Here is a 72089-nt window from a genome sequence, read left to right on the forward strand (position 1 = left end):
CCCTACGTATTACCTATTTTAGCATTAACCTTAACCCTAATTATTTTAGAAACTGTTTTAGTAATAATATTATGTTAGTAAATACCATTATAGTACTAAATAGCACTGATTATTTTGTTAATCAAAACCTGTCTCAGCATTTTGCTGTTTTTGTTTTGTTATTTTATTATATTTATTATTGCAAGGCTGAACACTTGATCAACAAGCCACGTGTTTTATTTTTCAAATGTGGTTTGAACTGGGTGACCTGAAACCTCTATGTGAAAGTCTAGCAACTGGAATGGGATAGGTAGGGCAGGTTAGAGACTGATCTAAGGAATTCGAAAAATACACTTTATTTCTCAGCTGCCTCACCAATATCTGTATGTGAATTAATAACTTTTAATTGCTAAATATTTATTGAAAATATAGAGCCAAATGGTGGTGTATCCAGGGAGAAAACTATCGTGTGATTTGTGTTCTATGCTGCCATCTACTGGAATTAGACAACTAATGTCATTTGTGGAATTATGCTGAACTTTTTAGAAACTGCAATACTACTGAAAATGTGTAATTCCTTACTAAAGTAGTAGAATTAGTAGAAGAATTAGAATAATTAGTAGAATTGTAAAATACAAAATGTTCTGGTTCATTTGACCACTTACAACCATTAAATAACCATTTATAGTGTAACAAACATTGAAACTGACATAAACCATAAACACCATACAGTTAAATAGAGTTAAAGAGTTAAATGTATTAAAAATTATTTATTTAGATGGGTGACATTATCTGCCAAAGTAGCAGCCCTGTAGACAGAGAAGAGCTCTCCAGTAGGTACCAAAACATTCAAAGGACATTTTCTCAAAGTTTATCATCTTTCAAAACATAATTACTTTCCCATTGTTCCTCAACTGTAGTGTATGATATTTAGTTTTCTAACACTGAGTCTGTACTTTTATCCAATTAAAAAACACAATTTCAAGTTTTGCCACATAAGACAACATTCAGCCGGTTGGTCACATTTGAGAGTGAGGCAGATGAATAGCATTTTGTGGGAAAACATTATTATTTGTCCCTCTGAAATGAAACCATCAAGTGATTTTAAAGAAATGCATGTTTGTCATTGAACAATCCCATGCCTTGATTAGAGAATGAAAAAACCCACCAAGCTCTTTAACTTCTTATGGGAGGTGGGAGGCTAGTGCCAAATTGCAGAGCGCCAAATTGAAAATACAGAAATACTCTGGTTACAAGTTAATCAACGTTCAAAGCAGAATTTTTCATTTAGTTTAGACTTATAAACTTTAGAGAGGGAGACTTTTCTACTGAACAAAGGTAAGAAGAACTCATGGGTCCTGGTCAGTGAGTTAAACAACACTGTCTCTAGTCATTTCTCCTCCCATTTTCCCATTTATTGTTGTTGTTTTCATAATCCATAGGCTCATCCTTTGTCCATTTTCATAGTCCTAAAACAATATTAAACAAACACAACATTCAACCCTGTGTGTGTGTGTGTGTGTTTGTGTGTGTGTACTCCCCTGGATGAGGAGATGTAATCTCTATCCTGATTGCCTACTCACTTTTACCCCGACCTACATGTACATATTACCTCAACTACCTCAACTACCTGGTACCCTGCTCATTGACTCAGTACTGGTACTCCTTATAGCCTCTTTATTACCTCAACTACCTGGTACCCTGCACATTGACTCAGTACTGGTTCTCCTTATAGTCTCATTATTACCTCAACTACCTGGTACCCTGCACATTGACTCAGTACTGGTACTCCTTATAGTCTCATTATTACCTCAACTACCTGGTACCCTGCACATTGACTCAGTACTGGTACTCCTTATAGCCTCATTATTACCTCAACTACCTGGTACCCTGCACATTGACTCAGTACTGGTACTCCCTTATAGTCTCATTATTACCTCAACTACCTGGTACCCTGCACATTGACTCAGTACTGGTACTCCTTATAGTCTCATTATTACCTCAACTACCTGGTACCCTGCACATTGACTCAGTACTGGTACTCCTTATATTCTCATTATGTTCCTGGTACCCCTACCCCAGGCCCTGGATAAAAACATATGCTGATTTCAAAACTAAATGTTTAAATACAGATCTTATATTACTGTATTTAATAATGGTTTAAAAAAAATGTTGTATATTGATGTCAAATGTATCATTTGTACAGTTCTTTATGAAACTCTGTAAAACCTGGCAGAACTACTGATTTCTCTGAGAGTGGGGCAGATATATATTATTACTGTGTAAAACCTAGCAGTACTACTGATTTCTCTGAGATTGAGGCAGATATATATTATTACTGTGTAAAACCTAGCAGTACTACTGATTTCTCTGAGAGTGAGGCAGATATATATTATTACTGTGTAAAACCTAGCAGTACTACTGATTTCTCTGAGAGTGAGGCAGATATATATTATTACTGTATAAAACCTAGCAGTACTACTGATTTCTCTGAGAGTGAGGCAGATATATATTATTACTGTGTAAAACCTAGCAGTACTACTGATTTCACTGAGAGTGAGGCAGATATATATTATTACTGTATAAAACCTAGCAGTACTACTGATTTCTCTGAGAGTGAGGCAGATATATATTATTACTGTGTAAAACCTAGCAGAACTACTGATTACTCTGAGAGTGAGGCAGATATATATTATTACTGTATTAAACCTAGCAGTACTACTGATTTCTCTGAGAATGAGACAGATATATATTATTACTGTGTAAAACCTAGCAGTACTACTGATTTCTCTGAGAATGAGGCAGATATAGCATTCAGGAAATAAAACATGATTATTTGTCTCTTTGAAAGGAAACCATCAAGTGATAGATTTTAAACAAATGCATGTCTGTCATTGAACAACCCCATGATTACATAGTGAACAACCCCATGATTACATAGTGAACAACCCCATGCCGTGATTAGATAGTGGAAAAAAAACACCAATTTTATTCATCATTTCTTTAAACAATAAAAGCTCATTTACCAACTTTTCTGAAAATGGATATATAGTGTTGGCTGGAAACCACTGATCTGAAACCTTTAGGATGTTCAACAATGCACTGTGGGGTCATTGTGGGGACACTTGGGGGCGCTGTGGGGTCATTGTGGGGACAATGTGGGGTCACTGTGGGGGCACTGTGGGGACAATGTGGGGACGCTGTGGGGTCACTGTGGGGGTGCTGTGGGGTCACTGTGGGGACACTTGAGGGCGCTGTGGGGTCATTGTGGGGGCAATGTGAGGGCACTGTGGGGGGCAATGTGGGGACACTGTGTGGACACTTGGGGACACTGTGGGGACACTGTGTGGACACTTGGGGACACTGTGGGGACACTGGGGACAATGTGGGGACACTGTGGGGACACTGTGGGTCACTGTGGGGACACTGTGGGGAAACTTGGGGACACTTGGGGACACTGTGGGGAGAATGTGGGGTCACTGTGGGGACACTGTGGGGAGAATGTGGGGACACTGTGGGGACACTGTGGGGACACTGTGGGGACACTGTGAGGTCACTGTGGGGACATTGTGGGGACACTGTGGGGACACTGTGGGGACACTGTGGGGAGAATGTGGGGACACTGTGGGGACACTGTGGGGACACTGTGGGGACAATGTGGGGACACTGTGGGGACAGACATAAATCTCTTGGCATGTTTTATTAACTATATATGTTGTCTCTGACCTGGTATCAGTGACATGACATCATCATCTTTAGTCTACATTAGACTAGAGACTGAAGGTCTGTTTCTGTTGTGTTGAAGCCCAATCCATCAGGAGAGACCAGACTCACCCAGCTCTCTGTCCATGAAGAGTGACGGGTCTATGGACCATTTCTATGATTGCGAAGATGGAGACTTTTCTGCATTTACAGGGTAAGTAGTACTCATGGTACATACCAGGTATCTATAGTATATACCAGGTATGTATTCACAGAGAGACAGCAGTCTGTCCATGAAGACTCCACTCTATGATACTGCCAACATCACAGAGTAAATACTCTTGGTATATACCAGGTATCTAATCACAGAGTAAATACTCCTGGTATATACCAGGTATCTAAACACAGAGTAAATACTCCTGGTATATACCAGGTATCTAACCACAGAGTAAATACTCCTGGTATATACCAGGTATCTAAACACAGAGTAAATACTCCTGGTATATACCAGGTATCTAAACACAGAGTAAATACTCCTGGTATATACCAGGTATCTATAGTATATACCAGGTATCTAACCACAGAGTAAATACTCCTGGTATATACCAGGTATCTAATCACAGAGTAAATACTCATGGTATGGATAGCGTGTTTGTGTTCAAAATGTTAAACACAGGTTCTACAAATCCCAGAGCACAAAACAGACAAGGTTTTAAAAATCTAACTTTTAAAAGGTTGTATTCTGTAACTTCCGGCGCCGACAGAGATGGCCGCCCGCTTTCGCGTTCCTAGGAAACTATGCAGTTTTTGTTTTTTTTACGTGTTATTTCTTACATTAGTACCCCAGGTCATCTTAGGTTTCATTACATACAGTCGAGAAGAACTACTGAATATAAGATCAGCGTCAACTCACCATCAGTACGACCAAGAATATGTTTTTCCGCGATGCGGATCCTGTGTTCTGCCTTACAAACAGGACAACGGAATGGATCGCATGCAGCGACCCAAGAAAACGACTCCGAAAAAGAGGGAAACGTAGCGGTCTTCTGGTCAGACTCCGGACAAGGGCACATCGCGCACCACTCCCCAGCATTCTTCTTGCCAATGTCCAGTCTCTTGACAACAAGGTTGATGAAATCCGAGCAAGGGTAGCATTCCAGAGGACATCAGAGACTGCAATGTTCTCTGCTTCACGGAAACATGGCTTACTGGGAAGACGCTATCCGATGCGGTGCAGCCAACGGGTTTCTCCACGCATCGCGCCGACAGAAACAAACATCTTTCTGGTAAGAAGAGCGGCGGGGCGTATGCCTCATGACTAACGAGACATGGTGTGATGAAGGAAACATACAGGAACTCAAATCCTTCTGTTCACCTGATTTAGAATTCCTCACAATCAAATGTAGACCGCATTATCTTCCAAGAGAATTCTCTTCGATTATAATCACAGCCGTATATATCCCCCAAGCAGACACATCGATGGCTCTGAACGAACTTTATTTAACTCTCTTTGCAAACTGGAAACCATTTATCCGGAGGCTGCATTCATTGTAGCTGGGGATTTTAACAAAGCTAATCTGAAAACAAGACTCCCTAAATTTTATCAGCATATCGATTGCGCAACCAGGGGTGGTAAAACCTTGGATCATTGTTACTCTAACTTCCGCGACGCATATAAGGCCCTGCCCCGCCCCCTTCGGAAAAGCTGACCACGACTCCATTTTGTTGATCCCTGCCTACAGGCAGAAACTTAAACAAGAGGCTCCCACGCTGAGGTCTGTCCAACGCTGGTCAGACCAAGCTGACTCCACACCCAAGACTGCTTCCATCACGTGGACTGGGACATGTTTCGTATTGCGTCAGATGAAAATATTGACGAATACGCTGATTCGGTGTGCGAGTTCATTAGAACGTGCGTCGAAGATGTCGTTCCCATAGCAACGATAAAAACATTCCCAAACCAGAAACCGTGGATTGATGGCAGCATTCGCGTGAAACTGAAAGCGCGAACCACTGCTTTTAATCAGGGCAAGGTGTCTGGTAACATGTCCGAATATAAACAATGCAGCTATTCCCTCCGCAAGGCTATTAAACAAGCTAAGCGTCAGTACAGAGACAAAGTGGAATCTCAATTCAATGGCTCCAGACACAGAGGCATGTGGCAGGGTCTACAGTCAATCACGGACTACAAGAAGAAACCCAGCCCAGTCACGGACCAGGATGTCTTGCTCCCAGGCAGACTAAATAACTTTTTGCCCGCTTTGAGGACAATACAGTGCCACTGACACGGCCTGCAACGAAAACATGCGGTCTCTCCTTCACTGCAGCCGAGGTGAGTAAGACATTTAAACGTGTTAACCCTCGCAAGGCTGCAGGCCCAGACGGCATCCCCAGCCGCGCCCTCAGAGCATGCGCAGACCAGCTGGCCGGTGTGTTTACGGACATATTCAATCAATCCCTATACCAGTCTGCTGTTCCCACATGCTTCAAGAGGGCCACCATTGTTCCTGTTCCCAAGAAAGCTAAGGTAACTGAGCTAAACGACTACCGCCCGTAGCACTCACTTCCGTCATCATGAAGTGCTTTGAGAGACTAGTCAAGGACCATATCACCTCCACCCTACCTGACACCCTAGACCCACTCCAATTTGCTTACCGCCCAAATAGGTCCACAGACGATGCAATCTCAACCACACTGCACACTGCCCTAACCCACCTGGACAAGAGGAATACCTATGTGAGAATGCTGTTCATCGACTACAGCTCGGCATTCAACACCATAGTACCCTCCAAGCTCGTCATCAAGCTCGAGACCCTGGGTCTCGACCCCGCCCTGTGCAACTGGGTACTGGACTTCCTGACGGGCCGCCCCCAGGTGGTGAGGGTAGGCAACAACATCTCCTCCCCGCTGATCCTCAACACGGGGCCCCACAAGGGTGCGTTCTGAGCCCTCTCCTGTACTCCCTGTTCACCCACGACTGCGTGGCCACGCACGCCTCCAACTCAATCATCAAGTTTGCGGACGACACAACAGTGGTAGGCTTGATTACCAACAACGACGAGACGGCCTACAGGGAGGAGGTGAGGGCCCTCGGAGTGTGGTGTCAGGAAAATAACCTCACACTCAACGTCAACAAAACTAAGGAGATGATTGTGGACTTCAGGAAACAGCAGAGGGAACACCCCCTATCCACATCGATGGAACAGTAGTGGAGAGGGTAGCATGTTTAAGTTCCTCGGCATACACATCACAGACAAACTGAATTGGTCCACTCACACTGACAGCGTCGTGAAGAAGACGCAGCAGCGCCTCTTCAACCTCAGGAGGCTGAAGAAATTCGGCTTGTCACCAAAAGCACTCACAAACTTCTACAGATGCACAATCGAGAGCATCCTGGCGGGCTGTATCACCGCCTGGTACGGCAACTGCTCCGCCCTCAACCGTAAGGCTCTCCAGAGGGTAGTGAGGTCTGCACAACGCATCACCGGGGCAAACTACCTGCCCTCCAGGACACCTACACCACCCGATGTTACAGGAAGGCCATAAAGATCATCAAGGACATCAACCACCCGAACCACTGCCTGTTCACCCCGCTATCATCCAGAAGGCGAGGTCAGTACAGGTGCATCAAAGCTGGGACTGAGAGACTGAAAAACAGCTTCTATCTCAAGGCTATCAGACTGTTAAACAGCCACCATTGAGTGGCTGCTGCCAACACACTGTCATTGACACTGACCCAACTCCAGCCACTTTAATAATGGGAATTGATGGGAAATGATGTAAATATATCACTAGCCACTTTAAACAATGCTACCTTATATAATGTTACTTACCCTACATTATTCATCTCATATGCATACGTATAGACTGTACTCTACATCATCGACTGCATCCTTATGTAATACATGTATCACTAGCCACTTTAACTATGCCACTTTGTTTACTTTGTCTACATACTCATCTCATATGTATATACTGTACTCGATACCATCTACTGTATGCTGCTCTGTACCATCACTCACTCATATATCCTTATGTACATATTCTTTATCCCCTTACACTGTGTATAAGACAGTAGTTTTAGAATTGTTAGTTAGATTACTTGTTGGTTATCACTGCATTGTCGGAACTAGAAGCACAAGCATTTCGCTACACTCGCATTAACATCTGCTAACCATGTGTATGTGACAAATAAAATTTGATTTGATTTGATTCTGTTAACTCAAACCCAAGTAAAACTGAAAGCTCTTCAACTGATTGCTTCCTGCACCCGCCCACCCGACTAGCATCACTACTCTGGACGGTTCTGACTTACAATACGTGGACTACTACAAATACCTGGGTGTCTGGTTAGACTGTAAACTCTCCTTCCAGACTCACATTAAGCATCTCCAATCCAAAATTAAATCTAGAATCAGCTTCCTATTTCGCAACAAAGCCTCCTTCACTCATGCTGCCAAACATACCCTCGTAAATCTGACTAGCCTACCGACTGTCATTTACAAAATAGCCTCCAACACTCTACTCAGCAAATCGGATGCAGTCTATCACAGTGCCATCCGTTTTGTCACCAAAGCCCCATACACTACCCACCACTGTGACCTGTATGCTGTTGTTGGCTGGCCCTCGCTACATATTCACTGCCAAACCCACTGGCTCCAGGTCATGTGTAAGTCTATGCTAGGTAAAGCCATGCCTTATCTTAGCTCACTGGTCACCCACACAGAACATAAAGCCAACACATAAACAAACTTAGTCCCAGATATAAATCAAATTGGTCACATACACAGGGTTAGCAGATGTTATTGGTCACATACACATGGTTAGCAGATGTTATTGGTTACATACACAGGGTTAGCAGATGTTATTGGTTACATACACATGGTTAGCAGATGTTATTGGTTACATACACATGGTTAGCAGATGTTATTGGTCACATACACATGGTTAGCAGATGTTATTGGTTACATACACATGGTTAGCAGATGTTATTTACAATGGCTGCCTAGGAACAGTGGTTAACTGCCTTGTTCAGGGGCAGATTTTTACCTTGTCAGCTCAGGGATTTGATCTAGCAACCTTTCGGTTACTGGCCCAACACTCTAACCACGAGGCTACCTGCCACCTCTACACTCTAACCACGAGGCTACCTGCCACCTCTACACTCTAACCACGAGGCTACCTGCCACCTCTACACGCTAACCAAGAGGCTACCTGCCACCTCTACACTCTAACCACGAGGCTACCTGCCACCTCTACACTCTAACCACGAGGCTACCTGCCACCTCTACACTCTAACCACGAGGCTACCTGCCACCTCTACACTCTAACCACGAGGCTACCTGCCACCTCTACACTCTAACCACGAGGCGACCTGCCACCTCTACACTCTAACCACGAGGCTACCTGCCACCTCTACACTCTAACCACGAGGCTACCTGCCACCTCTACACTCTAACCACAAGGCGACCTGCCACCTCTACACTCTAACCACAAGGCTACCTGCCGCCACAGACATACATGGTATCACTTGTTATACATAATTATTATACATAAATCATTGCCAAAAGCACAAGACATACTGTTGCATGTTGGTCTATATTATTAATGGATTGATCATATAGAAATATAAAACATGATTTTTAACTACTACAAAGCAATTACATGTGGCTCAGGAACCACTGACTCACTGCATTATTCTATAGTATTATCAAGACACCTGCTGTTAACTCTTAACTACTTAGGACAGCTGCTGTTAACTATTAACTACTTAGGACAGCTGCTGTTAACTCTTAACTACTTAGGACACCTGCTGTTAACTCTTAACTACTTAGGACACCTGCTGTTAACTCTTAACTACTTGGGACACCTGCTGTTAACTCTTAACTACTCAGGACACCTGCTGTTAACTCTTAACTACTCAGGACAGCTCACGAGGTGTCCTAAATATCTGCGGACTAGGTGGGACTAGAGACTTCATGCATAGCTTTAATTTATACCCATAAGTGTAAAATGTCTTTATTCTCAGCACTTATACGACCAATGTTGTACTCTGAGACGCTTTGTGTATATGGAAAAAACCTGAGTTAGTCTGCCAAAAGGACGCTTTGTGGATATGGTCCCTGAGCTCAAGATATTGTTATAAAAAAACTTAGAATGTTTGTTTAACATAATAATAAAAAATGAATATTACTAATGTAACCCACTGTAAAGACTGGGTTTAGTTGATTGTGTTGCACTGCTCATGTCCGCGTCCTGGAACTGTCCGTGTCCCCGTACAGAACTGTCCGCGTCCCCATACAGAACTGTCCTCGTCCCCGTACAGAACTGTCCGCGTCCCCGCCCCGTACAGAACTGTCCGCGTCCCCATACAGAACTGTCCTCGTCCCCGTACAGAACTGTCCGCGTCCCCGTACAGAACTGTCCGCGTCCCCGTACAGAACTGTCCGCGTCCACGTTCGGTGTGAGGCCAAGGATATTGTCCGGTTACGCGCAGAGTGGACTGAGGTGATCTTGGGGAATAACGACGGAGTTTGTTACAGTGTTGAAACACCGAAGTTTATTGTTCAATTTGCATTTTTCTTTACGGTCAGGGACAGTGTGAGTGTAGCCAGATCCTTTTCACTCTCTATCCTTGTTTCATTTTGTGGTTCACCGGATTCATCATCGAGACGAGAGACAGATGAACGACCTGCTAGCTAGTCGGTACAGCTCGGTAAGCTAGCTAGCTACTCTACCAGCAGCATCCTAGTTATCCTAGCTAGTCGGTACAGCTTGGTAAGCTAGCTAGCTACTCTTACCAGCAGCATCCTAGTTATCCTAGCTAGTCGGTACAGCTCGGTAAGCTAGCTAGCTACTCTACCAGCAGCATCCTAGTTACCATAGCTACCACTACATCATCACCGGCTGTCTGCATTTCTTGTGGACCGATGGAGCTCCCCGGTTGTTTCTTCCACCTGTTAAATCCCGGTGAGGCTTCTCCCTCTCTCGTTGACGGATGCTGGCTACCTCTGTCTGGTTCTCCTCTCTTCACTAGATGGATGGTAACTTTAGTGTTTAACCCGTCTGTGTCCAAGGACCGAACTTTTGAATATTATTTTCAGGGCGCCTCAATAGCAGGTATTGAACCCCGGGTAAATAATCACTAGTCAGAACCTGAACCTCAGTATACATTCATTATAAAAATCATCTTAATATCTGATATTGTGAGTAAACAACCTCGAGAGTGCGTCTTCCAGACCTCCAATAAATTACATCATTCAACCCTCCCGGTTAGTAAATTTACCTCAACATCCCCCCGGAGAAGGCAGAGTAACTACACCAGCTTTTTAGCGGGGCTGACAGACTGACTACAACGCTCGCGTCGATAAATTAATCTCGTCATTAAAAATGACACACTGCTCGCGCGCTGCAACGAGCGTCTAGAAGTCAGTTCTATTTGTGAAACTCTTCTTATGTTTCCCCATCTGAGCTCAGAGTAGATGAGAGATATAATGTTTGTCTCTGTTGTGTTGAAGCCCAATCAAGCAGGAGAGACCAGCCTCCCCTGTTCCCAGCTGTGTGTCCATGAAGAGTAACCGGTCTATGGAACTACCTGAGGTGTTTAGAGAGGGAGACTTTTCTACTGAACAAAGGTAAGAAGAACTCATGGGTCCTGGTCAGTGAGTTAAACAACACTGTCTCTAGTCATTTCTCCTCCCATTTTCCCATTTATTGTTGTTGTTTTCATAATCCATGGGCTAATCAAACAATATTAAACAAACACAACATTGACTCAGTACTGGTTCTCCTTATAGCCTCATTATTACCTCAACTACCTGGTACCCTGCACATTGACTCAGTACTGGTAGTCCTTATAGTCTCATTATTACCTCAACTACCTGGTACCCTGCACATTGACTCAGTACTGGTACTCCTTATAGCCTCATTATTACCTCAACTACCTGGTGCCCTGCACATTGACTCAGTACTGATACTCCTTATAGTCTCATTATTACCTCAACTACCTGGTACCCTGCACATTGACTCAGTACTGGTACTCCTTATAGTCTCATTATTACCTCAACTACCTGGTACCCTGCACATTGACTCAGTACTGGTTCTTATAGTCTCATTATTACCTCAACTACCTGGTACCCTGCACATTGACTCAGTACTGGTAATCCTTATAGCCTCATTATTCCGGTCGGTAACATTTGAGAGTGAGGCAAATATATAGCATTTTGCGGAAAAAAAACATGATTATTTGTCTCTCTGAAATGAAGACATCAAGTGATTTTAAACAAATACATATCTGTCATTGAACAACCCCATGATTAGATAGTGAACAACCCCATGATTAGATAGTGAACAACCCCATGATTAGATAGGGGACAACCCCATGATTAGATAGTGAACAATCCCATGATTAGATAGTGAACAACCCCATGATTAGATAGTGAACAACCCCATGATTAGATAGTGAACAACCCCATGATTAGATAGTGAACAACCCCATGATTAGATAGTGAACAACCCCATGATTAGATAGTGGACAACCCCATGATTAGATAGTGGACAACCCCATGATTAGATAGTGAACAACCCCATGATTAGATAGTGGACAACCCCATGATTAGATAGTGAACAACCCCATGATTAGCTAGTGAACAACCCCATGATTAGATAGTGAACAACCCCATGATTAGATAGTGAACAACCCCATGATTAGATAGTGAACAATCCCATGATTAGATAGTGGACAACCCCATGATTAGATAGTGAACAACCCCATGATTAGATAGTGAACAACCCCATGATTAGATAGTGAACAACCCCAATGATTAGATAGTGAACAACCCCATGATTAGATAGTGAACAACCCCATGATTAGATAGTGAACAACCCCATGATTAGATAGTGAACAACCCCATGATTAGATAGTGAACAACCCCATGATTAGATAGTGAACAACCCCATGATTAGATAGTGAACAACCCCATGATTAGATAGAGAACAACCCCATGATTAGATAGTGAACAACCCCATGATTAGATAGTGAACAACCCCATGATTAGATAGTGAACAACCCCATGATTAGATAGTGAACAACCCCATGATTAGATAGTGAACAACCCCATGATTAGATATTGAACAATCCCATGATTAGATATTGAACAATCCCATGATTAGATAGTGAACAACCCCATGATTAGATAGTGAACAACCCCATGATTAGATAGTGAACAACCCCATGATTAGATAGTGAACAACCCCATGATTAGATAGTGAACAACCCCATGATTAGATAGTGAACAACCCCATGATTAGATAGTGAACAACCCCATGATTAGATAGTGAACAACCCCATGATTAGATAGTGAAAAAACACACCAATCTCTTTCAGAAATGCTTTGAACAATAAAAGCTAATTTACTAACATTTCTGAAAAGTGATATATAGTGTTTTGGAATGAAACTCTTCTTATGTTTCCCCATCTGAGCTCAGAGTAGATGAGAGATGTAATGTTTGTCTCTGTTGTGTTGAAGTCCAATCAAGCAGGAGAGACCAGCCTCCCCTGTTCCCAGCTGTGTGTCCATGAAGAGTGGCTGGTCTATGGATAAACCTCTATACTTTAGAGAGGGAGACTTTTCTACTGAACAAAGGTAAGAAGAACTCATGGGTCCTGGTCAGTGAGTTAAACCACTCTGTCTCTAGTCATTTCTCCTCTCCCATTTTCCCATTTATTGTTGTTGTTTTCATAATCCATATGCTAATCATTTTGCCCATTTTCATAGTCCTAAAACAATATTAAACAAACACAACATTCCCTCCGTGTGTGTGTGTGTGTGTGTGTTTTACTCACTGGATGAGGAGATGTAATCTCATGTTTTGTCCACAGAAACCAACAGGAGAGATCAGAGTCAGAGATTCTCAGTGGTCAGTCTTCCCAGAGTCATCAAACAGACCTGGCCTCCATATTCAGTGTATGTGGTCCTGTTATGTACATTTGTTTTTGTTTACCTCAAGTAAAGTTGATCTGTCAATCATTCATTAATGTGTTGATGAGAAAGCATTTCTTCTCTTGCTTAACTTATTTACTTTATTTATTTCAGTTGCTTGAACAGAAAATTATGACATTTGTGAAGAACGAGCTGAAGATGTTCAAGAGGATTCTTAGTCCAGAACTCCCAGAAGGCTTTGAGAGTCAGAAGCAGGATAAGGAAGTGGTGGATTCTGAAGATGAGAAGCAGGAGAGCATTGCCAGAGAGGGGGCTCTGAAGATCACACTGCACATCCTGAGGAAAATGAACCAGAAGGAGCTTGCTGACACACTGGAGAAATGTAAGATCTGTCTGCCTCATGTTGAATGCTGTTTTATAACATTTAAAAGCTGTAGCTAAAGTACAGCTAAAGTAGCTGTGTAACTCCATGATATTGTAGCAGCCTTAACACAACACCTAGTGGCCTCATCAAGTAGCAGCAGGGATGTGTTGTGGTGATTCATTTAGAGAGAGAACATTAATAATACCATCAATAATACCAATAATAATATAATCAGTCACACCAGTCTGTAATGCATTATGAAAACATTTACACATTTATAGTCAGTTTAGAGAATACATTATTATAATGTAAAACTTTATAACAGTCCTACAATACTGTAGACATTAAAACAGACGTAATATTAATATCCTCTGTGTTATTTCTAGATTCAGATGAGCTTGCTGTGATTTGCCAACGTGAACTCAAATCTAATCTAAAGAAGAAGTTTCAAATCAGGATGTCCAATTTGTATTTTCATTTTCATTCCCTTTCCGGGAGCTGAATTTGATGAAAGAGGACAAACACACTTTCATTGAACTTCTCAATCACTTCTCAATGGAAACCAAACAATCAGGAATCTCCATCTACAACAAGTACAAAGTTCTGTTCATCTTTGATGGTCTGGATGAGTGCCGACTGCCCCTAGACTTCCAGAAGAACAAGATCTGTTGGGACGTCACAGAGTCAACCTCAGTGGATGTTCTGCTGACAAATCTCATCAAGGGAAATCTGCTTCCCTCTGCTCTCCTCTGGATAACTACCCGACCTGCAGCAGCCAATAAGATCCCTTCAGGGTGTGTTGACCAGGTGACAGAGGTACGAGGGTTCAATGACCCACAGAAGGAGGAGTACTTCAGGAAGAGATTCAGGGATGAGGACCTGGCCAGCAGAATCATCTCACACATAAAGACATCAAGGAGCCTCCACATCATGTGCCACATTCCAGTCTTCTGTTGGATTTCTGCAACAGTCCTTGAACACATGCTGAAACATAAGAGAGAAGAGATGCCCAAGACTCTGACTGAGATGTACACACACCTTGTGGTGTTTCATACCAAACAGAAGAATGAAAAGTATCTTAGGAAAGAAGAGACAGGTCCACACTGGAATAAAGAGAGCATTCTGTCACTGGGAAAACTGGCTTTTCAACAGCTTGTGAATGGCAATCTGATTTTCTATGAAGAAGACCTGAAAGAGGCTGGCATTGATGTCAATGAAGCCTCAGTGTACTCAGGATTGTGCACACAGCTCTTTAAAGAGGAATGTGGGCTGTACCAGGACAAGGTGTACTGCTTTGTTCATCTGAGCATTCAGGAGTTTCTGGCTGCTGTATATGTGTTTCTCTCATTCATCAACAACAATGAGAATCTAATGGACAAACTGAGAACAAACGACGAGCCTGAAGTTACTTTCTACAAGAGTGCTGTGGATAAAGCCTTACAAAGTGAGACGGGAAACCTGGACCTTTTCCTCCGCTTCCTTCTGGGCCTCTCACTGGAGTCCAATCAGAAGCACTTACGAGGTCTACTGACAAAGACAAGAAGCAGCTCACAGAGCCATGAAGAAACAGTCAAGTACATCAAGGAGAAGATCAGGGAGAATCCCTCTCCAGAGAGGAGCATCAATCTGTTCCACTGTCTGAATGAACTGAATGACCATTCTCTAGTGGAGGAGATCCAAAGCTTCCTGAGATCAGGAAGTCTCTCAGAAGAAGAACTGTCACCTGCACAGTGGTCAGCTCTGGTCTTTGTGTTGCTGACTTCAGAAAAGGAGCTGGATGTGTTTGACCTGAAGAAATACTCCAGATCAGAGGAAGGTCTTCTGAGGCTGCTGCCAGTGGTCAAAGCCTCCAGAGCTGTTCTGTGAGTAAATAAAATGACATTTAAGAACTAATCATCAGGAAGAAATATTCAGTTAGAGAAAAATATGTATTATAATATGTATATAATATTATATTGGAAAAACATATTGAATAAATTCATTGATTTTCACATTAGTATAACAATATGACCACACAATTCTAGGAGACGGAAGATGAATCTATATGTTGTTTGAGAGAATAAACCAAATGCATCTGCCATTGTCCTTCTACACTACTGGTGTTAAATTAACAGTGTGTTTGTGAAGTCATGATGATCTCTTTGTCAGGCTGACATTCTTACCACCACTTGGACAGAATTATACTGTGTCCAGTGTGTGTCCTGTATCTGTCCATTGTGTTTGGCCATTGTGTCCTTTCACACATAGGACACCAACAGGACACACACACTGGACACACATAGGACACCAACAGGACACACACACACACACACACAGGACATACACAGGACACCAACAGGACACGCACACACACACACACACACTGGACATACATAGGACACCAACAGGACACACACACACACACACACACACTGGACACACGTAGGACACCAACAGGACACACACACACACACACTGGACACAATATGTTGCTCATTACCTTCCACAGCAATAATTGTTTCACCACAGGGGTGTTGTGGTTAACTAACTGGATATTCTGTTAATTTTCACATATCAATCACAATTAAAGGTTAATTGTCCTTCTACATGTACATTCTACTTGTACTTGGGGGGGGGAAGGATTACTTTATCCTATCCTAGGTATTCCTTAAAGAGGTGGGGTTTCAGGTGTCTCCGGAAGGTGGTGATTGACTCCGCTGTCCTGGCGTCGTGAGGGAGTTTGTTCCACCATTGGGGGGCCAGAGCAGCGAACAGTTTTGACTGGGCTGAGCGGGAACTGTACTTCCTCAGTGGTAGGGAGGCGAGCAGGCCAGAGGTGGATGAACGCAGTGCCCTTGTTTGGGTGTAGGGCCTGATCAGAGCCTCGTGGTACTGAGGTGCCGTTCCCCTCACAGCTCCGTAGGCAAGCACCATGGTCTTGTAGCGGATGCGAGCTTCAACTGGAAGTCAGTGGAGAGAGCGGAGGAGCGGGGTGACGTGAGAGAACTTGGGAAGGTTGAACACCAGACACACACACTGAACACACACACACACGCTGGACACAGACACACACACACTGAACACACACACACACACACACACTGCACACTGAACACACACACACACACACTGGACTCACAAACACACACACACACATACTGGACAAAACACACACACACACACTGGACAAACACACACACACACTGGACAAACAAAACACACACACACACGCTGGACACAAACACACACACACTGAACACACACACACACACTGGACACACACACACACTGGACCCACACACACACACACACACTGGATACACACACACTGGACAAACACACACACACACACACAGGACACACACACACTGACTGGACAAACACACACACACACACACTGGACAAACACACACACACACACACAGGACACACACACACACACACACACAGGACACACACACACACTGGGCACACACACTGGACACACACACATGCGCGTCTTCCTATAATTGTGACCTTGACCCAGGACCTCTTACAATAACATGTATTTTATGTTGAATAACAAATTGTACAATTATATACAATTATATATGGACATACGCTTCATAGTTGTACAAGTATACAAGGATATATTGTACTTTTCATAATAAAACATACTTGAAACAAGAAAAGGCCTGTTAATTGTGAAAACAGTTTGTTTATTGATTTTACGTTTCCTCTGTCAGGTTGATGTTAACCTGCGACTGGTTGAAACATGAAACAAATATGAAATGAAATGAAATACAAAACAATTAAATATGTGGAATAGAATTAAACAAATTGTACAATTAGTACAACAGAGTGTTGTGATGCAGGGTCACTATAGCAACTTAGTGTTGTGATTCAGGGTCTCTATAGCAACAGAGTTTTCTCTGCTCTCCTTTCTCTGCTCCCTCTGTTCTCTGCTCTCTCTCTCCCTCTGCTCTCTCTGCTCTGCTGCTCTCTCTTTTCTCTGCTCTCTCTTTGCTCTCTCTCTCTGCTCTCTTACTCTTTGCTCTCTCACTCTCTCTTTTCTTTCTCAGCCTGCTCTCTGCTCCCTCTCTCTGCACTCTGCTCTCTCTTCTATCTATTCTCTGCTCTCTCACTCTCTCTGCTCTCTCTCTCCCTCTGTTCTCTGCTCTCTCTCCCTCTGCTCCCTCTGCTCTCTCTCTCTTTGCTCGCTCTCTGTTCTCTCTCTCTGCTCTCTCTGCTCTGTTGCTTTCTCTCTCTTTTCTCTGATCTCTTTCTGCTCTCGTTATCTGCTCTTACTCTTTCTGCCCTCTCTGCTCTCTCATCTCTCTGTTCTCTGCTGTTCTCTGCTCTCTTCTCTCTGTTCTCTGCTCTCTCACTCTCTCTGCTTTCTCTCTGCTCTCTGCTCTCTCTCTCTGCTCTCTCTCTTTGCTCTCTGCTCTATCACCATCTGCTCTCTCTCACTTTGCTTTCTCAGCCTGCTCTCTGCTCTCTCTCCCTCTGCTCTCTCTGCTCTGCCCTCTCTCTCTCTGCACTCTCAGCCTGCTCTCTCTGTTCTCTCCTCTCTCACTCACTACTCTCTCTGCTCTCTCTCTCTGCACTCTCACCCTACTCTCTGCTCTCTCTCTGTCTGCTATATCTCTGCTCTCTCTCTGCATCTGCTCTCTCTGCTCTGTTCTCTGCTCTCTCACTCCCTCTGCTCTCTGCTCTCTCTCTCTCTCTCTCTCTGCTCTCTCTGCTCTGCTGCTCTCTCTTTTCTCAGCTCTCTCTGCTCTCTCTCTTTCTCTGCCCTCTCTGCTCTCTAAATCTCTGCTATCTGCCATCTGCTCTCTCCCTCTGCTCTCTCTCTCTGCTCTCTAAATCTCTGCTCTCTGCTCTCTCTCTGCTCTCTCTCTTTGCTCTCTGCTCTCTCACCATCTGCTCTCTCTCTCACTTTGCTTTCTCAGCCTGCTCTCTGCTCTCTCTCTCTCTGCTCTCTCTCTCTGAACTCTCACCCTACTCTCTGCTCTCTCTCTCTGCTATCTCTCTCCCTCTGCTCTCTGTATCTCTGTACTCTGCTCTCTCTCTCTCTCTGTTCTCTGCTCTCTCGGCTCTCTCTATGCTCTCTCTCTGTTCTCTGCTGTCTCTGCTCTGCTCTCTCTGCTCTATGCTCTCTCTGTTCTCTACTCCCTCTGCTCTATGCTCTCTCTCTGAATTCTGCTCTCTCTCTGCCCTTTGTTCTCTCTCTCTCTGCTCCCTCACTCTCTGTTCTCTCTGCTCTCTTTGATCTCTCTCTAATGCTCTCTGCTCTCTCTCAGCCTGCTCTCTTCTCTCTGCTCTCGCTCTCTGCTCTCTCAGCCTGGTTTCTGCTCTCTCAGCTCTCTCTGCTCTCTCTTTTATCTGCTCTCTCTCTGTTCTCTCTCTCTTTTCCCTGCTCTCTGCTCTCTTCTTTCTTCTCTCTCTCTCACTCTCTGCTCTCTCTCCCTCACTCTCTGCTCTCTCTCTCTCCCACACTCTCTGCTCTCTCTCTCTCTGCTCCCACACTCTCTGCTCTCTCTCTCTCCTCCCACACTCTCTCCCACACTCTCTGCTCTCTCTCTCCCACACTCTCTGCTCTCTCTCTCTCCTCTGCTCTCTCTCCCACACTCCGCTCCTTCTCTCCAACACTCTGCTCCCTCACTCTGCTCTCTCTCTCTCACACTCTGCTCTCTCTCTCTGCTCTCTTAACTTGTTAGGGCCGTGGTCCCGTGGTGGGAACATCAACAGTGGTGCAGTTTGGACAAGCACCACTTGATGGCAGTGTTAATCCAGAAGTGATGAAAACAACATCACTGCAGAGAGAGAGAGGGAGGGTAGAGTGTCAGAACAGAGGGAATATTACTGCATCAAGAGAGAGAGAGAGAGAGAGAGTCTAATATACAGATATACAGCACATTCAGAAAGTATTCAGACCCCTTGACTTGTTCCACATTTTGTCACGTTACTGCCTTATTCTAAAATGGATTACATTGTTTTTCACACAATAACCCAGAATTACAAAGCAAAAACTGTTTATTTTATGTGTGCAAATTTTTATTTAAAAAAAACGTAGATATCACATTTACATAAGTATTCAGACCATTTACTCAGTACTTTGTTGAAGCACCTTTGGCAGCGATTATAACCTTGAGTCTTCTTGGGTATGACGCTACAAGCTTGGAACACCTGGGAGTTTCTCCCATTCTTCTCTGCAGATCCTCTCAAGCTCTGTCAGGTTGGATTGGGAGCGTCGCTGCACAGCTATTTTCAGGTCTCTCCAGAGATGTTTGATCGGGTTCAAGTCCGGGCTTAGGATCATTGTCCTGTTGTCCAGTCTGTGTCTACTATACTGGGAGGGTAGAGAGTCAGATCTGGAGCCCTGAGGGGGACAGAGAGAGAGGGAGGTGAGAGAGTCAGAACAGAGGGAAGAGAGAGAGGGAGGGGAGAGAGTCAGAACAGAGGGAAGAGAGAGAGGGAGGGGAGAGAGTCAGAACAGAGGGGAAGAGAGAGAGGGAGGGAGGGTAGAGAGTCAGAACAGAGGGAAAGAGAGGGAGAGGGAGGGTAGGGAGTCAGAACAGAGGGGAAGAGAGAGAGAGGGAGGGTAGAGAGTCCGAACAGAGGGAGGGGTGAGAGTCAGAACAGAGGGAAAGAGAGAGAGAAAATGTAGAGAGTCAGAACAGAGGGAAGGTAGAGAGTCAGAACAGAGGGGAAGAGAGAGAAGGGATGTGTGGAAGTTGCTTTATATTTGGTAATTGGGGGCCTTTGAGCCCTGATGGGCTGGGTGACATCAGTGACTCTCTGAGAGATAAGAGTTGCTGTGGAGGGAGAGCAAGATAGAGAGAGAAGGAGGGAGAGAGAAATAGAAAGGGAGAGAGAGAGAGACTCTGAGAGAATGAGTTGCTGTGGAGGGAGAGCAGAGAGAGCAGGAGGGAGGAAGAGATTAGTCAGCAGTAATTATTCAGGACGGCGTTTGTCTTTAAATGTACTTCTTTATTTCTCTCTTTCCCCACTGAGGAAGATGAAGGACACACAGACACACACACACACACACACACAGACACACACACATACACACACACACACACAGACACACACACACACACACACACACACACACACATAGACACACACACAGACACACACACACATACATACACACACAGACACGAGGGCTAGGTAATCAGGTATTCCTCCCAAGGTGTATATTGATTTTAGTCCCCTTCTCATTAACTAGCTACTGACAGTGACCAGAGATGGCTAGATTGAGCTAGGTGTGTGTGTGTGTGTGTGTGTGTGTGTGTGTGTGTGTGTGTGTGTGTGTGTGTGTGTGTGTGCTTGCAAGCGTTTTTACGTGTGTGTTTCTGTGAGAGAGTCAACCTTCAATAAGAATGAAACACACAGCCCTGATTCCTGCTTTGTGTTTCAATTAGGTCTTAGTGGAATAGAGGCATGTGATTCATGAACCATTACTGCTGTTGGAAAACGTAGAAAGAGAGAAAGAAGGAAAGGAAGCATTCCGTTCTGAACTGCTTCAAGGTCAGAAGTGTGTCTTGATGTTTCTCTGAAACACAGAACACTAAAGTTGGTCATGATGTTTCTCTAAAGCAGTAAAGACTAAAGTTGGTCATGATGTTTCTCTAAAACACAGAACACTAAAGTTGGTCATGATGTTTCTCTGAAACAATGAAGTCTAAAGTTGGTCATGATGTTTCTCTGAAACAGTAAAGACTAAAGTTGGTCATGATGTTTCTCTAAAACAGTAAAGACTAAAGTTGGTCATGATGTTTCTCTAAAACAGTAAAGACTAAAGTTGGTCATGATGTTTCTCTAAAACACAGAACACTAAAGTTGGTCATGATGTTTCTCTGAAACACAGAACACTAAAGTTGGTCATGATGTTTCTCTAAAACAGTAAAGACTAAAGTTGGTCATGATGTTTCTCTGAAACACAGAACACTAAAGTTGGTCATGATGTTTCTCTGAAACAGTAAAAGACTAAAGTTGGTCATGATGTTTCTCTAAAAGAGTAAAGACTTGGAAGTTGGTCATGATGTTACCTTAGTGGAGCAGAAATCTCAGTGATCAATTGGTAAACTCTGATTTACCCAGAATACCCTGCACAACATCTATTTGCACCTCTACTGGATGGAAACTATAAGGGCTGCAGTGGCACTTACAGATGTACATTAACAGGAAACAGGAAACGTATGATCTCTGTAATTGCAAACAAAGGTTTCTGTACCAAATATTAAGTTCTGCTTTTCTGATGTATCAAATACTTATGTCATGCAATAAAATGCTAATTATTTACTTAAAAATCCTACAATGTGATTTTCTGGATTTTTGTTTTAGATTCCGTCTCTCACAGTTGAAGTGTACCTATGATAAAAATTACAGACCTCTACATGCTTTGTAAGTAGGAAAACCTGCAAAATCGGCAGTGTATCAAATACTTGTTCTCCCCACTGTATATCTAGATCTAATACTTGTTCTCCCCACTGTATATCTAGATCTAATACGTGTTCTCCCCACTGTATATCTAGATCTCCCACTGTATATCTAGATCTGGCTACGTGTTCTCCCCACTGTATATCTAGATCTAATACTTGTTCTCCCCACTGTATATCTAGATCTAATACTTGTTCTCCCCACTGTATATCTAGATCTAATACTTGTTCTCCCCACTGTATATCTAGATCTAATACTTGTTCTCCCCACTGTATATCTAGATCTAATACTTGTTCTCCCCACAGTATATCTACATTTACATTTACATTTAAGTCATTTAGCAGACGCTCTTATCCAGAGCGACTTACAAATACTGGTTCTCCTCACTGTATATCTAGATCTATACGTTTCATTACATCAGACTGCTCTAACAGGGAGGAGGAGGAAGGGGAGGAAGATGGGGAGGAAGATGAAGAAGATGAAGACGAAGAAGATACACATACATAGTTCTACACATACTGATACACATACATAGTTCTACACATACATAGTTCTACACATACTGATACACATACATAGTTATACACATACTGATACACATACATAGTTCTACACATACTGATACACATACTGATACACATACATAGTTCTACACATACATAGTTCTACACATACTGATACACATGCATAGTTCTACACATACTGATACACATACATAGTTCTACACATACTGATACACATACTGATACACATACATAGTTCTACACAAACTGATACACATACTGATACACATACTGATACACATACATAGTTCTACACATACTGATACACATACTGATACACATACTGATACACATACATAGTTCTACACATACTGATACACATACTGATACACATACTGATACACATACATAGTTCTACACATACTGATACACATACTGATACACATACATAGTTCTACACATACATAGTTCTACACATACTGATACACATGCATAGTTCTACACATACTGATACACATACATAGTTCTACACATACTGATACACATACTGATACACATACATAGTTCTACACATACTGATACACATACTGATACACATACTGATACACATACATAGTTCTACACATACTGATACACATACATAGTTCTACACATACTGATACACATACTGATACACATGCATAGTTATACACATACTGATACACATACATAGTTCTACACATACTGATACACATACATAGTTCTACACATACTGATACACATACTGATACACATACATAGTTCTACATATACTGATACACATACATAGTTCTACACATACTGATACACATACATAGTTCTACACATACTGATACACATACTGATACACATACATAGTTATACACATACTGATACACATACATAGTTCTACACATACTGATACACATACATAGTTATACACATAGTTATACACATACTGATACACATACTGATACACATACATAGTTCTACACATACTGATACACATAGCTCTTGTTCTTCTACTCTGTTCTTTCTTTTAGTTTGACTTTGAGTCAAGTTCTGGATATGTTGGATCTAGGTGACGGCCCAGACAAGGCAACATTGCAGTTATCCCTCAAAATGAGAAAGCTGCTGTCCTCCGTGATTGTGATGGCGATGGGTCAGTATGGACTATGAGGGGGAGACAGGCCATTTGCCAGCCAGGCTGTTGAATGTCTATGCTGAACCTATCACAAACAGATCATGACAGGAACAACGTTATCAGTGATGATGACCTAATGTGTTAATAACTGGGCTGGGGACTGCTAGTGACAGAGTTTTAAATGTGTTAATAACTGGGCTGGGGACTGCTAGTGACAGAGTTTTAAATGTGTTAATAACTTGGCTGGGGACTGCTAGTGACAGAGATTTAAATGTGTTAATAACTTGGTTGGGATACATAAGAACTTTGATAACTGCACAGGAGAAAAATGTTAATTCAGTAACATTATCCCACCGGTCACAATTGTGACCGACCATAAAACACACTTTTCAGCTACTTTTCCTTTAAAATGTCAAAAAATGATGATTGATTACTTCAAAGGGTTACTAATGACACTTGATTTGGATATTTTCATGTCTGGGAAAAGTGTGGGATTAAATGGGTTAACGGCACAGACAGATTTTTACCTTAACGGCTCGGGTATTCGAACCAGTGACCTTTCGGTTACTGATCGCAAGCAGTCTGACGATACCAACATATTGGACCATACAACCTGTATGGATGGTATATTATCAGATGCTAAATGAGTTTAACATAGTGGACCAAACAACCTGTATGGATGGTCCATATTATCAGATGTTAAATGAGTTTAACATAGTGGACCATACAACCTGTATAGATGGTCCATATTATCAGATGTTAAATGAGTTTAACATAGTGGACCATACGACCTGTATGGATGGTCCATATTAACATATTGGACCATATAACCAATAAGCTATCTACATTATCACCTGTATCAACTGATGCAGCATAGTGGCTATAAACACATGGTCTGATAAACACTCCTAACTACCCACCACTAGGAGGTGTCCACATGGTCTGATAAACACTTCTAACAACCCCACCACTAGGAGGTATCCACATGGTCTGATAAACACTCCTAACAACCAGACCACTAGGAGGTGTCTACATGGTCTGATAAACACTCCTAACAACCAGACCACTAGGAGGTGTCCACATGCTCTGATAAACACTCCTAACAACCCCACCACTAGGAGGTATCCACATGGTCTGATAAACACTCCTAACAACCAGACCACTAGGAGATGTCCACATGGTCTGATAAACTCTCCTAACAACCCCACCACTAGGAGATGTCCACATGGTCTGATAAACACTCCTAACAACCTGACCACTAGGAGGTGTCCACATGGTCTGATAAACACTCCTAACAACCCCACCACTAGGAGGTGTCCACATGGTCTGATAAACACTCCTAACAACCCCACCACTAGGGAGGTGTCCACGTGTTCTGATAAACACTCCTAACAACCCCAGCACTAGGAGGTGTCCACATGGTCTGATAAACACCCCTAACAACCCCACCACTAGGAGGTGTCCACATGGTCTGATAAACACTCCTAACAACCCCACCACTAGGAGGTGTCCACATGGTCTGATAAACACTCCTAACAACCAGACCACTAGGAGGTGTCCACATGGTCTGATAAACACTCCTAACAACCAGACCACTAGGAGGTGTCCACATGGTCTGATAAACACTCCTAACAACCCCATCACTAGGAGGTGTCCACATGGTCTGATAAACACCCCTAACAACCCCACCACTAGGAGGTGTCCACATGGGCTGATAAACACTCCTAACTCCTCTCTTTTAAAAAGCATGTGAAAAAGGTAATTCAAATAACCAAATTCAACCTAGCTAATTTCCGATTTATACGAAATTGTTTGACTACAGAGGTAGCAAAACTGTACTTCAATTCTATGATACTCCCCCACTTAACATATTGCTTGACTAGTTGGGCCCAAGCTTGCTGTACAACATTAAAACCTATTCAGTCTGTCTACAAACAGGCTCTCAAAGTGCTTGATAGGAAGCCCAATAGCCATCATCATTGTCACATCCTTAGAAAGCATGAGCTCTTGAGTTGGGAAAATCTTGTGCAATACACCGACGCATGTCTTGTATTCAAGATCCTTAATGGCCTGGCTCCCCCTCCACTCAATATTTTTGTTAAACAGAAAACCCAGACATATGGCAGCAGATCCACAAGGTCTGCCATGAGAGGTGACTGTATAGTTCCCCTAAGGAAAAGCACCTTTAGTAAATCTGCATTCTCTGTGAGAGCTTCCCATGTCTGGAATACACTGCCATCAGACACACATAACTGCACCACATATCACACTTTCACAAAATGCTTGAAGACCTGGCTAAAGGTCAATCAGAATTGTGAACATGGTCCCTAGCTGTGTGTTGCCGCTTTCCATGTTGTCTGTTGTCTGTAGCTTGTGAGGTGTGGAAACACTTTGTTGCTTTTATGAATTTTGTCTTGCTGCTTTTTGTTCTATGTTGCTCTGTCTGTATGCTATGTCTTGCTTGTCCTATGTTGCTATGTCTTGCTTGTTCTATGGTGCTATTGTCTATATTGTAATTGTTTTTAATAACCTGCCCAGGGACTGCGGTTGAAAATTAGCCGGCTGGCTAAAACCGGCACTTTTACTGAAACGTTGATTAATGTGCACTGTCCCTGTAAAAATAAAATAAACTCAAACTCAAACTCAATGAATGTACCTGGAAAAAACGTTTATTATTAATTAATGTTTAGGCTTATTGATAATCGTTATATCAATGAAGTATAATTTCAAAACATGAGCATAAAACCCCCATAAAAATAATAAACATGAATCATCATTATATTACTTCACAGTAATCTGTTAAATGCTTTTTCAGTGTTTCCTCTTGTGTTAGCAGTGTGGAAAGGGACAGAAAGAAGCACACAGGAGTTTTCCTGTGAGGGGAGTGGTGGTGTATCCAGGGAGAAAACTAAACTAATCTTCTGAAATGTCACTTGTGGTCTTATGCTGCCATCTATTGGAATTATTACATTTACATTTAAGTCATTTAGCAGACGCTCTTATCCAGAGCGACTTACAAATTGGTGCTTTCACCTTATGACATCCAGTGGAACAGCCACTTTACAATAGTGCATCTAAGTCTTTAAGGGGGGGGTGAGAAGGATTACTTTATCCTATCCTAGGTATTCCTTAAAGAGGTGGGGTTTCAGGTGTCTCCGGAAGGTGGTGATTGACTCCGCTGTCCTGGCGTCGTGAGGGAGTTTGTTCCACCATTGGGGGGCCAGAGCAGCGAACAGTTTTGACTGGGCTGAGCGGGAACTGTACTTCCTCAGTGGTAGGGAGGCGAGCAGGCCAGAGGTGGATGAACGCAGTGCCCTTGTTTGGGTGTAGGGCCTGATCAGAGCCTGGAGGTACTGAGGTGCCGTTCCCCTCACAGCTCCGTAGGCAAGCACCATGGTCTTGTAGCGGATGCGAGCTTCAACTGGAAGCCAGTGGAGAGAGCGGAGGAGCGGGGTGACGTGAGAGAACTTGGGAAGGTTGAACACCAGACGGGCTGCGGCGTTCTGGATGAGTTGTAGGGGTTTAATGGCACAGGCAGGGAGCCCAGCCAACAGCGAGTTGCAGTAATCCAGACGGGAGATGACAAGTGCCTGGATTAGGACCTGCGCCGCTTCCTGTGTGAGGCAGGGTCGTACTCTGCGGATGTTGTAGAGTATGAACCTACAGGAACGGGCCACCGCCTTGATGTTAGTTGAGAACGACAGGGTGTTGTCCAGGATCACGCCAAGGTTCTTAGCGCTCTGGGAGGAGGACACGATGGAGTTGTCAACCGTGATGGCGAGATCATGGAACGGGCAGTTCTTCCCCGGGAGGAAGAGCAGCTCCGTCTTGCCGAGGTTCAGCTTGAGGTGGTGATCCGTCATCCACACTGATATGTCTGCCAGACATGCAGAGATGCGATTCGCCACCTGGTCATTAGAGGGGGGAAAGGAGAAGATTAATTGTGTGTCGTCTGCATAGCAATGATAGGAGAGACCATGTGAGGTTATGACCGAGCCAAGTGACTTGGTGTATAGCGAGAATAGGAGAGGGCCTAGAACAGAGCCCTGGAGGACACCAGTGGTGAGAGCGCGTGGTGAGGAGACAGATTCTCGCCACGCCACCTGGTAGGAGCGACCTGTCAGGTAGGACGCAATCCAAGCATGGGCCGCGCCGGAGATGCCCAACTCGGAGAGGGTGGAGAGGAGGATCTGATGGTTCACAGTATCGAAGGCAGCCGATAGGTCTAGAAGGATGAGAGCAGAGGAGAGAGAGTTAGCTTTAGCAGTGCGGAGCGCCTCCGTGATACAGAGAAGAGCAGTCTCAGTTGAATGACTAGTCTTGAAACCTGACTGATTTGGATCAAGAAGGTCATTCTGAGAGAGATAGCGGGAGAGCTGGCCAAGGACGGCACGTTCAAGAGTTTTGGAGAGAAAAGAAAGAAGGGATACTGGTCTGTAGTTGTTGACATCGGAGGGATCGAGTGTAGGTTTTTTCAGAAGGGGTGCAACTCTCGCTCTCTTGAAGACGGAAGGGACGTAGCCAGCGGTCAGGGATGAGTTGATGAGCGAGGTGAGGTAAGGGAGAAGGTCACCGGAAATGGTCTGGAGAAGAGAGGAGGGATAGGGTCAAGCGGGCAGGTTGTTGGGCGGCCGGCCGTCACAAGACGCGAGATTTCATCTGGAGAGAGAGGGGAGAAAGAGGTCAGAGCACAGGGTAGGGCAGTGTGAGCAGAACAGCGGTGTCGTTTGACTTAGCAAACGAGGATCGGATGTCGTCGACCTTCTTTTTCAAAATGGTTGACGAAGTCATCTGCAGAGAGGGGAGGAGGGGGGAGGAGGATTCAGGAGGGAGGAGAAGGTTGCAAAGAGCTTCCTAGGGTTAGAGGCAGATGCTTGGAATTTAGAGTGGTAGAAAGTGGCTTTAGCAGCAGAGAGAGAAGAGGAAAATGTAGAGAGGAGGGAGTGAAAGGATGTCAGGTCCGCAGGGAGGTGAGTTTTCCTCCATTTCCGCTCGGCTGCCCGGAGCCCTGTTCTGTGAGCTCGCAATGAGTCGTCGAGCCACGGAGCGGGAGGGAGGACCGAGCCGGCCTGGAGGATAGGGGACATAGAGAGTCAAAGGATGCAGAATGGAGGAGAGGAGGGTTGAGGAGGCAGAATCAGGAGATAGGTTGGAGAAGGTTTGAGCAGAGGGAAGAGATGATAGGATGGAAGAGGAGAGAGTAGGGGGGAGAGAGAGCGAAGGTTGGGACGGCGCGATACCATCCGAGTAGGGGCAGTGTGGGAGGTGTTGGATGAGAGCGAGAGGGAAAAGGATACAAGGTAGTGGTCGGAGACTTGGAGGAGTTGCAATGAGGTTAGTGGAAGAACAGCATCTAGTAAAGATGAGGTCGAGCGTATTTCCTGCCTTGTGAGTAGGGGGAAGGTGAGAGGGTGAGGTCAAAAGAGGAGAGGAGTGGAAAGAAGGAGGCAGAGAGGAATGAGTCAAAGGTAGACGTGGGGAGGTTAAAGTCGCCCAGAACTGTGAGAGGTGAGCCGTCCTCAGGAAAGGAGCTTATCAAGGCATCAAGCTCATTGATGAACTCTCCGAGGGAACCTGGAGGGCGATAAATGATAAGGATGTTAAGCTTGAAAGGGCTGGTAACTGTGACAGCATGGAATTCAAAGGAGGCGATAGACAGATGGGTAAGGATGGAGCAACTGCAGTAGTACTGAATAATGTGTAATTCTTACGAAAGTATTAATTACTCGGAATTTCAAAATATAAAATCTTCTAGTTAATTTGATCAATTTACATAAAATAACCATTTATAGCATAACAAACAATGAAACTGACAGACACCAAAAGTGATCAAATTAACTAGAAGATTTTATATTTTGGAATTGTGATACAGTGAGTGATACAGTGAGTTATAAGTGAAATAATCTGTCTGTAAACAATTGGGTTTTAATGACTTCCGGAAGTTTACATACACAACAATCGTTTACAGACAGATTATTTCACTTATAATTCACTGTATCACAATTGCAGTGGGTCAAAAGTTTACATACACTAAGTTGACTGTACCTTTAAACAGCTTGGAAAATTCCAGAAAATTATGTCATGGCTTTAGATGCATCTGATAAGCTAATTGACATTATTTGAGTCAGGTGTACCTGTGGATGTAATTCAAGGCCTACCTTTAAACTCAGTGCCTCTTTGCTTGACATCATGGAAAATCTACAGATATCTGCCAACAAATTGTGGACCTCCACAAGTCTGGTTCATCCTTGGGAGCCATTTCCAAATGCCTGAAGGTACCACGTTCATCTGTACAAACAATAGTACGCAAGTATAAACACCATGGGACCATGCAGCCGCCATACCGCTCAGGAAGGAGACGCGTTCTGTCTCCTAGAGATGAATGTGCGAAAAGTGCAAATCAATTCCAGAACAACAGCATAGGACCTTGTGAAGATGCTGGAGGACACAGGTACAATAGCATCAATATCCACAGTAAAACTTGTCCTATTTCAACATAACCTGAAAGGCCGCTCAGCAAGGAAGAAGCTACTGCTCCAAAACCACCATAAAAAAGCCAGACTACGGTTTGCAACTGCACATGGGGACAAAGATCATACTTTTTGGAGAAATGTCCTCTGGTCTGATGAAACAAAAATAGAACTGTTTGGCCATAATGACCATCATTATGTTTGGAGGAATAAGGGGGATGCTTGCAAACCGAAGAACATCATTCCAACTTTGAAGCACGGGGGTGGCAGCATCACGTTGTGGGGGTGCTTTGCTGCAGGAGAGACTGGTGCACTTCATAAAATAGATGGCATCATGAGGGAGGAAAATTATGTGGATATATTGAAGCAACATCTCTAAACATCAGTCAGGAAGTTAAAGCTTGGTCGCAAATGGGTCTTCCAAACGGACAATTACCCAAAGCATACTTCCAAAGTTGTGGCAAAATGGCTTAAGGACAAAAAAGTCAAGGTATTGGAGTGGCCATCACAAAGCCCTGACCTCAATCCTACAGAAAACATGTGGATAGAACTGAAAAAGCGTGTGCAAGGAGACCTACAAACCAGACTCGGTTACACCAGCTCTGTCAGGAGGAATGGGCCAAAATTCACCCAACTTATTGTGGGAAGCTTGTGTAAGGCTACCCGAAACATTTGACCCAAGTTAAACAATTTAAAGACACTGCTACCAAATACTAATTGAGTGTATGTAAACTTATGCCCCACTGAGAATGTGATGAAATAAATAAAAGCTGAAATAAATCATTGTCTATACCATTATTCTGACATTTCACATTCTTAAAATAAAGTGGTGATCTTAACTGACCTAAAACAGGGAATTTTTACTGGGATTAAATGTCAGAAATGGCAAAAAAACTGAGTTTAAATGTATTTGGTATGTCAACTTCCGACTGTACATATATATGGGGTGGGCAGTCTATGTTTGTTTTTCTATGATTTGGGGATTTCTATGTTTCGGCCTAGTATGGTTCTAAATCAGAGGCAGGTGTCATTAGTTGTCTCTGATTGAGAATCATACTTAGGTAGCCTTGGTTTCACTGTGTGTTTGTGGGTGTTTGTTTCCGTGTCTGTGTTTTTCGCCACACGGTACTGTTTCGGGTTTCGGTCGTTTATTGTTTTTTGTATTCAGTTGTTCATGTGTACTATTTCTTATTAAAAGAGCCACGCCGCATATTGGTCCTCCGATCCCTTACATATATATATATATATATATATAACTTTTTTATTTACCTTTCAAAGCAGAATTACGTTCCCATTGTTCCTCAACTGTAGTGTTTTATTTAATCTCTAATTTTATCCGATGTAAAAAAAACATCATTTCATGTTTTGCAACATAAGACATAATTGGTCACGTTTGGGAGAGGCATTTAAATAGCATTTTGAGGGAAAAAACATGATTCTTTGTCTCTCTGAAATGAAACCATCAAGTGATAGACTTTAAACAAATGCATGTCTTTCATTGAACAACCCAATGCCATGATAGTGAAAAAACACACCAAGATATTTCACAATTTATTTAAAGAATAAAAGCTAATTTACCAACATTTCTGAAAAGTGATATATAGCGTTATGGAATGAAACTCTTATGTTTCCCCATCTGAGCTCAGAGTAGATGAGAGATGTAATGTTTGTCTCTGTTGTGTTGAAGACCAATCAAGCAGGAGAGACCAGCCTCCCCTGTACCCAGCTGTGTGTCCATGAAGAGTGACAAGTCTATGCTTCAACCTATACTGTTTAGAGAGGGATACTTTTCTACTGAACAAAGGTAAGAAGAACTCATGGGTCCTGGTCAGTGAGTTAAACAACACTGTCTCTAGTCATTTCTCTCTCCCATTTTCCCATTTATTGTTGTTGTTTTCATAATCAATAGGCTAATCCTTTTGTCCATTTTCATAGTCCTAAAACAATATTAAACAAAACAACATTCCCTCGTGTGTGTGTGTGTGTGTGTGTGTGTGTGTGTGTGTGTGTGTGTGTGTGTGTGTGTGTGTGTGTGTGTGTGTGTGTGTGTGTGTGTGTACTCCTGGATGTGTGTGTGTGGTGGTTACGTGTTCTTTACTATCAAATGAGGAGAGACACACTCACAAGTCAGAGTTACACTTAAACTAAATCTTTAATAATACGAGCTTTGCAATAGCCTAGACTTTCAATGATTCACCATTTATAATTATCCGTTGAGAGTGATAAATCAAAACACAAAGGTCTTTTATAGCCAAGATACACCCCTTTCAACATGACGAACAACAGATACATAGAAAGGTTAAGGCTCCAAACTAAACTAAAACTAAAACCATTTCTCCAACGGTAACATGAACTCATGCTCTTTCACCTAAAGACATCATACATCTTCTCTGTCACTTTTATGTCATAGAGGCCCATCATTAGTACACAATAGTTAACAGAATACTCTATTCTGTCGAAAAAAACCAACCCTGACGGGAGATATATGTTTTATGTTTTGTCCACAGAAACCAACAGGAGAGATCAGAGTCAGAGATTCTCAGTGGTCAGTCTTCCCAGAGTCATCAAACAGACCTGGCCTCCATATTCAGTGTATGTGGTCCTGTTATGTACATTTGTTTTTGTTTACCTCAAGTAAAGTTGATCTGTCAATCATTCATTAATGTGTTAATGAGAAAGCATTTAGTATCTTGCTTAACTTATTTATTTACTTGATTTATTTCAGTTGCTTGAAGAGAAAATTATGATATTTGTGAAGAACGAGCTGAAGATGTTCAAGAGGATTCTTAGTCCAGAACTCCCAGAAGGCTTTGAGAGTCAGAAGCAGGATAAGGAAGTGGTGGATGCTGAAGATGAGAAGCAGGAGAGCAGTGCCAGAGAGGGGGCTCTGAAGATCACACTGCACATCCTGAGGAAAATGAACCAGAAGGAGCTTGCTGACACACTGGAGAAATGTAAGATCTGTCTGCCTCATGTTGAATGATGTTTTATAACATTTAAAAGCTGTAGCTAAAGTAGCTGTGTAACTCAATGATATTGTAGCAGCCTTAACACAACACCTAGTGACCTCATCAAGTAGCAGCAGGGATGTGTTGTGGTGATTCATTTAGAGAGAGAACATTAATAATACCATCAATAATACCAATAATAATATAATCAGTCACACCAGTCTGTAATGCATTATGAAAACATTTAAACATTTATACAGTCAGTTTAGAGAATAAATTATTGTAATTTAAAACTTTATAAGCCCTACAATAATGTAAAACATTCATATTAAAATATTCTGTGTTATTTCTAGATTCAGATGAGCTCGCTGTGATTTGCCAACGTGAACTCAAATCTAATCTAAAGAAGAAGTTTCAATGTGTATTTGAGGGGATCGCTAAACAAGGAAACCCAACACTTCTCAATAAGATCTACACAGAGCTCTACATCACAGAGGGTGGAACAGGAGAGGTCAATAATGAACATGAGTTGAGACAGATTGAGACAACAACCAGGAAACAAGCAAGACCAGAGACTGCAATCAAATGTAACGACATCTTCAAACCCTTAACTGGACAAGACAAACGTATCAGAACTGTGCTGACAAAGGGAGTCGCTGGCATTGGAAAAACAGTCTCTGTGCAGAAGTTCATTCTGGACTGGGCTGAAGGAAATGCAAATCAGGATGTCCAATTTGTATTTTCATTCCCTTTTCGTGAACTGAATTTGATGAAAGGCGACAAACACACTTTCATTGAACTTCTCAATCACTTCTCAATGGAAACCAAACTATCAAGAATCTCCAACTACGACAAGTACAAAGTTCTGTTCATCTTTGATGGTCTGGATGAGTGCCGACTGCCCCTAGACTTCCAGAAGAACAAGATCTGTTGGGACGTCACAGAGTCAACCTCAGTGGATGTTCTGCTGACAAATCTCATCAGGGGAAATCTGCTTCCCTCTGCTCTCCTCTGGATAACTACCCGACCTGCAGCAGCCAATAAGATCCCTTCAGGGTGTGTTGACCAGGTGACAGAGGTACGAGGGTTCAATGACCCACAGAAGGAGGAGTACTTCAGGAAGAGATTCAGTGATGAGGACATGGCCAGCAGAATCATCTCACACATAAAGACATCAAGGAGCCTCCACATCATGTGCCACATTCCAGTCTTCTGTTGGATTTCTGCAACAGTCCTTGAACACATGCTGAAACATAAGAGAGAAGAGATGCCCAAGACTCTGACTGAGATGTACACACACCTTGTGGAGTTTCATACCAAACAGAAGACCGAAAAGTATCTTGGGAAAGAAGAGACAGGTCCACACTGGAATAAAGAGAGCATTCTGTCACTGGGAAAACTGGCTTTTCAACAGCTTGTGAATGGCAATCTGATTTTCTATGAAGAAGACCTGAAAGAGGCTGGCATTGATGTGAATGAAGCCTCAGTGTACTCAGGATTGTGCACACAGCTCTTTAAAGAGGAATGTGGGCTGTACCAGGACAAGGTGTACTGCTTTGTTCATCTGAGCATTCAGGAGTTTCTGGCTGCTGTATATGTGTTCCTCTCATTCATCAACAACAATGAGAATCTAATGGACAAACTGCAAACAAAAGACAATACTGAAGTTACTGTCTACAAGAGTGCTGTGGATAAAGCCTTACAAAGTGAGACAGGAAACCTGGACCTTTTCCTCCGCTTCCTTCTGGGCCTCTCCATGGAGTCCAATCAGAAGCACTTACGAGGTCTACTGACAAAGACAAGAATCAGCTCACAGAGCCATGAAGAAACAGTCAAGTACATCAAGGAGAAGATCAGGGAGAATCCCTCTCCAGAGAGGAGCATCAATCTGTTCCACTGTCTGAATGAACTGAATGACCATTCTCTAGTGGAGGAGATCCAAAGATACCTGAGATCAGGAAGTCTCTCTAGACCCAAACTGTCACCTGCACAGTGGTCAGCTCTGGTCTTTGTGTTGCTGACTTCAGAAAAGGAGCTGGATGTGTTTGACCTGAAGAAATACTCCAGATCAGAGGAAGGTCTTCTGAGGCTGCTGCCAGTGGTCAAAGCCTCCAGAGCTGTTCTGTGAGTAAATAAAATTACATATAAGAACTAATCATCAGGAAGAAATATTCCGTTTAGGGAAAAATATGTGATATAATATGTGTATAATATTATATTGAATAACGTATTGAATCAATGCTTTTATGTTCACATTAGTATAACAACTCTAGGAGATGGAAGATTAATCTATATGTTGTTTGAGAGAATAAACCAAATGCATCTACCATTGTCCTTCTACACTACTGGTGTTAAATGAACAGTGTGTTTGTGAAGTCATGATGATCTCTTTGTCAGGCTGTCAGGCTGTGGAGTCACAGAGGAAGGCTGTGCTTCTCTGGTCTCAGCTCTGAGGTCAAACCCCTCACACCTGAGAGAGCTTGATCTGAGTAACAATGACCTGAAGGATTCAGGAGTGAAGCTGCTCTCTGCTGGACTGGGGAATCTCCACTGTAAACTGGAGACTCTGAGGTCAGTATTCCTGTAGTTGGTCAACAAGTGATAACTGTTCACCAGATCCACATGTGTTTACCAGACACACATAGTCCACACCATATGTGTTTGGACAGTGGACACACTGAACACACACACTGGACACACACACACACACACCGGAAACACACAGGACACACACACACACATTGGACAAACACGCACACACACACACGCTGCATACACAAACTGGACACACACACACACACACCCATACACACACTGGATACACACCACACACACTGAATACACACACTGGACACACACACACACACACACACACACACACACACACTGGACACATTGGACAGATACAAACAAACAATTGACACGCACACACAGACTGAACAAACGCACACACACCCACACACACTAGACACAACCACAGACATTGGATACCCACACATACTGAACACACACATACTGGACACACACAAACAGACACACACTGGATCAGAGTTAATTTAGTTGTGTTTAGAAACATGTTATCTACTTACTTAGAAAGACTATTTCTCCAGTCATCATCCAACATTCAGTTACTTTTGGGCAAAACATAACCCAAAACAAAACCAAAACAAACTGCAAATGCAACCAAGGCGTTTGGGACCAAATACTAATCTTTTGACTACTTTAATACACTATAAGTGAATTAGTCAGAATACTTTTAAAATATTTAAAAGGGGGACTATGTAGATATACAAAGTGGGAGAATAAACCAAACAACATACAGGAACTCAAGTCCTTCTGTTCACCTGACTTAGAATTCCTCACAATCAAATGTCGTCCACATTATCTACCAAGGGAATTCTCTTCGATTATAATCACAGCCGTATATATTTCCCCCAAGCAGACACATCGATGGCCCTGAACAAACTTTATTTGACTCTTTACAAACTGGAAACTACATATCCTGAGGCTGCATTCATTGTAGCTGGGGATTTTAACAAAGCTAATCTGAAAACAAGACTCCCTAAATTGTATCAGCATATCGATTGCTCAACCAGGTCTGGTAAAACCCTAGATCATTGCTATTCTAACTTCCGCGACGCATATAAGGCCCTCCCCCGCCCTCCTTTCGGAAAAGCTGACCACGACTCCATTTCGTTGCTCCCTGCCTACAGACAGAAACTAAAACAGGAAGCTCCCGCGTTCAGGTCTGTTCAACGCTGGTCCGACCAATCTGATTCCACGCTTCAAGACTGCTTCGATCAAGTGGATTGGGATATGTTCCGTATTGCGTCAAACAACAACATTGACGAATACGCTGATTCGATGAGCGAGTTCATTAGAAAGTGCATTGATGATGTCGTTCCCATAGCAACGATTAAAACATTCCCAAACCAGAAACCGTGGATTGATGGCAGCATTTGTGTGAAACTGAAAGCGCGAACCACTGCTTTTAACCAGGGCAAGGTGACCGGAAACATGACCGAATATAAACAGTGTAGCTATTCCTTCCCAAAGGCAATCAAACAAGCTAAGCGTCAGTATAGAGACAAAGTAGAGTCTTAATTCAATGGCTCAAACACAAGAGGTATGTGGCAGGGTCTACAGTCAATCACGGATTACAAAAAGAAAACCAGCCACGTCAAGGACCAGGATGTCTTGCTCCCAGGCAGACCAAATAACTTTTTTTCCCGCTTTGAGGACAATACAGTGCCACTGACAAGGCCCGCTACCAAAACCTGCGGACTCTCCTTCACTGCAGCCGACGTGAGGAAAACATTTAAACGTGTTAACCCTCGCAAGGCTGCAGGCCCAGACGGCATCCCCAGCCGTGCCCTCAGAGCATGCGCAGACCAGCTGGATGGTTTGTTTACGGACATATTCAATCAATCCTTATCCCAGTCTGCTGCTCCCACATGCTTCAACAGGGCCACCATTGTCCCTGTTCCCAAGAAAGCTAAGGTAACTGAGCTAAATGGCTACCACCCCGTAGCACTCACATCCGTCATCATGAAGTGCTTTGAGAGACTAGTCAAGGACCATATCATCTCCACCCTACCTGACACCCTAGACCCACTCCAATTTTCTTACCGCCCAAATAGGTCCACAGTCGATGCAATCTCAACCACACTGCACACTGCCCAACCCATCTGGACAAGAGGAATACCTATGTGAGAATGCTGTTCATCGACTACAGCTCGGCATTTAACACCATAGTACCCTCCAAACTTATCATCAAGCTCGAGACCCTGGGTCTCGACCCCGCCCTTAGCAACTGGGTACTGGACTTCCTGACAGGCCGCCCCCAGGTGGTGAGGGTAGGTAACAACATCTCCACCCCGCTGATCCTCAACACTGGGGCCCCACAAGGGTGGGTTCTGAGCCCTCTCCTGTACTCCCTGTTCACCCATGACTGCGTGGCCATGGACACCTCCAACTCAATCATCAAGTTTGCGGACGACACTACAGTGGTAGGCTTGATTACCAAAAATGACGAGATGGCCTACAGGGAGGAGGTGAGGGCTCTCGGAGTGTGGTGTCAGGAAAATAACCTCACACTCAATGTCAACAAAACAAAGGAGATGATTGTGGACTTCAGGAAACAGCAGAGGAAGCACCCCCTATCCACATCGATGGGACAGTAGTGGAGAGGCGAGTAAGTTTTAAGTTCCTCGGCGTTCACATCAAGGACAAACTGAATTGGTCCACCCACACAGACAGCGTCGTGAAGAAGGCGCAGCAGCGCCTCTTCATCCTCAGCAGGCTGAAGAAATTTGGCTTGTCACCAAAAACACTCACAAACTTCTACAGATGCACAATCGAAAGCATCCTGTCGGGCTGTATCACCGCCTGGTACGGCAACTGCTCTGCCCACAACCGTAAGGCTCTCCAGAGGGTAGTGAGGTCTGCACAACGCATCACCGGGTGCAAACTACCTGCCCTCCAGGACACATACACCACCCGATGTTACAGGAAGGCCATAAAGATCATCAAGTACATCAACCACCCGAGCCACTGCCTGGCGAGGTCAGTACAGGTGCATCAAAGCTGGGACCGAGAGACTGAAAAACAGCTTCTATCTCAAGGCCATCAGACTGTTAAACAGCCACCACTAACATTGAGTGGCTGCTGCCAACACACTGACACTGACTCAACTCCAGCCACTTTAATAATGGGAATTGATGGGAAATTATGTAAATATATCACTAGCCACTTTAAACAATGCTACCTTATATAATGTTATTCACCCTACATTATTCATCTCATATGCATACGTATATACTGTACTCTATATCATCGACTGCATCCTTATGTAATACATGTATCACTAGCCACTTTAACTATGCCACTTTGTTTACATACTCATCTCATATGTATATACTGCACTCAATACCATCTACTGCATCTTGTCTATGCCGCTCTGTACCATCACTCATTCATATATCTTTATGTACATATTCTTTATCCCTTTACACTTGTGTGTATAAGACATTAGTTTTGGAATTGTTAGCTAGATTACTTGTTGGTTATTACTGCATTGTCGGAACTAGAAGCACAAGCATTTCGCTACCCATTAACATCTGCTAACCATGTGACCATTAACATCTGCTAACCATGTGTATGTGACAAATAACATTAGATTTTTTTTTTTAGGTTCACTCATTTCCAAACAGTGAAACTCTAAACGTTGAAACAGATATGTATTAAAATATCCTCAAATAAAAGGTGACATTATAAACTGTCACCTCATATGAAACATTTGATCTGAAATCCAAAATGCTGGAGTATAGAGACACATTTAAAATGTAAGCTTCACTGTCAAAATAGATATGGTGTGGACTGTTTACTCAATACAATCTAAATCTGATTCCTCACTGTCTAAATAGATATGGTGTGAACTGTATACTCAATACAATCTAAATCTGATACCTCACTGTCTAAATAGATATGGTGTGGACTGTATACTCAATACAATCTAAATCTGATACCTCACTGTCTAAATAGATATGGTGTGGACTGTATACTCAATACAATCTAAATCTGATACCTCACTGTCTAAATAGATATGGTGTGGACTGTATACTCAATACAATCTAAATCTGATTCCTCACTGTCTAAATAGATATGGTGTGGACTGTTTCAAAAATCTAAATCTGATTCCTCACTGTCTAAATAGATATGGTGTGGACTGTATACTCAATACAATCTAAATCTGATACCTCACTGTCTAAATAGATATGGTGTGGACTGTATACTCAATACAATCTAAATCTGATACCTCACTGTCTAAATAGATATGGTGTGGACTGTATACTCACTGTCTGTCTTTTGACTGATACTGCTTTTTAAACTGGCCTGGTCAGTCTACTCAAAAATGTGTACTATACATTATACTATACAGGAAATATTATGATCATTTATAATAATGAAACATTAATTTATGAATAGATATGGAAGGTTTCAGGACACTGATATATATGAATATGTTAAAAAAAAAATACTGCCACTATTTTCACCACCAAAGAATATCAGTGTGATTTTAAAATGATTTGACTCTTTGCAGGCTGTCAGGCTGTCTAGTCACAGAGGAAGGCTGTGCTTCTCTGGTCTCAGCTCTGAGGTCAAACCCCTCACACCTGAGAGAGCTGGATCTGAGTAACAACGACCTGAGTGATTCCGGAGTGGAGCTGCTCTCTGCTGGACTGGGGAATCCCCACTGTAAACTGGAGACTCTGAGGTCAGTATTATCAGATATGAAAGCACTTTATGTATGTAGTTCTCCCATTTGAAGAAGTCTTAATTATTTGGACAAATTAACTGATATTGTATAAAAGTATTCATAAATGTAGTATTTGGTCCCATATTCCATGTCTGCAGTGATTACATCAAGCTTGTGATTCTACAAACTTGTTGAAAGCATTTGCAGGTTGTTTTAGATGATGTTTTTCCTGGTAGAAACTGAACAATTTAAATATACTGCCACTATTTTCACCACCAAAGAATATCAGTGTGATTTTAATATGATTTGACTCTTTGCAGGCTGTCAGGCTGTCTAGTCACAGAGGAAGGCTGTGCTTCTCTGGTCTCAGCTCTGAGGTCAAACCCCTCACACCTGAGAGAGCTGGACCTGAGCTATAATCACCCAGGAGACTCAGGAGTCAGACTGCTCTCTACTGGACTGGAGGATCCACACTGCAGACTGGAGAAACTCAAGTATGTAGAGGGTTTATGTCAATGTTCATATCAGACATGTTTGACTTATCAGGATAGTTAAGACAAACATTCTGACCACCACTTGGACAAAGTTATATGCTGACTGTTTGTGTGTGTGTGTGTGTGTGTGTGTGTGTGTCACTCAATGACTGTCTGTTCTTCTGCTTACCGCTACAGTGTGGAACATGGTGGAGAGAACAGAATGAAACCTGGACTTAGAAAATGTGAGTGTTGACTGCTGTGAAGAGTATGACTAAGAATAAGTCTTAAATCAAGTTAAGTCAAAGTCAAAGACCACCATCATTACTGACTTAGTCATATATATATGTGTGTGTGTGTGTGTGTGTGTGTGTGTGTGTGTGTGTGTGTGTGTGTGTGTGTGTGTGTGTGTGTGTGTGTGTGTGTGTGTGTGTAATTAAAGGGAATAAGTGTGTTTTATATTACCATACAGTATAACATATGATCATTCAACAAGTCTCAAGTTACCTTAACTTCTCCTTTTGATACCTAGAAACATCTACATTAAATTAATTAGTGAAAAGTGAGTTAACATTCTAATGTGAATGATGATGATTTCTAATATTGTGTCTGGTTTCATCCATCAGATGTCTGTGATCTCACACTGGACCTAAACACAGTAAACAGACTCCTCTCTCTGTCTGAGGTGAACAGAAAGGTGACATGTAGGACAGAAGAGCAGCCGTATCCTGATCACCCAGAGAGATTTGAGGACTGTGGACAGGTGCTGTGTAGAGAGGGTCTGACTGGGCGCTGTTACTGGGAGGTAGAGAGGAGTGGAGAGGCTGTTATAGGAGTGACATATAAAGGAATCAACAGAAGAGGAAGGGGTAGGGACTGTTGGCTTGGATACAATGACAAGTCCTGGAGTCTGTTCTGCTCTGACAACAGTTACTCTGCCTGTCACAATAATATTACCACTACCATAGACGTCCCCTCCTCCAGCTCCCACAGAGTAGGAGTGTATCTGGACTGGCCAGCCGGCACTCTGTCCTTCTATAGAGCCTCCTCTGACACACTGACCCACCTGATCACATTCACCTCCACATTCACTGAGCCCCTCTATCCAGGGTTTAGGGTTTGGTGGGATGAAGGCGACTCAGTGTCCCTCTGTCAGTGATACACACAAACACACACACAAACTGGACAATCACACACACACACACACACACACTCTGGACAAACACACACACAAGGCTGGACACACACTTGACACACACACACTCACACTGGACACACACACACACCTGCTGGACACACACACATTGGACACACACACACACACACACAAACACACTGGACGCACACACACACACTCACACTGGACACACACACACACTCATACTGGACACACACACACACACAAACTGGACACACACACACATACACCTGCTGGACACACACACTGGTTACACACACACACACACTGGACACACACACGCACACACACTGGACTCAGACACACACTGGACACACACACAAACACACACTGGACTCACACACACACACTGGACACACACACACACACACACACACATACACCTGCTGGACACACACACTAGTTACACACACACTGGACTCACAGACACACACTCACACTGGACACACACACACGCACAAACTGGACACACACAGAAACATACACCTGCTGGGCACACACACTGGTTACACACACACACAGTGGACTCACAGACACACACTGGACACACACACAAACACACACTGGACTCACACACACACACACTGGACACACACATACACCTGCTGGACACACACACTGGTTACACACACACACACTGGACTCACAGACACACACTCACACTGGACACACACACACACACACACTGGACACACACATACACCTGCTGGACACACACACTGGACACACACAAACACAGTGGACACACACACACTGGACAAACACACATTAGACAAATACACACACACACTGGACACACACACACACACATAAACACACTGGACTCACAGACACACACACACACACACACACACACACACACACACACACACACAGGACAAATACACACACACACTAGACAAACACACACACAAACACAGTGGACACACACACACACACTGGACACACACACTGGACACACAGACACACACTGGACACACACATACACACTGGACACACAGACACACACTGGACACACACATACACACTGGACACACACATACACACAGACACACACTGGACACAAACACACACACACACACACACGCACTGGACTCACAGACACACGCTGGACACACACACACACACACAACCACACTAGATACACACTGGACACACACACTCTGGACACACACACACACACATGCGCGTCTTTCTATAGTTGTGAGGACCTCTTACAATGACACTGTTAAAATACCAATGTAATCATGTGTTGTCTTTTATATTGAAAAACAAATTATATAATTATATATGGACATACGCTCCATAGTTGTACAAGTATACAAGGATATATTGTACTTTTCATAATAAAACATACTTGAAACAAGAAAAGCTTGTTAATTGTGAAAACAGTTTGTTTATTGATTTTACGTTTCCTCTGTCAGGTTGATGTTAACCTGCGACTGGTTGAAACAATTAAATATGTGGAATAGAATTAAAGAAATTGTACAATTAGTACAACAGAGTGTTGTAATGCAGGGTCACTATAGCAACAGAGTTCTCTCTCCCTCTGCTCTCTCTTTGCTCTCTGCTCTCTCTCTCTGCTCTTTCACTCTTTGCTCTCTCACTCTTTCTTTGCTTTCTCAGCCTGCTCTCTGCTCCCTCTCTCTCTCACACACTCTGCTCTCTCTCTGCTCTCTCTCCCACACACTCTGCTCGCTCTCTGCTCTCTCTCCCACACTCTCTGCGCTCTCTCTCCCACACTCTCTGCTCTCTCTCCCACACTCTCTGCTCTCTCTCTCCCACACACTCTGCTCTCTCTCTGCTCTCACACACTCTGCTCTCTCTCTCTCCCACACACTCTGCTCTCTCTCTGCTCTCACACACTCTGCTCTCTCTCTCTCCCACACACTCTGCTCTCTCTCTCTCCCACACACTCTGCTCTCTCTCTGCTCTCTCTCTCTCCCACACACTCTGCTCTCTCTCTGCTCTCTCTCCCACACTCTCTGCTCTCTCTCCACACACTCTGCTCTCTCTCTGCTCTCTCTCCCACACTCTCTGCTCTCTCTCTCCCACACTCTCTGCTCTCTCTCCCACACTCTCTGCTCTCTCTCTCCCACACACTCTGCTCTCTCTCTCTCTCCCACACACTCTGCTCTCTCTCTCTCCCACACACTCTGCTCTCTCTCTGCTCTCTCTCTCCCACACACTCTGCTCTCTCTCTGCTCTCTCTCCCACACTCTCTGCTCTCTCTCTCCCACACACTCTGCTCTCTCTCTGCTCTCACACACTCTGCTCTCTCTCTCTCCCACACTCTCTGCTGTCTCTCTCTGCTCTCTCTCTCCCACACTCTTCTCTCTCTCTGCTCTCTCTCTCTCGCACACTTTCTGCTCTCTCTCCCACACTCTGCTCTCTCTCTCTCCCACACTCTCTGCTGTCTCTCTCTGCTCTCTCTCTCTCCCACACTCTGCTCTCTCTCTCTCCCACACTTTCTGCTCTCTCTCTCTCCCACACTTTCTGCTCTCTCTCTCTCCCACACTTTCTGCTCTCTCTCTCTCCCACACTTTCTGCTCTCTCTCCCACACTTTCTGCTCTCTCTCCCACACTTTCTGCTCTCTCTCTCTCCCACACTTTCTGCTCTCTCTCCCACACTTTCTGCTCTCTCTCCCACACTTTCTGCTCTCTCTCCCACACTTTCTGCTCTCTCTCCCACACTTTCTGCTCTCTCTCCCACATTTTCTGCTCTCTCTCCCACATTTTCTGCTCTCTCTCCCACATTTTCTGCTCTCTCTCCCACACTTTCTGCTCTCTCTATCTCTCACTTTATCTATCTTAACAGTGGTGCAGTTTGGACAATCACCACTTGATGGCAGTGTTCAACCAGAAGTGATGAAAACAACATCACTGCAGAGAGAGAGAGAGAGTCTAATATACTGATATACAGTAACATTCAGAAAGTATTCAGACCCCTTGACTTTTTACACATTTTGTCACGTTAAATCAAATCAAATCATATCAAATTTTATTTGTCACATACACATGGTTAGCAGATGTTAATGCGAGTGTAGCGAAATGCTTGTGCTTCTAGTTCCGACAATGCAGTGATAACCAACAAGTAATCTAACTAACAATTCCAAAACTACTGTCTTATACACAGTGTAAGGGGATAAAGAATATGTACATAAGGATATATGAATGAGTGATGGTACAGAGCAGCATACAGTAGATGGTATCGAGTACAGTATATACATATGAGATGAGTATGTAGACAAAGTAAACAAAGTGGCATAGTTAAAGTGGCTAGTGATACATGTATTACATAAGGATGCAGTCGATGATGTAGAGTACAGTATATACGTATGCATATGAGATGAATAATGTAGGGTAAGTAACATTATATAAGGTAGCATTGTTTAAAGTGGCTAGTGATATATTTACATCATTTCCCATCAATTCCCATTATTAAAGTGGCTCGAGTTGGGTCAGTGTCAATGACAGTGTGTTGGCAGCAGCCACTCAATGTTAGTGGTGGCTGTTTAACAGTCTGATGGCCTTGAGATAGAAGCTGCTTTTCAGTCTCTCGGTCCCAGCTTTGATGCACCTGTACTGACCTCGCCTTCTGGATGATAGCGGGGTGAACAGGCAGTGGTTCGGGTGGTTGATGTCCTTGATGATCTTTATGGCCTTCCTGTGACATCGGGTGGTGTAGGTGTCCTGGAGGGCAGGTAGTTTTCCCCCGGTGATGCGTTGTGCAGACCTCACTACCCTCTGGAGAGTCTTGCGGTTGTGGGCGGAGCAGTTGCCGTACCAGGCGGTGATACAGCCCGCCAGGATGCTCTCGATTGTGCATCTGTAGAAGTTTGTGAGTGCTTTTGGTGACAAGCCGAATTTCTTCAGCCTCCTGAGGTTGAAGAGGCGCTGCTGCGCCTTCTTCACGACGCTGTCAGTGTGAGTGGACCAATTCAGTTTGTCTGTGATGTGTATGCCGAGGAAATTAAAACTTGCTACCCTCTCCACTACTGTTCCATCGATGTGGATAGGGGGATGTTCCCTCTGCTGTTTCCTGAAGTCCACAATCATCTCCTTAGTTTTGTTGACGTTGAGTGTGAGGTTATTTTCCTGACACCACACTCCGAGGGCCCTCACCTCCTCCCTGTAGGCCGTCTCGTCGTTGTTGGTAATCAAGCCTACCACTGTTGTGTCGTCCGCAAACTTGATGATTGAGTTGGAGCGTGCGTGGCCACGCAGTCGTGGGTGAACAGGGAGTACAGGAGAGGGCTCAGAACGCACCCTTGTGGGGCCCCGTGTTGAGGATCAGCGGGGAGGAGATGTTGTTGCCTACCCTCACCACCTGGGGCGGCCCGTCAGGAAGTCCAGTACCCAGTTGCACAGGGGCGGGGGTCGAGACCCAGGGTCTCGAGCTTGATGACGAGCTTGGAGGGTACTATGGTGTTGAATGCCGAGCTGTAGTCGATGAACAGCATTCTCACATAGGTATTCCTCTTGTCCAGGTGGGTTAGGGCAGTGTGCAGTGTGGTTGAGATTGCATCGTCTGTGGACCTATTTGGGCGGTAAGCAAATTGGAGTAGGTCTAGGGTGTCAGGTAGGGTGGAGGTGATATGGTCCTTGACTAGTCTCTCAAAGCACTTCATGATGACGGAAGTGAGTGCTACGGGGCGGTAGTCATTTAGCTCAGTTACCTTAGCTTTCTTGGGAACAGGAACAATTACATTTACATTTAAGTAATTTAGCAGACGCTCTTATCCAGAGCGACTTACAAACAATGGTGGCCCTCTTGAAGCATGTGGGAACAGCAGACTGGTATAGGGATTGATTGAATATGTCCGTAAACACACCGGCCAGCTGGTCTGCGCATGCTCTGAGGGGCGCGGCTGGGAATGCCGTCTGGGCCTGCAGCCTTGCGAGGGTTAACACGTTTAAATGTCTTACTCACCTCGGCTGCAGTGAAGGAGAGACCGCATGTTTTCGTTGCAGGCCGTGTCAGTGGCACTGTATTGTCCTCAAAGCGGGCAAAAGTTATTTAGTCTGCCTGGGAGCAAGACATCCTGGTCCGTGACTGGGCTGGGTTTCTTCTTGTAGTCCGTGATTGACTGTAGACCCTGCCACATGCCTCTTGTGTCTGAGCCGTTGAATTGAGATTCTACTTTGTCTCTGTACTGACGCTTAGCTTGTTTAATAGCCTTGCGGAGGGAATAGCTGCACTGTTTGTATTTGGTCATGTTGCCAGACACCTTGCCCTGATTAAAAGCAGTGGTTCGCGCTTTCAAGTTTCACGCGAATGCTGCCATCAATCCACGGTTTCTGGTTAGGGAATGTTTTTATCGTTGCTATGGGAACGACATCTTCAACGCACGTTCTAATGAACTCGCACACCGAATCAGCGTATTCGTCAATATTTTTATCTGACGCAATACGAACCATGTCCCAGTCCACGTGATGGAAGCAGTCTTGGAGTGTGGAGTCAGCTTGGTCTGACCAGCGTTGGACAGACCTCAGCGTGGGAGCCTCTTGCTTAAGTTTCTGCTTGTAGGCAGGGATCAACAAAATGGAGTCGTGGTCAGCTTTTCCGAAAGGGGGGCGGGGCAGGGCCTTATATGCGTCGCGGAAGTTAGAGTAACAATGATCCAAGGTTTTACCACCCCTGGTTGCGCAATCGATATGCTGATCAAATTTAGGGAGTCTTGTTTTCAGATTAGCTTTGTTAAAATCCCCAGCTACAATGAATGCAGCCTCCGGATAAATGGTTTCCAGTTTGCAAAGAGTTAAATAAAGTTCGTTCAGAGCCATCGATGTGTCTGCTTGGGGGGGGATATATACGGCTGTGATTATAATCGAAGAGAATTCTCTTGGAAGATAATGCGGTCTACATTTGATTGTGAGGAATTCTAAATCAGGTGAACAGAAGGATTTGAGTTCCTGTATGTTTCCTTCATCACACCATGTCTCGTTAGTCATGAGGCATACGCCCCCGCCACTCTTCTTACCAGAAAGATGTTTGTTTCTGTCGGCGCGATGCGTGGAGAAACCCGTTGGCTGCACCGCATCGGATAGCGTCTTCCCAGTAAGCCATGTTTCCGTGAAGCAGAGAACGTTGCAGTCTCTGATGTCCCTCTGGAATGCTACCCTTGCTCGGATTTCATCAAACTTGTTGTCAAGAGAATGGACATTGGCAAGAAGAATGCTGGGGAGTGGTGCGCGATGTGCCCTTGTCCGGAGTCTGACCAGAAGACCGCTACGTTTCCCTCTTTTTCGGAGTCGTTTTCTTGGGTCGCTGCATGCGATCCATTCCGTTGTCCTGTTTGTAAGGCAGAACACAGGATCCGCGTCAGGAGGGAAAAACATATTCTTGGTCGTACTGATGGTGAGTTGACGCTGATCTTATATTCAGTAGTTCTTCTCGACTGTATGTAATGAAACCTAAGATGACCTGGGGTACTAATGTAAGAAATAACACGTAAAAAATTCTAAAATGGATTAAATGTGTTTTTCCCCTCATCATTTTTTATGTAAACATTTTTATTTAAAAAAAACTTAGATATCACAGAGGGAGAGGGAGAGTAGAGAGTCAGAACAGAGGGAAAGAGAGAGAGGGAGGGTAGAAAGTCAGATCAGATGGAAAGAGAGAGGGAGGGTAGAGAGTCAGAACAGAGGGAAAGAGAGAGAGGGAGGGGAGAGAGTCAGAACAGAGGGAAAGAGAGAGAGAGAGGGTAGAGAGTCAGAACAGAGGGAAAGAGAGAGAGAGAGAGGGAGGGTAGAGAGTCAGAACAGAGGGAAAAAGAGAGAGAGGGAGGGTAGAGAGTCAGAACAGATGGAAAGAGAGAGAGAGAGGGAGGGTAGAGAGTCAGAACAGAGGGAAAGAGAGAGAGAGAGGGTAGAGAGTCCGAACAGAGGGAAAGAGAGAGAGGGAGGGTAGAAAGTCAGAACAGAGGGAAAGAGAGAGAGAGAGAGAGGGAGGGTAGATAGTCAGAACAGAGGGAAAGAGAGAGAGGGAGGGGAGAGAGTCAGAACAGAGGGAAAGAGAGAGAGAGAGGGTAGAGAGTCAGAACAGAGGGAAAGAGAGAGAGAGAGGGAGGGTAGAGAGTCAGAACAGAGGGAAAGAGAGAGAGAGGGAGGGTAGAGAGTCAGAACAGATGGAAGAGAGAGAGAGAGGGAGGGTAGAGAGTCAGAACAGAGGGAAAAGAGAGAGAGGGTAGAGAGTCCGAACAGAGGGAAAGAGAGAGAGGGAGGGTAGAAAGTCAGAACAGAGGGAAAGAGAGAGAGAGAGAGAGGGAGGGTAGAGAGTCAGAACAGAGGGAAAAGAGAGAGAGAGGAGGGTAGAGAGTCAGAACAGATGGAAAAGAGAGAGAGAGAGAGAGGGAGGGTAGAGTGTCAGAACAGAGGGAAAGAGAGAGAGGGTAGAGAGTCAGAACAGAGGGAAAGAGAGAGAGAGGGAGGGTAGAGAGTCAGAACAGAGGGAAAAAGAGAGAGAGGGAGGGTAGAGAGTCAGAACAGATGGAAAGAGAGAGAGAGAGGGAGGGTAGAGAGTCAGAACAGAGGGAAAGAGAGAGAGAGAGGGTAGAGAGTCCGAACAGAGGGAAAGAGAGAGAGGGAGGGTAGAAAGTCAGATCAGATGGAAAGAGAGAGAGAGAGAGAGGGAGGGTAGAGAGTCAGAACAGATGGAAAGAGAGAGAGAGGGAGGGTAGAGAGTCAGAACAGAGGGAAAGAGAGAGAGGTAGAGGGAGGGTAGAGAGTCAGAACAGATGGAAAGAGAGAGAGGGAGGATAGAGTCAGAACAGATGGAAAGAGAGAGAGAGGGAGGGTAGAGAGTCAGAACAGAGGGAAAGACAGAGAGCAAACCCGTAGTCTCAAGCTCATTACCATAACGCAACGTTAACTATTCATGAAAATCGCAAATGAAATGAAAGAAATATATTCACTCACAAGCTTAGCCTTTTGTTAACAACACTGTCATCTCAGATTTTCAAAATATGCTTTTCAACCATAGCTACACAAGCATTTGTGTATAAGTATTGATAGCCTAGCATAGCATTAAGCCTAGCATTCAGCAGGCAACATTTTCACAAAAACAAGAAAAGCATTCAAATAAAATCATTTACCTTTGAAGAACTTCGGATGTTTTCAATGACGAGACTCTCAGTTAGATAGCAAATGTTCATTTTTTCCAAAAATATTATTTGTGTAGGAGAAATCGCTCCGTTTTGTTCATCACGTTTGGCTAAAAAAAAAAATCCGAAAATGCAGTCTCTACAACGCAAACCTTTTTCCAAATTAACTCCATAATATCGACAGAAACATGGCAAACGTTGTTTAGAATCAATCCTCAAGATGTTTTTCACATATCTATCGATGATAAATCATTCGTGGCAGTTGAGTTTCTACTCTGAAGAAAATGGAACGCACATGGAGCTGGAGATTACGCAATAATTTCGACGGAGGACACCGGGCGGACACCTGGTAAATGTAGTCTCTTTATGGTCAATCTTCCAATGATATGCCTACAAATACGTCACAATGATGCAGACACCTTTGGGAAACGATAGAAAGGGTGTAGAAAGTGTAGGCTCAATTCCTGGCGCATTCACAGCCATATAAGGAGACATATAAGGAGCCATATAAGGAGAACAAAGGGCATTCAAAATCTGGACCATTTCCTGTATGAAATTTCATCTTGGTTTCGCCTGTAGCATTAGTTCTGGGGCACTCACAGATAATATCTTTGCAGTTTTGGAAACGTCACAGTTTTTTCTTTCCAAAGCTGTCAATTACATGCATAGTTGAGCATCTTTTCGTGACAAAATATCTTGTTTAAAACGGGAACGTTTTTTAACCAAAAATTAAAAGAGCCTTATTCTATAATAATGGACAGAGCCCAGTCTTAAAGTCAAACATTCAATTTTATTCACGAGAGTACTGCTCCTTACACATTTTACCACAGGTTATAAACTGAAAATTAGTTTCAGTACCAACCCGTGCCATCTCTGTTCCAGTACAATGGCTGTATGGTTCTCACATCGTCTCCCCCTATTAAGGTAATATATGACCGAGCCAAGGCCAGCTTGTGTAGATAAGACTTCTAGCCAGTCTGGCTATAAGTTCATTAATTTCTACCATGGTACAGACAGTCATTGTTCTAATTCTTGATTATATTTGCACACATTATATTCAGTACTAAGACTAAAAAGAAAATTCATACATATACAGTAACATAATAGTATTCTGATTAGTCAGTCCTGATTGAAATGTGTCCATAATTAGTCATCATTGATAAAAAAAATTCCCTTAACACTGGGTGAAGCAAGTGAGGGGAAGGTCATCATCACTGATAACATTGTTCCTGTCATGATCTGTTTGTGATAGGTTCAGCATATACATTCAACAGCCTGGCTGGCAAATGGCCTGTCTCCCCCTCATAGTCCATATCTGACCCATCGCCATCACAATCACAGAGGACAGCAGCTTTCTCATTTTGAGGGATAACTGCAATGTTGCCTTGTCTGGGCCGTCACCTAGATCCAACACATCCAGAACTGGACTCAAAGTCAAACTAAAAGAAAGAACAGAGTAGAAGAACAAGAACTACTGTATGTGTATCAGTATGTGTAGAACTATGTATGTGTATCAGTATGTGTAGAACTATGTATGTGTATCAGTATGTGTAGAACTATGTATGTGTATCAGTATGTGTAGAACTATGTATGTGTATCAGTATGTGTTTACCTAGATGTACTGTGTTCTCGCAGGTCTCTATTGTTGCCGTCAACATGTTTACTCATTCTATGACCACACTGAACAAAGTCGGGTAATTTCAAATGCATATATCAATACTAGATACCTTAAAGATGATGTGAACCAAAGAGCTTTGTCCTTTCTGAATGTTAACATACTTTACTAACCTTTTGTTTGGGAGCTTTGATGCAGCCATCCTCTTCTCATGGTGCAACCAGGAAGTAAACAGCTCTGGTCATGTGACAATTAACACTGAACATGTGCCAAATTACAGTAAACATGAGACAATGTACATTGAACATGTGACACTGCACATATTTCATTGAGACCCTCTTTTATTTCAATATTTGCTGGAAATGCATTGATACATCATGCAGTAACATTTATAGAGCCTTATAACTGTGTGACGACCCTCCCACTCTTGTCTGCCGTATTCTGTCTTTGTTCTTGTTTCCTTATTAGGATGCCGGTGGGCGGAGTTGGGAGGGTCGTCAGCTACATGGGAAACACCTGGGCCAGGTGTCTCCCAGGATAAATAGACCTCTTCCACATTCATGGAGGAGACTCTCTCCATGCAGACACCCTTTGTAGATTGTGTTGTGGTTCTTGGTGGCCGTTTGTTTGTTTGTTTGCTTTGGCACCTTTCATCACCCTGCATTATCACATTCATGCATGCAAAACACTCACTTACACTACTGATTACTGATTACACACACCATTGTATATTATACTTAGTTGCTTTAGGTAATAAATACATATTTTGCTACTCATTATCTCCACGTTGTCTCCCTTTGTTACGGGCTTTGAGCCGGTTCGTGACAAGTGGGGGCTCATCCGGGATCTTTGAACTATTGGTTTGGGAGACCGTGGAGGTACGTGTTTGGTTTGCATATTGTGTTTGATAGGCCCAGTATTGGTTGCCTTTTGTTGTTTGGTTTGTGTGCTGTGTTGGAGAGACTATAATGGTTAGTTTCCAGGCCCTGCCTAGCCTGAACTCTTGTTCTACTTTCTGTTGGGACATCAGTCTGAGGTGAGTAATCTGCTGTGTACCTCGGTGGGAGATTTGGGTAGGGTAGTGGAACTTGCTACCCGGAGCTATAGCCTTTTTCCCCTGATAGGTTTAGCGACGTGTTTCATTTTTTGGAATATGTTGGGCATGGTTAATGTTTGTTATTTTTGTGTGGTGTCTGTGGACTGAGCAGTTGTCTCGGGGGCACATCCGTGGCTTGGTGGAATTTGCCAGCATGCTGGGGAGTTCTATTTCCTTGCCAGCGGGCTACAGTGCGTAAATTCCCACCGCAAATCTGCACGAAGACTAGGGTTGAGTTATTGTAGGTTTTGGGGAAGCTCCGTATCTCATCTCTCTTCTGTGGTACTCAGGGTGATTGTCAATTCTCGGGTTGTGGTCTGGTGTGCTCAGCAGAAGGGAAGAGCGAGAATTTTTTTTTGTTTTTTTGTGTGATTATGGCGTCTTATGTAGATAAGTTCATTCGCTCTCCATCAGAGGAATTGTTAGATTTAGGTACTAAAGAACAGCTGTTGAAGGTCGCGGAACACTACAAGGTTGAGATTAGTGATAAACGTCTAAAGAATTCTATTAGGTTGATATTGAAGGCCAATCTGTTGGAGAGTGGTATTCTTGAAGTTACCACTGGGCCAGCCTCTGCTGAGGATTTGTCGTCTCCCCATAACGTTAGAATGGACATTCCATCGGTTAGTCCTAGTAGCCTTCTTTTTGAACAGCAGAAAGAACTGCTTTTGTTACAGCTGGAGCATGATCGTGAGAAGAGAGAGCATGATCGGCAGCATGATCGTGAGAAGCTAGAGCATGATCGGCAGCATGATCATGAGAAGCTAGAGCATGATCGTGTAAAATATGAAAAGGAATTGGCATTTAAACAAGATATGGAGCGTGCTAAAATCAAATTGCAACAAGAACGTATAGAGTTGGTTAGGGAAGGAAAGATCTCAGGGGAGAGTTTGTTTTGGGAAGGTGACCCAGATTTACCTAGGGGTAGTTCCGCTTTTGGTCGTGCCCCAGAGACATTTGATATTGTTGGGAACTTACGGTTATTGCCTCGGTTTAATGAAAGGGACCCCGAGACATTCTTTTCGTTGTTTGAGCGGGTTGCTGACGCTAGGAGTTGGCCTGATTCTGACCGCACTTTAATGTTGCAGTGTGTGCTGACTGGTAAAGCGCAGGAAGCATATTCAGCTCTTAGTGTACACGATAGTGCCAGTTATGATAAAGTTAAAACAGCTGTGTTACAGATTTATGAATTGGTCCCTGAGGCTTACCGCCAACGATTTAGAACTTTAAAAGGGATGATAACCAAACTCATGTTGAGTTTTGCGACAGTTGTCTTTACAGTTTAATCGCTGGTGTTCCGCCTCTGCAGTTGTGACTTTCCAAGGCTGTGTGATCTGATTATGTTAGAGCAATTTAAGGACACAATTCCTGATCGTATTGCCACGTATATTAATGAACAGAAAGTAAAGAATGTTGCTGAAGCTGCAGTTTTGGCAGACGAGTATGTGTTGACTCACAAAAGTGTCTTTGCAGAACCCCGTATTCGGAAAGAGGGGGCGTTCGGATAGATTTGGGCTTCGCTCACCGAGATACTTTGGTTCTCGGGCAGAGTTCTATTCAACTAGGGTTGAACCTGACTCCCATGGTAAAGCTGACTTTGGGCAGGAGTGTCACTACTGTCAAGGTTCAGGGCATTGGAAAAACGAATGTCCACTTCTCAGGTCAAAGGGTGCTTACGCTAAATCTAAGCCTACTGCATTAGCTGCACCTGTTCCACATCAGTTCATTCATGACTCATTTCCTCAGGCCCAGGAGAATGTGAAAGTCCATATTGATCCAGACTATTTACCTTTCATTACAGAAGGTTTTGTGTCTATGTTAGGAAGTAAAGACCTAGTGCCAGTGAAGATCCAGAGACACAGGTGCCTCTGAATCATTTGTGTTGGAGTCTGTGTTACCCTTTTCTGCTGAGACTGATTCGGGGAATAGTGTTCTAATTAGGGGAATAGGTTTGAACACTCTGTCAGTTCCATTGCATAAACTGATGTTGGATTGTGGGCTGGTGAAGGGTGAAGTTGTTGTGGGTGTGCGTCCTTCGTTGCCTATTGAGGGTATCGATGTTATCCTTGGGAATAACTTGGCTGGTGAGCGTGTATGGCCTGTCGTGTTTCCATCTCTAGTGGTTTCCACTAAGCCGTCATTTATTGGGATTCCTGATGAGAGTGTACAGAGTTTCCCAGAGGTGTTCTCTGCGTGTGCAGTGACACGTTCTATGAGCCGTGGCGAACTGGTCACTGCGCCGACTAAGGATAATAATACAAAGTATGTCACTGTTTTCCCTGTTATCCCGTTATCTGTAACCCGCTCAGATCTAATCAATGCGCAACGGGATGACCCCACGTTGGAAGAGTTGCGTGATCAAATTGTGCCTATAGAACAGTTGGGAGATGTCGCCCATGGCTATTTTCTCCAAGAGGATGTCCTGATGAGAAAGTGGGTGTCTCATGATAGTGTTTTTCTGGGGGAGGCAATTAGTCAGGTTGTTGTACCAGTTAAGCTTCGTGAGTTGGTGTTGGAAACTTCTCACAGCGACGTTGCTGGACATATGGGGGTGAGGAAAACCTACAATCGCATATTAAGACATTTCTTTTGGCCTAGATTAAAGAGGGATGTTTCTGATTTTATCAAAACTTGTCACACCTGTCAATTAACTGGTAAGCCTAATCAAGCTATTAAACCAGTACCATTGTTTCCTATTCCTGTACTCAGCCAACCTTTTGAGTATCTGATTATTGACTGTGTGGGTCCTCTGCCTCGTTCTAAAAAGGGTAGCAGTTACCTGTTCACTGTGATGTGTCAGACCACTAGGTTTCCTGCTGCCTATCCTCTCCGATCTATCACGACTAAATCGGTGTTAAAAGCTTTGACTCAGTTTCTCTCATTGTTTGGAATCCCTAAGGTCATTCAGAGTGATCAAGGATCTAATTTTACCTCTAATCTGTTTGGTCAGGTTCTTCAACAGCTCCATATTAAACACAATTTGTCTAGCGCCTATCACGCGCAAAGTCAAGGAGCACTGGAACGTTTCCATCAAACACTAAAGTCTTTGTTGAGAGCTTATTGTACTGAGATGGATAAGGATTGGGAGGAGGGGTTGCCTTGGTTACTGTTAGCCGCTAGGAAGTTTCACAGGAGAGCACAGGTTTCAGTCCAAATGACCTTGTGTTTGGACATAGGGTGCGTGGACTTTTATCTGTTCTCCAGGATGACTGGAAGTCTCCCGAGCCTCCTCAGTCCCTGTTATCGTATGTGTGTGATTTCCGGCGACGGCTGTATGCCGCTGGTGAAATGGCTAAAGAGAAGTTATCATCTTCACAGGAGAGGATGAAGGGCATATTTGATCGCCGAACTGAGCCTCGTCACTTTAGTCCAGGTGACCAGGTTCTTGCTCTGCTGCCAATTGTTGGTTCTCCTTTTCAAGCCAAGTTTCAAGGTCCATATACAGTGGTGCGCCAGTGCACTGAGCAAAATTATCTAGTTGCCACTCCAGAACGGAGGAAAGCACACCAGCTGTGCCATGTAAATCTGTTAAAACCCTATTATGCACGTTCCTCTGAGACTGAACAGTGGGATTCTACAGAGGACGGTAAAACCTGTTATTTTGGCTGATACCGTTGTTTCCTTGGGTTCTTGTCGTGCTAGATCTGTGCATGAGGAGGAAGATGTTCCTGGTCCTGACGATTGTATATTGCAGGGTAGATTGAAAAATTCAGAAACACTGGATATTTTAGACAGTCTTCTCACTCACCTACCTGTTGATGGGCGGAAAGAGATAGTTGGTCTGATTCAGAGATTTCCAGGTTTGTTTTCTGATACACCTACACGTACAAACTTAATAGAACATGATATTGACATTGGAGGTGCTGACCCCATTCGTCAGCGCTTCTATAGAGTTTCTTCAGAGAAACTACGTTGTCTGGATGCTGAGGTCAAGTACATGCTGGAGAGTAAGATAGCAGAGCCTTCTTTCTCCAGTTGGGCTTCTCCCTGTATCTTGGTCAGTAAACCGGATGGAACAAACCGTTTTTGTACGGACTACCGTAAGGTAAACAGTGTCACAAAGCCAGATTCATTTCCTCTTCCTCGGATGGAGGACTGTGTTGATCAAGTCGGTGCAGCTAAGTTTGTGAGCAAATTTGACCTGTTAACCTGTTGCTCCTACCCTCTACTTTTTTGAACATTTTGTTAAAAATCGCGCAACATTTCAGCGCCCTGCTACTCATGCCAGTAATATAGTACGTTCATATGGTTAGAATGTGTGGATAGGAAACCCTCGGACGTTTTTAAAACTGGTTAAATCACGACTGTGGCTATTACATAACGTGCGTTACATCGGAAAGCGCAGGAAAACCTGATCACAGAAAATGGAAATAAATATCCTTGCGCCACTTCAAGCAATTGTTAACAGTGAGCCAAATTAGATAAGACCGAGCATTCAACTCCCACAGCATCCCCATGTTGTCTAGAGTCTTGTGAATTGAATCCTCTTTGATTCTTGGTTGAACCGAAAGAGGGGCACGACTTACCTCCGGTCTCCGCCCAGATCATTCCGGAAGAGCTCTCTCCTGAAATTTTTTCCAAGACGACAGCTAATGATATGTACATCGCCTACGGATGATTTTTATCGCTTATTAACGTTTACTAATACCTAAAGTAGCATTACAAACGTATTTCGAAGTGTTTTGTGAAAGTTTATCGTCTACTTTTTGAATTTTAAAAAATGACGTTACGTTGTGAAATCGCTGTTTTTTTTGTTTATCACACAGTCTACATATAACGATATCTTGGCTTTATATGGCCCGATTTAATCGAAATAAAGACCCAATAGTGTTTATGGGACATCTAGGAGTGCCAACAAAGAAGATGGTGAAAGGTAATGACTGTTTTCTATTTTATTGTGCGGTTTGTGTAACGCCGAAATGCTAATTATTTTGTTTACGTCCCCTGCTGTACTTTTCTGTTGTAGTGTATTGGTGCATGCTATCAGATAATAGCTTCTCATGCTGTCGCCGAAAAGCATTTTAAAAATCTGACTTGTTGCCTGGATTCACAACGAGTGTAGCTTTAATTTGATACCCTGCATGTGTATTTTAATGAACTTTTGAGTTTTAACTAATACTATTAGCATTTAGCGTAGCACATTTGCATTTCCAGAGCTCTAGTTGGGACGCAAGCGTCCCAACTAGAGGCAAGAGGTTAAAAGGCTATTGGCAGGTGCCACTGACGAGTAGGGCACGTGAAATCTATGAATCGTTGGAAGTGACTATGAATCATTATGAGTTGTAAAAATTAAGAAGGACCCTGATGTTCTTTTCGTTGGAGCTTGTAGCTGTTGGTCTTTTGTGCCATGTTCCTGAATGTTTACGAGACTGACCATTGTTTCGGGTTGTCATGTTCTATCTTTCCTGTCTGTTCCCTCCTGGTCTTGTGTTCTTCTTTCCTCTTAAAATATTGCTTCCTATGCACAAAGGTTGCTGAGGTCTGGGGAGGAGGAGGTTGGTTGGTGCAGGTGGTGTGAACACATAACCCCTCGTCAATTTGGGACGCAGAGGCCTGTGTCAATTTGGGACGCAGAGGCCTGTGTCAATTTGGGACGCAGAGGCCTGTGTCAATTTGGGACGCGGGAGGCCGGTATGTTGTTCCGGGGTCCTTGTTGGTCCCCGGTTTTATGGGGGGGAATGTGACGACCCTCCCACTCTTGTCTGCCGTATTCTGTCTTTGTTCTTGTTTCCTTATTAGGATGCCGGTGGGCGGAGTTGGGAGGGTCGTCAGCTACATGGGAAACACCTGGGCCAGGTGTCTCCCAGGATAAATAGACCTCTTCCACATTCATGGAGGAGACTCTCTCCATGCAGACACCCTTTGTAGATTGTGTTGTGGTTCTTGGTGGCCGTTTGTTTGTTTGCTTTGGCACCTTTCATCACCCTGCATTATCACATTCATGCATGCAAAACACTCACTTACACTACTGATTACTGATTACACACACCATTGTATATTATACTTAGTTGCTTTAGGTAATAAATACATATTTTGCTACTCCTTATCTCCACGTTGTCTCCCTTTGTTACGGGCTTTCGGTTCGTGACAACTGGAAATACATTGATACGTCATTCAGTAACATTTATAGAGCCTTATAACTGAAATACATTTACGTCATTCAGTAACATTTATAGAGCCTTATAACTGGAAATACATTGATATGTCATTCAGTAACATTTATAGAGCCTTATATCTGGAAATACATTGATACGTCATTCAGTAACATTTATAGAGCCTTATAACTGGAAATACATTGATACGTCATTCAGTAACATTTATAGAGCCTTATAACTGGAAATACATTGATACGTCATTCAGTAACATTTATAGAGCCTTATAACTGGAAATACATTGATACGTCATTCAGTAACATTTATAGAGCCTTATAACTGGAAATACATTGATACGTCATTCAGTAACATTTATAGAGCCTTATAACTGGAAATACATTGATACGTCATTCAGTAACATTTATAGCCTTATAAGAAATACCTCATATAACTGGAAATACATTGATATGTCATTCAGTAACATTTATAGAGCCTTATAACTGGAAATACATTGATACGCCATTCAGTAACATTTATAGAACCTTATAACTGAAAGCATTTTTTTTCTTCACTATTGTGACTGATGGGATTAAATAGGTTAATTTTAGGTCTTCTGAGATCTCTTTTGTTCGAGGCATGGTTCACATCAGGCAATGCTTCTTGTGAACAGTAAACTCTGACTGTGTGAGTTTTTTTATAGGGCAGCTCTAACCATCATCTCTAATCTCGTCTCATTGATTGGACTCCAGGTCAGTTGACTCCTGACTCCAATTAGCTTTTGGAGAAGTCATTAGCCTGGGGGTTCACATACTTTTTCCAACCTGCACTGTGAAGGTTTAAATGATGTATTCAATATAGACAAGAAAAATACAATAATTTGTGTGTTATTAGTTGAAGCAGACTGTGTTTGTCTATTGTTGTGTCTATGAAGATCAGATCACATTTGATGACCAATTTATGTACACATATCAACACATACATTTTATAGTTTTATCATTTAATCATTTTCGGGAGCAGTTTCATTTTGTTTTTGACGTTGTGTTTTCAAGTTAACACGTAACATTCAGCATTACACTGTTCATTCTACTCCTCACTGTCTATATAGAGTTAACACGTAACATTCAGCATTACACTGTTCATTCTGCTCCTCACTGTCTATATAGAGTTAACACGTAACATTCAGCATTACACTGTTCATTCTGCTCCTCACTGTCTATATAGAGTTAACACGTAACATTCAGCATTACACTGTTCATTCTGCTCCTCACTGTCTATATAGAGTTAACACGTAACATTCAGCATTACACTGTTCATTCTGCTCCTCACTGTCTATATAGAGTTAACACGTAACATTCAGCATTACACTGTTCATTCTGCTCCTCACTGTCTATATAGAGTTCACTGCAAGACTGTCTATATAGAGGACATCAGCATCTAGTGTCTCGTGTTGACGTGTGTTTCTGTGTTTACATGTTTATATTTATACTGGACAGAGAAGGAACCCTGGGGGCTTTTACAGAATGCTAATACACACACACACACACACACACACACACACACACACACACACACACACGCGTGGTACATTATATCAATGCTGGGACCTTTTACCATGAGCTGTTAAAGCCATCATCAGTCAGGGTTGTGATGTCACAGTAGTGATGATGTCACCACTAAGCGCCTCAGGTGTTGTGATGAGTCATCGGCCCTGGACGGGCTTTTACCCTCTTCTCTTTACTCCCCCTCTTTCCTCCTGTTACGGATACAGGTATCCTGTGTCTGTTTGTGTGTATCCTGTGTCTGTGTGTGTGTGTATCCTGTGTCTGTGTATGTGTATCCTGTGTCTGTGTGTGTGTATCCTGTGTTCTTTTCTCTCCTTCTCCCCTCACAGGTGAAAATCATCACTCCCCAATCAGTCAACAATCAATCATCAATCAGAAGACACACCTCCTCCTGTTTCCTACCCAATCACAGTTCCTTTCCCTTGGTTTAAAAACCCCATCATTTGTTTACTCAGCAGCTCAATCTCTCTGTAAATGCCATGTCTGTAGGTCTCTGTGTTTCACTCTCTCTTTGTGTCTTAACCTCTCTTTTGTTTGAGCACCTCCATAGCACTTTGTCATCACCTGTGAGTATTGTTTTGGTTATGGTGTTTGTTTGTTGCTGGTGGGAAAAGGGGGAACCAAGACAAGTCGCCCATGGGCATACACTACCCGTAGGTAGACTTTGTTAAATACACTAGTTAGAACTGGGCGGACCACCCACTGTATTTTTGGTTAGTTGGTTAGCTGCTGTTAAAGTAGGCTAGTCTAGCTTAGGGGTGTTTTTGAATACTTATTGTTTCTTTCCTTGAGTCAAACCCTGAGTTTGACGGTATAATTTCAGTTGTAGTTATTTCGTTCTCACTTTTACTTTGTCACTATTAGAATTTGCATGAGTTATGTTACGAGTCTCATTCATTACCATCCCCCTAGACTGTCGGGCCAAAAGGGATTGTAACACAACCAATAGCAACACACAGAGAGAACCTGAGTGAAGGTCCTGAATGGCAATATCCCCAGTCCCTTTGGTCAGTCTACCACATACCTGTTAGGAGTGGGGATAATGTGTCTGTGTGTGATGTGTGTGTGTGTGTGTGTGTGCACGAAAGAGAGAGTGAAAAAAAAGAAAGAAAGTAACAAAGTAGGCAGAAGGAGAGATAGAAGGAGAGAGAGAGATCTTGGGAGACGTTGTGAAGGGGTAAGGATAAGGACATGAATTTCAACCAGCCCCCATTACCCTCTGCTGTCCAAAACACTGGGAGAGGATGGAGACTGGACGTCTATTTAAAGCCACACAGCAACTCTACCTGACTGTTAACAACCTGGGGCCTATAACAATAATACTATAGATAGAGGAGACTGGTAACAACCTGGGGTCTATAGAGGAGACTGGTAACAACCTGGGGTCTATAGAGGAGACTGGTAACAACCTGGGGTCTATAGAGGAGACTGGTAACAACCTGGGGTCTATAGAGGAGACTGGTAACAACCTGGGGTCTATAGAGGAGACTGGTAACCTGGGGTCAACCTGGGGTCTATAGAGGAGACTGGTAACAACCTGGGGTCTATAGAGGAGACTGGTAACAACCTGGGGTCTATAGAGGAGACTGGTAACAACCTGGGGTCTATAGGAGACTGGTAACAACCTGGGGTCTATAGAGGAGACTGGTAACAACCTGGGGTCTATAGAGGAGACTGGTAACAACCTGGGGTCTATAGAGGAGACTGGTAACAACCTGGGGTCTATAGAGGAGACTGGTAACAACCTGGGGTCTATAGAGAGACTGGTAACAACCTGGGGTCTATGAGGAGACTGGTAACAACCTGGGGTCTATAGAGAGAGACTGGGGTCTATAACAACCTGGGGTCTATAGAGGAGACTGGTAACAACCTGGGGTCTACTGGTAGTCTAGGAGACTGGTAACAACCTGGGGTCTATAGAGGAGACTGGTAACAACCTGGGGTCTATAGAGGAGACTGGTAACAACCTGGGGTCTATAGAGGAGACTGGTAACAACCTGGGGTCTATAGAGGAGACTGGTAACAACCTGGGGTCTATAGAGGAGACTGGTAACAACCTGGGGTCTATAGAGGAGACTGGTAACAACCTGGGGTCTATAGAGGAGACTGGTAACAACCTGGGGTCTATGAGACTGGTAACAACCTGGGGTCTATAGAGGAGACTGGTAACAACCTGGGGTCTATAGAGGAGACTGGTAACAACCTGGGGTCTATAGAGGAGACTGGTAACAACCTGGGGTCTATAGAGGAGACTGGTAACAACCTGGGGTCTATAGAGGAGACTGGTAACAACCTGGGGTCTATAGAGGAGACTGGTAACAACCTGGGGTCTATAGAGGAGACTGGTAACAACCTGGGGTCTATAGAGGAGACTGGTAACAACCTGGGGTCTATAGAGGAGACTGGTAACAACCTGGGGTCTATAGAGGAGACTGGTAACAACCTGGGGTCTATAGAGGAGACTGGTAACAACCTGGGGTCTAGACAACCTGGGGTCTATAGAGGAGACTGGTAACAACCTGGGGTCTATAGAGGAGACTGGTAACAACCTGGGGTCTATAGAGGAGACTGGTAACAACCTGGGGTCTATAGAGGAGACTGGTAACAACCTGGGGTCTATAGAGGAGACTGGTAACAACCTGGGGTCTATAGAGGAGACTAGAGGAGACTGGTAACAACCTGGGGTCTATAGAGGAGACTGGTAACAACCTGGGGTCTATAGAGGAGACTGGTAACAACCTGGGGTCTATAGAGGAGACTGGTAACAACCTGGGGTCTATAGAGGAGACTGGTAACAACCTGGGGTCTATAGAGGAGAGACTGGGGTCTATAGAGGAGACTGGTAACAACCTGGGGTCTATAGAGAGAGACTGGTAGACAACCTGGGGTCTATAGAGGAGACTATAGTAACAACCTGGGGTCTATAGAGGAGACTGGTAACAACCTGGGGTCTATAGAGGAGACTGGTAACAACCTGGGGTCTATAGAGGAGACTGGTAACAACCTGGGGTCTATAGAGGAGACTGGTAACAACCTGGGGTCTATAGAGGAGACTGGTAACAACCTGGGGTCTATAGAGGAGACTGGTAACAACCTGGGGTCTATAGAGGAGACTGGTAACAACCTGGGGTCTATAGAGGAGACTGGGGTCTATAGAGGAGACTGGTAACAACCTGGGGTCTAACAAGAGGAGACTGGTAACAACCTGGGGTCTATAGAGGAGACTGGTAACAACCTGGGGTCTATAGAGGAGACTGGTAACAACCTGGGGTCTATAGAGGAGACTGGTAACAACCTGGGGTCTATAGAGGAGACTGGTAACAACCTGGGGTCTATAGAGGAGACTGGTAACAACCTGGGGTCTATAGAGGAGACTGGTAACAACCTGGGGTCTATAGAGGAGACTGGTAACAACCTGGGGTCTATAGAGGAGACTGGTAACAAGAGGAGACTGGTAACAACCTGGGGTCTATAGAGGAGACTGGTAACAACCTGGGGTCTATAGAGGAGACTGGTAACAACCTGGGGTCTATAGAGAGAGACTGGGGTAACAACCTGGGGTCTATAGAGGAGACTGGTAACAACCTGGGGTCTATAGAGGAGACTGGTAACAACCTGGGGTCTATAGAGGAGACTGGTAACAACCTGGGGTCTATAGAGGAGACCTGGTAACAACCTGGGGTCTATAGAGGAGACTGGTAACAACATCCTGGGGTCTATAGAGGAGACTGGTAACCTGGGGTCTATAGAGGAGACTGGTAACAACCTGGGGTCTATAGAGGAGACTGGTAACAACCTGGGGTCTATAGAGGAGACTGGTAACAACCTGGGGTCTATAGAGGAGACTGGTAACAACCTGGGGTCTATAGAGGAGACTGGTAACAACCTGGGCTCTAGAACATTAACACTTGTGTTCAGCTGCTCGGCCATGGATACACATTTCAACAAGCTAACAGTTCTCGTGCTGAAGTTGCTTCCAGAGGCAGTTTGTAGTGAGTGTTACATCCGAGGACAGACGATTCTTACTCTCTACACGTTTCATCACTCAGCAGTCCTGTTCTGTGAGGTTGTGTGGCCTGGCACTTCTCGGCTGAGCTGTTGTTTTTTCCTATGTTTTTCCACTCCACATAAACAGCACTTACAGTTGAACGGGGTTCAGCTCTAGCAGGGCAGAAATCTGACGAACTGACTTGTTGGAAATGTAGCATCCTATGACGTTGCCACTTTGAAAGTCAATGAGCTCTTCAGTAAGGCCATTCTACTGCCAATATTTGTCTTTGGAGATTGCAATTCTGTGTACTCGATTTTATACACTTCTCAGCAACAGGTGTGCCTGAAATAGCCGAATCCACTAATTATTCCACGTACTTTTGTACACATAGTGTATGCAGCAGCCAATCAGATACACATCCACAAACACAGAGTGTACAAAACATTAGGAACACCTGCTCTTTCCAATACACAGACTGACCAGGTGATTCCAGGTGAAAGATATGATCCCTTATTGATGTAACTAGTTAAATCCACTTCAATCAGTGTAGATGAAGGGGAGGAGACCTGGTTAAAGAAGGATTTTTAAGCCTTGAGACAATTGAGACATGGATTAATGTGCCAAAAAATATTCAACAGAAACTCTCAAAAACCTGGGATATTTTAATGCTGACTGTACTATACAGACTCTGTTTATCAAATCTTTCGTTGTGAGTATTTAAACATTTTGTATTGTTTGTTGGTTTGGCAATGACACTGTCAGCGAGAGAAATATGCTGAGAAGGATTATTCACCACAGCAAGCAAGGTACTAGGGGTCAAACAGACAGGCCTGAGATCTTAAGGTCAGGGCCCTCAGCAGGTAAGAGTCAAACATCAGGGTTCCTCCCCAAGGTACTAGGAGTCAAACAGACAGGCCTGGATGAGATCTTTAAGGTCAGGGCCCTCCCCAAGGTACTAGGAGTCAAACAGACAGGCCTGGATGAGATCTTTAAGGTCAGGGCCCTCAGCAAGGCACTAGGAGTCAAACAGACAGGCCTGGATGAGATCTTTAAGGTCAGGGCCCTCCCAAGGTACTAGAGTCAAACAGTCAGGTCACAGACAGGTCAAACCTGGATGAGATCTTTAAGGTCAGGGCCCTCCCCAAGGTACTAGGAGTCAAACAGACAGGCCTGGATGAGATCTTTAAGGTCAGGGCCCTCCCCAAGGTACTAGGAGTCAAACAGACAGGCCTGGATGAGATCTTTAAGGTCAGGGCCCTCCCAAGGTACTAGGAGAGTCAAACAGACAGGCCTGGATGAGATGAGATCAAACAGACAGGCCTGGATTTAAGGTCAGGGCCTCCCAAGGTACTAGGAGTCAAACAGTCAGGCCTGGATGAGATCTTTAAGGTCAGGTTCCCCAAGGTACAGGAGTCAAACAGACAGGCCTGGATGAGATCTTTAAGGTCAGGGCCCTCCCCAAGGTACTAGGAGTCAAACAGACAGGCCTGGATGAGATCTTTAAGGTCAGGGCCCTCCCCAAGGTACTAGGAGTCAAACAGACAGGCCTGGATGAGATCTTTAAGGTCAGGGTTCCTCCCAAGGTACGAGGAGTCAAACAGACAGGCCTGGATGAGATCTTTAAGGTCAGGGCCTTCAGCAAGGTACTAGGAGTCAAACAGACAGGCCTGGATGAGATCTTTAAGGTCAGGGCCCTTACGAGGAGTCAAACAGACAGGCCTGGATGAGATCTTTAAGGTCAGGGTCCTCCCCAAGGTACTAGGAGTCAAACAGACAGGCCTGGATGAGATCTTTAAGGTCAGGGCCCTCAGCAAGGTACTAGGAGTCAAACAGACAGGCCTGGATGAGAGTCAAACAGACAGGCCTGGATGAGATCTTTAAGGTCAGGGCCCTCCAGCAAGGTCAGCAGGATAAAACAGACAGGCCATGTTAAGGTCCCAGTAAGGCCAGCAGGATAATGTTCCTATCCACCCAGGTAAGGAGTTCAGACAGGGAAATAAAGGCCAGCCCCACCCCAGTACCTGAAGGCCAAGGATATGTCAGGGTCCTCCCCAATCCCCTCTGGGCTCAGCTGGTTAATGTTCCTATCCACCCAGTAAGTAAGGCCAGCAGGATAATGTTCCTATCCACCCAGTAAGGCCAGCAGGATAATGTTCCTATCCAGGCCAGCAGGATAAGTAACCCAGTAAGGCCAGCAGGATAATGTTCCTATCCACCCAGTAACCCAGTAAGGCCAGCAGGATAATGTTCCTATCCACCCAGTAAGGCCAGCAGGATAATGTTCCTATCCACCCAGTAAACCCAGTAAGGCCAGCAGGATAATGTTCCTATCCACCCAGTAACCCAGTAAGGCCAGCAGGTAACCCAGTAAGGCCAGCAGGATAATGTTCCTATCCACCCAGTAAGGCCAGCAGGATAATGTTCCTATCCACCCAGTAAGGCCAGCAGGATAATGTTCCTATCCACCCAGTAAGGCCAGCAGGATAATGTTCCTATCCAGTAACCCAGTAAGGCCAGCAGGATAATGTTCCTATCCACCCAGTAACCCAGTAAGGCCAGCAGGATAATGTTCCTATCCACCCAGTAAGGCCAGCAGGATAATGTTCCTATCCACCCAGTAACCCAGTAAGGCCAGCAGGATAATGTTCCTATCCACCCAGTAAGGCCAGCAGGATAATGTTCCTATCCACCCAGTAAGGCCAGCAGGATAATGTTCCTATCCACCCAGTAAGGCCAGCAGGATAATGTTCCTATCCACCCAGTAAGGCCAGCAGGATAATGTTCCTATCCACCCAGTAACCCAGTAAGGCCAGCAGGATAATGTTCCTATCCACCCAGTAAGGCCAGCAGGATAATGTTCCTATCCACCCAGTAAGGCCAGCAGGATAATGTTCCTATCCACCCAGTAAGGCCAGCAGGATAATGTTCCTATCCACCCAGTAAGGCCAGCAGGATAATGTTCCTATCCACCCAGTAAGGCCAGCAGGATAATGTTCCTATCCACAGTAACCCAGTAAGGCCAGCAGGATAATGTTCCTATCCAGTAACCCAGTAAGGCCAGCAGGATAATGTTCCTATCCACCCAGTAAGGCCAGCAGGATAATGTTCCTATCCACCCAGTAAGGCCAGCAGGATAATGTTCCAGTAGGCCACCCAGTAACCCAGTAAGGCCAGCAGGATAATGTTCCTATCCACCCAGTAAGGCCAGCAGGATAATGTTCCTATCCACCCAGTAACCCAGTAAGGCCAGCAGGATAATGTTCCTTCCAGTAAGGCCAGCAGGATAATGTTCCTATCCACCCAGTAAGGCCAGCAGGATAACCCAGTAAGGCCAGCAGGATAATGTTCCTATCCACCCAGTAAGGCCAGCAGGATAATGTTCCTATCCACCCAGTAAGGCCCAGTAAAGTAAAGTAAGGCCAGCAGGATAATGTTCCTATCCCACCCAGTAAGGCCAGCAGGATAATGTTCCTATCCACCCAGTAAGGCCAGCAGGATAATGTTCCTATCCACCCAGTAAGGCCAGCAGGATAATGTTCCTATCCACCCAGTAAGGCCAGCAGGATAATGTTCCTATCCACCCAGTAAGGCCAGCAGGATAATGTTCCTATCCACCCAGTAAGGCCAGCAGGATAATGTTCCTATCCACCCAGTAAGGCCAGCAGGATAATGTTCCAGTAAGGCCCAGGATAATGTTCCTATCCACCCAGTAAGGCCAGCAGGATAATGTTCCTATCCACCCAGTAACCCAGTAAGGCCAGCAGGATAATGTTCCTATCCACCCAGTAAGGCCAGCAGGATAATGTTCCTATCCACCCAGTAAAGGCCAGCAGGATAATGTTCCTATCCAGTAACCCAGTAACCCAGTAAGGCCAGCAGGATAATGTTCCTATCCACCCAGTAAGGCCAGCAGGATAATGTTCCTATCCACCCAGTAACCCAGTAAGGCCAGCAGGATAATGTTCCTATCCACCCAGTAAGGCCAGCAGGATAATGTTCCTATCCACCCAGTAAGGCCAGCAGGATAATGTTCCTATCCAGGCCCAGATAATGTTCCTATCCACCCACCCAGTAAGGCCAGCAGGATAATCCTATCCACCCAGTAACCCAGTAAGGCCAGCAGGATAATTCCTATCCACCCAGTAAAGTAAGGCCAGCAGGATAATGTTCCTATCCACCCAGTAACCCAGTAAGGCCAGCAGGATAATGTTCCTATCCACCCAGTAACCCAGTAAGGCCAGCAGGATAATGTTCCTATCCACCCAGTAACCCAGTAAGGCCAGCAGGATAATGTTCCTATCCACCCAGTAAGGCCAGCAGGATAATGTTCCTATCCACCCAGTAACCCAGTAAGGCCAGCAGGCTACTCTCCTTTTATTGCTATGTAACTATTATAACTGTTGTCCATTTGTTTTTCTATTAAAACGCCATATTAAACGTGTACATGACACTGCAACAACATGTCCCCATGGGGACAATAAAGTCAGTAATTAAAGAGGGTGAATGGGCAAGACAAAAGATCAGGGCATGGCAGTAGCTTGCCAGGCGCATCGGTTTGTGCCAAGAACTGCAACGCTGCTGGGTTTTTTCACGCTCAACAGTTTCCCCGTGTGTGTCATGAACGGTCAACCACCCAAAGGACATTCAGCCAACTTGACACAAGTGTTGGGGGAGCATTAGAGTCAACATGGGCCAGAATCCCTGCGGAATGGTTTTGACACCTTGTAGAGTCCATGACCTGACGAATTGAGGTTGTTCTGGGGGCAAAGGGGAGGGGCAACTCAATATTAGATTAGAATTGAGGCTGTTCTGGGGGCAAAAGGGGAGGGGCAACTCAATATTAGATTAGAATTGAGGAATTGAGGCTGTTCTGGGGTCAGTAGGGAGGGGCAACTCAATATTAGATTATTGAGGCTGTTCTTGAGGCTGTTCTGGGGTCAGAAGGGGAGGGGCAACTCAATATTAGATTAGAATTGAGGCTGTTCTGGGGTCAGAAGGGGAGGGGCAACTCAGGGGTCAGAAGGGAGGGGCAACTCAATATTAGATTAGAATTGAGGCTGTTCTGGGGTCTGGGGCAACTCAATATTAGATTAGGGGCTGTTCTCAATATTAGATTAGAATTGAGGCTGTTCTGGGGTCAGTAAGGGGAGGGGCAACTCAATATTAGATTAGAATTGAGGCTGTTCTGGGGTCTGGGGTCAGGAGGGGAGGGGCAACTCAATATTAGATTAGAATTGAGGCTGTTCTGGGGTCAGTTCTAGGGGAGGGGCAACTCAATATTAGATTAGAATTGAGGCTGGCTGTTGTTCTGGGGTCTGTTCTGGGGTCAGTTCTGGGGGAGGGGAGGGGCAACTCAATATTAGATTAGAATTGAGGCTGTTCTGGGGTCTGTTCTGGGGTCAGAAGGGGAGGGGCAACTCAATATTAGATTAGAATTGAGGCTGTTCTGGGGTCTGTTCTGGGGTCAGAAGGGAGGGGCAACTCAATATTAGATTAGAATTGAGGAATTGAGGCTGTTCTGGGGTCAGAAGGGGAGGGGCAACTCAATATTAGATTAGAATTGAGGCTGTTCTGGGGTCAGAAGGGGAGGGGCAACTCAATATTAGATTAGAATTGAGGTTGTTCTGGGGTCAAAAGGGGAGGGGCAACTCAATATTAGATTAGAATTGAGGCTGTTCTGGGGTCAGTAGGGGAGGGGCAACTCAATATTAGATTAGAATTGAGGCTGTTCTGGGGTCAAAAGGGGAGGGGCAACTCAATATTAGATTAGAATTGAGGCTGTTCTGGGGTCAGTAGGGAGGGGCAACTCAATATTAGATTAGAATTGAGGCTGTTCTGAATTGGGTCTGTTCTGGGGTCAGGGGAGGGGCAACTCAATATTAGATTAGAATTGAGGCTGTTCTGGGGTCTGGAATTAGGTCAGGGGAGGGGCAACTCAATATTAGATTAGAATTGAGGCTGTTCTGGGGTCAGAAGGGGAGGGGCAACTCAATATTAGATTAGAATCTAAGGCTGTTCTCAGGAGGGGTCATTTAGGCTGGGAGCAGCCAATCAATACACATCTACATTAGAATAGCAGCCAATCACAATACACATCTACATATGTAGCAGCCAATCACAATATATGTAGCAGCCAATCACAATACACATCTAGCACATATGCAGCAGCCAATCTACATATGCAGCAGCCAATCACAATACACATCTACATATGCAGCAGCCAATCACAATACACATCTACATATGTAGCAGCCAATCACAATACACATCTACATATGTAGCAGCCAATCCAATCATCACATATGTAGCACAATCAATACACATCTACATATGTAGCAGCCAATCACAATACACATCTACATATGTAGCAGCCAATCACAATACACATCTACATATGTAGCAGCCAATCACAATACACATCTACATATTTTTTATTTTTTCTATTTTACCTTTATTTTACTATGCAAGTCAGTTAGTTGGTTACAGTTGGTTACTTCCGGGTTGGAGCGAGCAGTCGCATCCGCGCTTCGGTCTGCAGGTTGTATAACTTTTCATTACATTTCATTACATTTCATTATAGTACAACGGTCTGATTTGTCTAATCTTAGCAATTTCTTCTTAGCTAGCTACATAGTCGTCGTTGTATCAAAGATAATTGCGTAATTATCGTATTTCGTCGTCTCCTATCTGCCCAACACGTTCACCGTCTACCGTAGCACTGTAGTAACTATCACACTCAACTGAACGACTTGATTAGTGTAGTGTTAGCTAGCTACATAGTTGTCTTTGCTGTCTTCGTATCCAAGATAATTGTGTAGTTAGAGTGTGTAGTCTTAGAGTGATTATCTTAATTTACCGAGGTTAGCTAGCCAGCTAGCCAGCTAGCCAGCTATTTTGTCATCCTTAACGTAGGAGACACTCCTAGCTAGCCAATAGCCAGCCAACGTCTACTGAATAGAACTTTCGCATTCCGGTCGCATTCCGCTTCGCTCCACAGGTAGTATCATATTTCATTTCATTTCATTACAGTCCCAACGGTGTGATTTGTTTGATCGTAGCTAGCTACATAGCTAGCTACATAGCCGTCTTTGTTTCAAAGATAATTGTGTAGTCTAGAGCGATTTTCTAGGTTAGCTAGCCAGCTATTGTCGTTCTCCTAACGCAACGTAACGTAACCAACACTGCTAGCTAGCCAGCTTGCCCCGAAAAGCAGCATTGTAGAAACTTCACACTCAACGG

At 44.1% G+C, this 72089-nt stretch overlaps 1 protein-coding gene across 1 annotated transcript; it reads left to right on the top strand.

Moving 5' to 3' along the window:
* Nucleotides 1–3710: 3710 nt before the first annotated feature.
* Nucleotides 3711–43764, top strand: LOC135571113 (NLR family CARD domain-containing protein 3-like). Its single transcript, XM_065016918.1, has 11 exons — nucleotides 3711–3895; nucleotides 11199–11315; nucleotides 13209–13325; nucleotides 33020–33104; nucleotides 33238–33466; nucleotides 33814–35584; nucleotides 35858–36031; nucleotides 40563–40736; nucleotides 41039–41212; nucleotides 41390–41436; nucleotides 41818–43764. Exons 1-11 carry the CDS (start codon nucleotides 3828–3830, stop codon nucleotides 42348–42350), a joined length of 3489 nt encoding a protein of 1162 aa, XP_064872990.1. The 5' UTR covers nucleotides 3711–3827; the 3' UTR covers nucleotides 42351–43764.
* The last annotated feature ends 28325 nt before the right edge of the window (nucleotides 43765–72089 follow it).

This window comes from Oncorhynchus nerka, unplaced genomic scaffold (assembly GCF_034236695.1).
Source record: "Oncorhynchus nerka isolate Pitt River unplaced genomic scaffold, Oner_Uvic_2.0 unplaced_scaffold_761, whole genome shotgun sequence".
NCBI classification, from domain to species: Eukaryota; Metazoa; Chordata; class Actinopteri; order Salmoniformes; family Salmonidae; genus Oncorhynchus; species Oncorhynchus nerka.

Coding starts and splice junctions, on each gene's coding strand:
- LOC135571113 (XM_065016918.1), top strand. CDS start 3,828: ATGAAGAGTGACGGGTCTATGGACCATTTCTATGATTGCGAAGATGGA. Junction 3,896..11,198: donor GACTTTTCTGCATTTACAGG/GTAAGTAGTACT, acceptor GTTGTGTTGAAG/CCCAATCAAGCAGGAGAGAC. Junction 13,326..33,019: donor GACTTTTCTACTGAACAAAG/GTAAGAAGAACT, acceptor TTTTGTCCACAG/AAACCAACAGGAGAGATCAG.